Here is a 72089-nt window from a genome sequence, read left to right on the forward strand (position 1 = left end):
TTAGAGTAGCTTGCTTTAACTTAGACTCTTTAGGCGGAGTTAAAGGAGTTGTAATAAGCTTCGGCCTAGGCGCAGGTAAGTGGCCCTATCGTCGTAGGTTATGAATGATGTGGCATGTTGGCATGTGTCCGTAATTTCGCATGTGTCATAAATTGTAAGTTTAGACCGTTATGATTTAATACGTAAATGTTATGGGATGTGAATGTTATGCTGTTTTGGATGAATTGATATGTGTTATAATGTTATGTGTTATGTTATGCTCGGATTGCATTATGTGTTATATTGAAATAAATGATGTAGGCTATCTCACCGACATTAAAAGTTGGCTAGCTAATCCATTCTAAATGAATGATTTGGGATAAACACAGTTTATTTTAGGAATCCAAATTATAAGGGATCAAAGAATAAAATGCTAGTCTTATTTGTGAAATACTTCTTTAACTTATTTGGAAGTAGTTCAAAAAATGGACTAATTGACGTCCTCTAGATTGCTTGGTAAATAGCACCAAGATTCATCCTGTCCTTACTCTCCTTGACGGTGTTACAATGCTCGATAGCGTCTCACACGGCTTGTACCTGTAAATTAATACACATCTTTATTGACCATGTGCATAGTTATTCTTAGTGAGTAATGTGTACTAGAGCGTTACACTCCCTTCATTTCTGCTCTTTATCGTTGTCATATCTTTTCATATGATTTTTTTTTTTTTTTTTTTTTTTTTTTTGCAATCACAACATTTATTTTAACATCTTAGTTTTGATACCAGATGTTTGATTTGACTCTCGATCGAAGAACATTAACAAAAATGACTGAAGCAAAAATATACACAATTACTTGAGAAGAGAATTTCTTTATACTAAAAACGTTCAAGCTTGATGTTTTTTTTTTTCTTTATTCTTATGATCTCCTAAACTTACTCTACAAATTAAACTTCATTGCATAAGTTATTATCTCCTAAATTTGTTGCACGAGTTAAACCTTCTAAACTTGTTCCACGCGTTATTATCTCATAACCAATTGATAGGTTTAAAATAACCCTAAACCGAGATAAAAGTTTAAAAATTTAAATGAAAATAAAATCTAACAGTTTCCACGTATGAGTCACTACTATCATCATCATCTAAACTCGTATGTGAAATTAAACATTTAAAAACTTCATCATAAAACATAAACTTGAACTTAAAATACAGTCTTGAACTTACTTGTTTTGAAAACACCTTTAAATCACATTAGACTGACTAAATACTTATTTTTTTTAACCGTACTATGTTGCATAATACACAAGAAATTGAATATTTTTTTTAAGGACTTATCATAAACGAGCTTATTGAACAAATAAATATGTCATTAACATGCAGTTCCTCCGCCCCCTCAGCCACAACCTCCACCGCCGCCACAACCTCCACCGCCACAACCTGCACCTCCTCCTCCATCATTTCTTTTTCTCTTGTTCTTTTTCGAGCTATCACCACAGGCAAATATGATCATTGATACGAGAGAGAGACAGAAGAATGGTTGCAAGCAAAAGTAACCCACCGGAACTGAATAAGGTGACATCTCCTAATGTTAATAATGAGATAGAAAATAGAATTGGGAAGACCTGTATTATCATTGATATTGATATCTTTTAAATAGAATACAAGCGAGTACTGATAATAAAAGAATTAAATACTGATAATAAAATAAAATATACTCTAAATCAATTCATAAATATAGTCTAATAAATTTTATTTTTTATTGTATGAACATAGAAATGGGTCTAGTTTGGAAAATAATTCAAATGCTCCCACTCTTTTATTTTGAAAATTCCATGCGATTCCTTTTGCCTGAGAAATTTGAACATGATACGACTTTTCGTTACCATGTCACTTCAAGAAAAAATTAAATTGGGTTAATTAGAAAGTTGATTATAATTACTTGAACCCATTAAAAAAAACTATAAAATAGTCCTTATTATAAAAATATAGATTAAAGCTTTTAATTTCTTAGTCAAAATTATAAAGTTGGAATCAGTTGAACTATACTAAAATTTGTTTTAAAAAAATTAACATATAACGAGAAGTTTCTATGTTACACTTTTCTCGAGTAACATCACATGTGCAAGAGAGTGTTATCCAGCCATGATATATCATGAAAAAATTACACGAAATCATTAAACATAAATGTCCTTATTCATTACTCCACGATGGACCCATATTTTATAGACCGATCTTGGTCGATCATGTATAATCCATGATCATTAGGATCTCACATATAGTTCCTTAATGTTTATACTATCTTTACTATAAAATTATTGTAACGACCCTATTTTTCTATTGAAATGGAGAGTACTACACACATGACATGACTCTTAAGTGCAGAAACATTCATCTAAAATACTTTATAAACAAAGTCATTGACTTAAATGTTCGAAGTAAAATCTTTAAAACAACACAAAATCATATAAAACGAAAATAAAAAAACATAACATTTGTAACATCATACGAAATTTTTTTAAAAAAATGCACTATCCTAACCTAAGGTTACAAAATAAACAAAATGTAATTACTTTGACGCTGGTTTCATGGCCCATCACGACGTCACCGTCATCCGTACAGGAGTGCTTTACCTTTATCTGAAATGCAAGAGAAGCACATGACTTGGGTATTTTAAAAAAACATCAATAAGTAACCTTATTATTGAGGTCAAAAAATGCACACATAGGCAACATGGAGGGACATATTCTTGTAACGTATCATAGCATGGTCTTGAACAACTTTTTCATCACGGCAAATTTGGATGTATAGTACTTCTCTGCACATGGCCTAAGTGTGCAAGTATGGGCCCACTAGGCGGGCTCAACCCCTAGTCCTGATTATCGGGCTAGCACTCGCTAACGGGCTATTGCCGAACACCATAAAGGGAAATAGTCCGTATAATATAATGACGAACATAAATGTCGAAAAAAAATAAGTCGTAATATACGCGTCCATACTCATCATAATGGGAAATTATCCCGAAACATATGACACACAAGTATACATAAGGTCCTTATAATCCTGACATAATGTATGATGCAAGACAAACCTTCATTTATGTGTTATATAATAAGTATCTGAATTATGCTTACATAATTTTTGTACATTCAATAATACATAGCATAGCTTTCATGGCATGGCTTATGGACGTTTTTTGCATCATAGATTATCGACTTCATAACAACTTTATACAACATGACATAATCACAAAATAGCATAGCTTTAGTACATAACATAGTTTATCATAGTATAACGTAGCATAACATGACATAGATGGCATAACAGAAAATATCAAGGCATGACATGATATAACATGACATGACATGACATAACATAACATCGAACAACATAGCATAGCTTAACATATGTATGCATACATATGATATGTGCAGGATCACGGGAGTCATCAAACATAATATAATTCATCCAACCAAACCAATAGTAGAGCTACTTACTTGGTTGGCTTAGGTCGAAATCCCTACTCCATATATGCAAGTTTAACGCTTCTCCTAGAAATTTAATTCTATCTAAAGAGTTCCACAATCATAACTTAGAATTTTACTATTCGACTAATTTTGCATAAAATAATTTTAAAACTCCAAATAATTTAAACTAGTTAAAACTAGTCATACGGGCCTTAAATGCCTCTAAACAGTTGAAACTAGTAGGGAAGGATCCGAACATATAAGACACAAGTTGAATCAACTGAGAAGCCAACTTGAAGTCGTAAAAAAAATGTATTCTCTACTAGCTCTAAACCGCTCAAGTAAGATGAAAGGGACCTTCCTTTTATGATAGAGTATAAAGTCGCATCTTCCCAATCTACGTGGGACAACTCTTTTTTTTTTTTTTTTTCATTTTAAATTTTGGGTTGTTACACTCATTTTGTTCGTCAATGTTTATACTATTTTATAATCCATAATTTTTAATATGATTGGTTTCGAATCATTTTTGGGAAATTTAGATGTAATAACCCTAGATTTCTACTTACTTAGAGTCACTATCGTTATCATAGCGTAATCATTTATATGCAGAATTAAAACTTTATCGTAAAACATAAACTTCATCTTAAAACTCTACCCTAGACTACCATAGACTTACGTACAACACATTGAAATACTAAATGAAATAAATTAAAATTAAAAACATCATATCCTAACCTAAGTCTAAGAAAATAAATGCAACTACTCTATGCATGTGTCATGGTCTCGAATTGCGACGTCGTCGTCAGTCGTACAAGGATGTCTTGACTTTACATGAAAAATAAGAGTAGCACATAACTTGAGTATTTCATGAGTGGGACCTATCATAACAGTTTATTTTCCTACACTATCCTAAATGGACATGTGTACTTAATTTTCCTACACACGGTTCACTCGTGCGAGTATGGACCCACCAATCGATTCGCACACCTCCTGGACCCCTTTCTGGTGAAGCGATCATTCTCTTGTAGCTGTTGATGTCGAACACCCATTAGGAATAGCGATTGTCATGGTAGCATTATGGTAAACATAATCTCTTCCTAACATCATTAAAATTTACTAACAACCATATATCATCCGACACATCTTTATATTATGGCTGAGACCAGCAATTTCCTTAGATAATTTCATCGCTATCATATCCCCTCAAATGATTTTTTTTTTTCGGTGATGTCATTTGTTTCAACATCTTAGCTTTGATACCAGATGTTAGATGTTTGATTTGACTCTCGATCAAAGTAAACTAACATGAATAACGGAAGCATAAAGAAACCGAATTACTTGAGTGGAAAATTTATTTGTACTAAAAAATAAAACTTTAAGCACACGTGATATGAACCAAGAGACATCAATCATACAATATGCTTCAATTCCTTATCTTATCAACACGGTTCTTTAATTTTTGTTATTGATTACATTTGATGGCTATTTATAAGGAAGAAAATATTAATAATTCTCGTAACATACTTATTATCTCCTAAATTTGCTCCACAAATTAAATATTCTCAACTTGTTTCACAAATTATTATCTCCTAATATTTAAAATTCATAAAAAAAAAAAATCTTCGATTTTAATTTTACCCCGGGACTCGAACCCCGAACTAAGTAAAAAAAATCTCTCCCCAAACCGTGCTTGTATTTTTCATTGCACACGGCTTTACCTATGTATACATCTAAAACGCAGTTACTTCCCTAGACAGGATTCTAGTTAAAAAAAAGTGGAATATTCAGTTGATCAAGAGTCGACGTGTTCGTTCGATGAGTTTAAACTAATGATAAGTGAATAATTGGAGATAAAAGTCCAAAAATTTAAATGAAAATAAAATCTAACAATTGAGAGAAAATAAATTAATCTTATTCAAGAGTATGACATACATGCTTTCTAAATACATTAATATGGAACATCAGCCATTATTACAAAGAAATTGGATATATGGTCGGACTTGTCATAAAACAAGCTCATGGGACCAATAAATATGTCATTAACATGCAGATCCTCCGCCTCCTCCGCCACAACCTCCACCACCACCCGCAACGCCACCACAACCTCCGCCTCCTCCGCCACAACCTCCACCACCACCCACATCGCCACCACAACCTCCGCCACCTCCTCCACCGCAGCCTCCGCCATTTCTTTTTCTTTTGTTGTCACTCGAGCTATCACCGCAGGCAAATATGATCATCGATACGAGAGAGAGAGACAGAAGAACGGTTGCAAGCAAAAGTAACCCACCGGAACTGAATAAGGTGACATCTCCTAAACCACCGCCTTCGGCGGCCGGAATTGACCTTCCCATTTTTCCTCTTATAAAATTTTCTGAACAATAAAGCTTAAATAATTTAAACACACAATAACTTATATATAATGAGATACAAAAAATATCTTAGACATTTATTTATTATTATTATTATTATTTGACTTCCTTTTGGAAATTCAATATCGTTGAAGGGTGAGGTTTCTTAGAAATGTCCATTTATGACCAAGTTAATTAAAAAAAAATCTCGTTTTTTCTTTTTAAATAACGTTCATCAAGACTTCAGTGATATTAAACCATCGAAAGTTATACCAATTTGAACATAATTTAATTGGTAAATATATTTTGAACGAGATCAATACTCAAATTTTTTAATATTATGAGTTAAGCTATTAAGAAAGAAAAAACCCTAATGTGTTTTATTTTTTATTTTTTATTGTATGAACATAGAAATGGGTCTAAAAATAGATGATTCGTGGAAGTCCCTTATTTTGAAAATTCCATAAGATTGGTTTTGCGTGAGAAATTAGAACACGAAACAAGGACTTTTCATAACAATGAAGAAAAGAAATAATCCATTGAAGAACAACTATTTATGAGGATTAATCAAACTATGGGTATCAAGTTATAATCTCTAAGGCGATAGGGTACCTCTAAATTGATGGTTAATGCATAAAAACTTTTAGAAACTTATACTAAAATGAAATTATGTTCAAACTATAAGACTTTTGTAACAATAAAATTATATATTTCATGTTCGATTACGATACAATTGCCACAAAATATTTATAATATATGTTAAAATACCTTTGGAAGAAATGCTAAGAAAGTAGCTACCCTAAAAGTCAAGAGGGTTCATTAATTGTTACTTGAATTTTCAAGATTTTTTTAAAAATATCTTTTAAATCTAAAATTGAAAAGCAATTGGAATGGATTTAATCAAATAATATTGGTATTGTATTAATGAATGATGAACTTTGTAATAGTCCAAGTCCACCGTTAGGAGATACTGTCCGTTTTGATCCGTTACGTACTATCGTCAGCCTCAGGTTTTAAAATGCGTCTGTTGAGAAGAGATTTTCACACCTCTGATACTATTTATAATAGCACGAGTCTATTGCTAGTAGATATTGTTCCACATCTCTGATACTATTTGTAACAGCACAGTTCATCGTTAGCAAATATTGTTGGCTTTGGCTTGTTACGTATCGTCGGCAACTCCACTGTTTTAAAAAGCGTCTATTAGGGAGAGGTTTCCACATGTTTATAAACAATGTTTCGTTCTCCTCTCAAACCGATGTGAGATCTCACAATAACCTACAAAACGAAAGAAGCCATATGAGAACAGGAGGATGGGATGAGAGAGAAATACCCCGAGTTGATTCATGATTTAAACATTTTCGAGAATGAATTTTTTTTTTAGATGAGTATATATGATGTAACAAACCGGAAAGATAAAAATAAATAAATAGATAGAGAAAAAAATCTGAGTAATTGTATTATATTCTTTAGACATAATTAGACTACAAGGTAACTGACCTTTGTGGTTTGTTTTAATTGATATCATCGAGATGATGAATCAAGGTTGAATTGGCTCTTGAGGAACAAAATCAGGCCAGTATAAAGAATAATTAATAACTCCATAATTATATGATGTATGATGTCGCATGCCCCGTGGCCCCTACAGGCGCCATAACGTTATGTTATGTTTATTGATGTATGATGTCGTGTTACGTATGTATGTGATGTTCTATTTTACTATGATAGGAACCAGAAAAATTGTGTATATCATGCTAAGTCTAGCCATGTGAAGCCATGTTACAAATTATATGATAATGCAAGAGGAAAGCCATGACGCTTACCAATGTATATATGACGTATATGTGTGCTTTCACATCGAAGAAAGTAAGAAAGAAATGATTTTGATGTTATGTTATGATTTTAAACCATGGGGATCTCATACATTTATGTGTATCATATGCATGGAGATACTTCCCCGTTATGCTATGTTAGTACAGACGCGTACCTTCGATATTTATGTTTACCATGATATCATGCGAGTCTTTCCCTTCCGTGGTGTCCAGCGATGCATTAGCGCGTTTAGCTCGACTAAGTCAGGTCCCGTATAGGAGCCCACTTGGTGGGTTCATGTGCGCGTGCATGTGTCATGTGTAGGGAAATACCTCACATCCAACCCTACCCGAAACTAGAAAGATCTCAATGTCATCCTATGTTATTTTAAAGGACAGGTCTCATCGTGTATGTGTGTGTTTGCATTACCCAACCCCAACAATAGGGTTACGTACTGATTATTTCTTAAAATACTCAAGTCATCGGCTACTTTTGCATTTTAGGTAAAGGTAAAGTGTCCATGCACGGATGACGGTAAATGCTGGAATGGCCATGGAAGTTAAGATAGGACAATAGCATGTATTGTTTTCACTTAGCAGATGTATAGGTGGTTTTTCATTTTTGTACTCAAAGATTTAGGAAGGTTTCATTTTTGATAATGTTGTTACTTCTATTTCTCGATTTAAACTAAGTGTGTATGTTCATGGCTTTGTTTGAAACATTTATTTAAATTTCCGCATATGTTAGTAAAAGCATGTATGTAATGACGTTTTGATTTAGGTAGGAAAATTAAGGTTCTTATAGTTGGTATCAAAGCCCTAGATTTTTAGATTCGGTAGATCGGCCTACGATGTAGACTCAACATACGCCCATGGTCTTTCAACAGACAAATCGTGGCTGTCAGATATGCCTTACGAAAGATAATAAATGATGTTGTTTTGTATGTTATGATTTACCTTTTATAGAATGTGAACGTTAATTGATGTATTGATAATGGTTAGATTTAGCATGGTTTGCACTGTGAATGAAAGTTACAATTTAGTAAGCTATCAAACACTAGTATATGCATCGAAACGATTTTGCTAAGGAATGTCAGATATTTCAGTTAGGTGTCTCGAACATAGTTAAAAATACATAGTGTTATGACCATAGAGTTGGAAAGAAATGTATCAACGTATTAATGATCCAAACTTGTAAATGTCACTTAACGTGATTCATTTTGACTTTTTAGGTTTTAATTAGGTTCAGAATGCTTCCAAAATTGTTCAAAATTGATTTAAAAAATCCGAAATTAGCAAGTCGATTGAGCCGTCACAAGCCTAGTACAAAGAAAACAGCTAAATCTAGCTGACTGAAAGCGAGCTAGAAGGATCGGCTCAAAGGTGAGCTGCACACGCCATAGGTGGCTACGACGAGCGAGAACCACACATCGAGTCGCCTTGGTTCACATGTCAATCACTATTGAACTAGCCTTCCTCAACTAGGTCGAGTTGTTGGGTTATTCGTGGATGTGTGTTGTCTTCACGTGCATGAGCCTAAAGGTGGCATGGGTTGGGCTTCTGGATCCAATTTTTTGTTTTGGATTCGGGCCTGATCCAATCGATAACTCTTCTTTTTTTTAACCCATTTCTACGACATGTCGTCTTTCCTTTACCATCGACACCTCGCAGCACATTTTGATGGTTTATTCATGGTGGTAAATGGACTAAAATGGAGGGAAACCTTCATGCTTGATTGCTTTTAAGAATTGATGGATGGATTGCTCGACTACCGATAAAGAAGAGTAGGATGGCTTAGATCGAGAATATCTAATTTACCTCATTTCGATTAGGTTTTAGAATTAGATCGGATGTTAGATCGTTAGATTCCGCATCGATTAGAGAGGGAAGCGAAACATTTATTATAAAGGTGTAGAAATCTCTCCCTAGTAGATGTGTTTTAAAATCGTGAAACTGACGGTGATACGTAACGGACTAAAGCGAATAATATCTGTTAATGGTGGGTTTGGGCTGTTACAAATGGTATCATAGTCAAACACCGGGCAGTATGCCTACGAGGATGTTGTGCACCCAAAGGGGGTGGATTGTTAGATCCCACATCGATTGGAGAGGGAAACGAAGCATTCCTTATAAAGGTGTGGAAACCTCTACCCTAGTAGACGCATTTCAAAACCGTGAGTCTGACGGCAATACGTAACGGATCAAAGCGGACAATATCTGCTAGCAGTAGAATTGGGCTGCTACAGATGGTATCAAAGCCAAACACTCAGGCGGTGTGTCAGTGAGGACGTTGGACACTAAAGGGGGTGGATTGTTAAATTCCACATCGGTTGGAGAGGGGAACAAAACATTTCTAAGGGTGTAAAAAAATTCTCTCTACTAACCCCGTTTTAAAATTGTGAGGCTGACGACGATATTTAACGGGTCAAAACGGAAAATATCTATTAGCGATGGACTAGACACTTCAACCTAGTTCAAAAAATAGAGAAAATGGATCGAACGGATCAAAAACGCGTAAACTAATCGACTTTTATTAAATTTGTAAACGATAAAAGGGGAAACGACATAAATGGCAGGGTTGAAAGATGTCCAAGAAGAAACTTTTCATTGGATAAATGGTCAAAGGAGAAATTGACAAATTAATTAAGTTTGGCGTTGTGGTCCAAATTGGCACATGACAAACTCTTGCATTTTTCATTAGATTTTGAGTTGGGCAATGTTCAAAATGACCAATTTTTTAAGATAAATTTGACTGGCCGGCTGTGTTGGGAGTGCCGAGGGAGAAGGAGGATCCTTTTCGTCTTTAACTTCATTTTCATGGCTTTACACGACGACAGGTAAATGTCGAGTATTTAACGAAATACTCAATAAGTAGCATCACTATTGACAATGAAAAATGCAAACGCATGTAATTACGGTGGGACCTACCCTTGTCTTGATCTCTACTTTTCAATGCGGGTGGAATTGGATTGTAGAGACATACCATACAAAGCTCACACACATGCACAGACGCATCAGACGGACTCATATACGTATCTCCCAGGCTTGCCATTCGGCTAGCGTACGCTCACGCTGCCAAAAGCCACCTGTAGCCGCCCAAGCCCACCTCTAACAGATATTGTCCTCTTTGGACTTTTCCTTTCGAAATTTCAGTTAATTTTTAAAATGTGTTTGTTAGGGGAAGGTTTCCACACCTTATTCTCCTCTCCAACCGATGTGGGATCTCACAATCCACCCTCTTTCAGGTCCTAGCGTTTTCGTCGGCACACCATCTAGTGTTTGGCTCTAATACCATTTGTAACGGCACAAGCCCACCTTAAGTAGATATTGTCATCTTTGGGTTTTTCCTTTCCGGCTTCCCCTCAAGGTTTTTAAAGTCTGGTAGATAGAGGTTTCCACACCTTTATAAAGAATGTTTCGTTTCCCTCTTCAACCGATGTGGGATCTCACAATCCATCCTCCTTCGGGGTCCAGTGTCCTCACTAGAGCATCCATACGTATAATAGAAAGTATCTCAATGCACGTGACATACAAAATGCATGAGTTCCCCATAGCTCTAAATCATGAAACACACCTATGATGCAACTCCTACCTTCATTCTATTCATGACATAGGGTCCCAATGAGATATACATACCTAATGTTTTTCATATTTTTCATAAGTAACATATATATCATACGAATGTCTCCTACGCATAAAGTGAACAAGTTAACATAGCATACGTGGTGTGACATATGGAGATTCATGCATCATACAACATTGATATCACTAACATAGTTTCATCACATAGCAAAATCATATCATAATATAACTTATAACGTAACATAACTTGCAGCATAGCATAAGTCATCACATAACATAGTACCGTCAAACAATAATTAAACATGACATGTACAAGGGCTACATGGCACACGTCATATAGCATACAAGTTATCCAGTCAAGTCAATAGTAAAGTCACTTACTTAATTGGTCTAAGTCGACATCAATAAATACCCTTTGTCAATGTTATCCTAACCATGCTCCTCAAACTCCCGAAACAAGTTGCATTCAGACATTACGTTCTTGCTGACACCATGATTTTATTACCATTATAGATCAGATTAGATTTAGTTATCGGAAATAACAACGAGAATTATATTCTTGGATAGAATATAGAGTCTAAAAAGATGAAACTAGAATCCTATGCGACCACCAAGTTTGAAAATGAATGGACTATATTTATGAACAACTTTTTGAATAAGAAATTTCAATGGAAAAAACGTATAATTCAAAACAATACGTTGAAAATTCACATTATAAAGGGGCTTTAAGCTTATACATAGCTAAAGATTCAACATCATATTTAGAATAATATTTTAGTTGTGTGGTTTTTGTCAAAAGAAGTACCCTTTATTCAAAATAGTGTTCATAAGCACTAATGAATCGGAAAAAAAAAATATGTAACAACTCATGTTCAGGATTTAAAATTAAAATTTGGTATCGGATGGTTCTAGCATTATCCGACATTTTCATGTATTCTCTACAATATAGTTACGTTATTTTTTTTCTTGCTTTTAAAAGTGAAGACTATCGCCACGGACCAACACAGGTTCTTTCAACATGTATTGTCTTTACTCACATGGATCTTAGAAAAATTTCCAAGAGGTCACCCAATATAGAATTTCTCCAAATAAAGCACATTGAACTATAAAATTTCTATAATTATGTTACCCATAAAAAGGTGCATCTTGTTGGCATAGATAGTGACTTTCAATTCAGACGTGATATTGGTTCATTCATGTACCCTTCATTTACTCAAGTGTCACATGCCTATTAGCTTCTGTCTCGGTTCGTCCCCGAACCACATCTTGCTGAGAGAGGTACTACTCTGATACCTTTACTCTGAAATCTGGGCATGGGTCGTTACAAAATAAGATGGGGAAAAAGTGTAAAATCAATCTTGAGTAATGAGTTTTTAAGTGTTAGAAAATAGTTATATAATTTAAGGATAGTTCATTGGATAAGGCACTCATCGTCATTCTAAAAGTCGATGGTCGGAGACTTTCTCATTCTAAACGACTATAAAATATAAAAGAAAAATTTAAATCATCCGTTTAAACTGAAACCATATTTTAATCCTAATTTAAACTAATCTAAATTTGTATGCATTTGTTTGTGAGATGTTGCTAATTAATTAAGCTTAATAGTAATTGTAATGACCTACTTTTCGATAACTCAAGTTGTAGATAGCCATGTCACCGAGGATGCAAGAGAATGTCGAGATTATCAGGTGTCGGATTACAAATCTTGTGGGTCATTACATAAATTGTTTGTCAAAATTTTTCTAAGATGCATATGAGTGAGGACAAATCGTGCTGGAAGGACTCGTGTTAGTATGTGGGGATAGTCTTCACTCTTAGTAGCGAGAAGTGAGTATAAGATAACCATGTCACAGAGGATGTAGGAGAATATCAGGGCTATCAGGTGCCCAATCTATATTCCGAATCTTGTGGGTCGTTACACAGATTGTTTGGAGTAATAAGTTAGTTAATATCGAGTTATTCAACTCAAAGTTCTTTAGTTTTGTAAGTTATTTAAATATGTATTTAGGGGTGTAGAGTTGTTTAGTCAAAGCTATTAAATTTTTGCGTGAGGTACGAGCTGAACTATCAATTGGTTTAGTCGGGTTGCAACTTCTCCCACCACTACAATCATACAAGTACGTTTCTAGTTTGTATGTTTAACAACATGCTCGATGAACAAAGTTGAAATTTAGACCGACTTCTAAAAATTCTCAAGCCTACAAATTAGCCAAAGTATTAGTGTTAATATAATTAAATTTGTCATATCCCGTCAACTTACACTTTAGATTATTTAGTAATTTAACAGATAAAAGTACAAACGAGAATAAGATTTATTATATCGATAAGAGTGTTAATGGTAGGGTACGAGCTAGAGCTTTTACTCGGTCCACGTTTGCCGAACTAAAAAAAAATTATTAATGTTTTTTGGTATGGTTTTTTATTTGATTATTAAATCATTATTCAAACAATATTTTGAGGCAAACTCGACCAGCCGCCAACTGGATTAAAGCAAAATGACAAAAATACCCCTCGTAGATGTGTGGACTTTGTCTTATCAAACAGACCGAAAAACAAAGACCAATCTTATTTTAGTTAGGCCTTCTAGAAGGTCAAACTTAATAAATTCAACCAATCAAATCACGCCACGTAATAGACTAAAACAGCCGGCTTTTTGCCTCCAGAAGATACGACTTAAAGACAACATCGTTGACCAAGAAACGGTCTTCTTGTAGCGTCTAACTTCTATTTATTTACATTTTCATCCCCCATAACTTCTTTATTTACTTTTCTAAGAACATTTTATGTAAAATTACTAATTTGGTACGAACGATAAGCTTTGCATTACAAACAACACGCTTCGCTAACTCCCTCTCCATGTCCAATAGCCTTTTGTTTACACGCTACTAAGGTGGCACACAGGATGTAACGCTCCAGATCCACCGCTAGTAGTAGCACACAAGATGTAATGCTCCAGATTCATGTCATCTTTGGACTTTCCCTTTCGGGCTTCCCCTCAAGGCTTTAAAACACGTCTACTAGGGGAAGGTTTCCACACCCTTATAAATGGTGATTTGTTCTCCTCCCAACCAATGTGGGACATCACACCGGATCCTAAGCAAACCAACCTTTTCTTACTCGACTAGCTCAGCTGCCTACCAGTGGATGGTTTTCTACGTTCAATCAATTTATAATTTTAAAAATTTCTAACTCAATCTTTATAATTTAGTTAAACATCACAAATTTTTCATATAAAATATTTAATACAATACAACATGTAACGATAAATTGGGACCAAATTGAAATTAAATTCAAAATTGGGACCAAAAAATAAATTATACCATTTAGTTTCATTGACTTTGGCAATCTTTCTATGAAACAATCATGAGGTGTTTTTATAGTATAGTTTATTCAATGACATAATGAAAATTATTTTCTTCCTTCTTTGAAGTCAAGTTATTTATTGTAAATTTTTATAATTTTCTAGCTATAGTTCTAGAAGTTCATAACATAATAATAAAATAAATTGGATTAAACAACACGTATATAGTTGATATAATTAAAACGTTTTTAAATATAAATTATTTGCGTCTGTAGAATCTTCTATTGTATTCAATTCTCTCGAATACGTCTAAAAAAATAGATTTTCAATGAATTATCGACCAAACGAGTTCGTTCATAATAAACGTATAATTGAAGAGCAAATTGCAAAAGATTTATAAAACTTATTTTATAAGCTTAATATAAAGTACTGAGATTATTTCCTTTGTGTAAACCTTTACTTGGTAGACATGTTTTAAAATAGTGAAGCTGACGACGATATGTAACGAGCTAAAACGAATAATATCTGTTAGCGGTGGACTTGGACTGTTACAAATGGTATCAGGTGCAAGATACGGGTTGAAATAGGACTAAATCCTCTCTATATTGGACGTGTTTTACAACTATGACGCTAACGTTGATATGTAAAGGGTCAAGATAGACAACATCTGCTAGTGGTGAATTTGGGTTCTTACAATTTATTTTTAAAAATATAAAACTTATTCTATAAGCTTAATATAAAGTACCAAAGAAAAAATATGAGATTATTTCCTTTGGTTTTATGATGATGTGTAAGATCTCAAAAGGAAACATTTCTTATAAGAATGTGGAAACTTTTACTTAGTAGACATGTTTTAAAACTGTGAAACTGACGACGATACGTAACGAACTAAAGCGGACAATATCTGTTAGCGATGGACTTGGGCTGTTACAAATGGTATCATGTGCAAGACACTAGTCGAAATAAGACTAAACACTCTTTATAGTAGACGCGTTTTAAAACCGTGAGGTTAACGATGATATGTAACGAGTCAAGATAGACAATATCTGCTAGCGGTGGATTTGGATTCTTGCCATTTATTTTTAAAAATATAAGACTTATTCTATAAGCTTAATATAAAGTAGCAAAGAAAAAATATGAGATTATTTCCTTTGGTTTTTTTATGATGCATGAGATCTCAGAACAAAACATTTCTTATAAAAATGTGGAAAATTTTACTTAGTAGAAATGTTTTAAAACTGTGAAGCTAACGACGATACGTAACGAGCTAAAACGGACAATATCTGTTAGCGATGGACTTGGGCTGTTACAAATGGTATCATGTGCAAGACACTAGTCGAAATAGGACTAAACCCTCTTTATAGTAGACGCGTTTTAAAACAGTGAAACTAATGATGATATGTAACAGACCAAGACGGACAATATCTGCTAACGGTGGATTTGGGCTCTTACAAAACTTATTCTATAAGCTTAATATAAAGTACGAAAGAAAAAATATAAATTATTTTGGTTGGTTTTATGATGATGCTTCATAAAAACTTGACCAAAATGATGGGATTTTGTTTATGATTTATAATTAAAGAAAAAATTGGTAATAATTCCATATGAACACACATGTAAAAGCTATCAATTTTCCTTTCAAGTGAAGCATGTCCTTCCTTGACCCTAAACAAAACTTCAATCAATGTGATGGATAGCTCATGATTGCTTGCACAAAAAACAACAAAATTAAATTCATGAGGTTTTTAAATTATCTTAGCTTCACTTTAATTTAAATATACAATTTTTTTGCGACCGTCACCAGGTGTAGAATAGCTAATATATTTAGTTCAATGGACGAAAAAATTTGAACTTCTGACCTCTCTGTCGAATCAAATTGAGATTTATAGAGATAGAGAACGTGGTGTTTCGACGAATACTCTCCAATGATAAAATCAGTTTTGGTTAACTATACGAGAGCAAATGCGAAGGGGTTTTTAGTATTTCTAACCCGATCAAAAAATAAGTAAAATAATTAAGAATGAACTAAGGATAACTAAATACTAAAATAGTTTAGTTTAAATTAAGCTTAAATTTTAAAAGTTTCAAAAAACACGATTTGAACTTTTACGAGTGTTTTGAAAATACTCTTAAAACTATAATAAACTCGTTAACCCTTTCGATTTTTTAAAATGTTTTTACAAAAATATCCTTACCATTAATATCATATTGATGAAATTTTAAAAATAACTTTTATTTATAAAACAAAATTTTTACGAAATTCATCTGTCTCTATAACTTATAGTAAACAAAATATAAAATTAATCTAACGTGAATACTACAGAAATAATAGTTTTTTTTTATTAATAAATTAATAGTTGAATCACAATAATGACGGTAAATACTACATAAATAAATTAGTTTAATTAACATTAAAAAAAAAAATTGTTGTTACCAGAATGATACAAATAAAACTAAGATATTAAACCATTGGAACTTAAAATGGAACAAAAGAATTTTTTCCGTCTTTAAAAATGAAACTTAGAAAGTCTCTCTTCGAAGCAGGCTGAGGACGGAGCGTATTGAAGAGTTCAGCGGAAACAGGTACAGAAAATATAATCCCTATTCCCGACTTCATTTATCTAACAGGTAAAAATTTCTCTCCATTATTTCCCTCACAAGTCAGGAATCTCCACCCCATTTGAAGTGGGTTGGAGATCCCGACCCCGAGTTAAATAGATAAATTTATTAAAAAAAAAAAATTAGGGTTCAATGTTTTATTTATTTTATTTTATTTTATTTTATTTTATTGAAGAATATTTAGGGCTTCAATTTCTATGTGTTTATTGGGAAGAACAAGAATACGACAAGGAAGCGGTTATTAGTTAATTACAAAGCTAAATGATTACATAATCCAACATGTTTTAAAGCATAATCAGTGTCTGTAACTAACAATTAAGAATCGTATCTATCTAAAAAAGGAAAGTACAGATTTTATTGCATTCCAAATATTTAATACTAATTTTTCAATTTTAATTTTCAAAAATCTATATAAGGAATGAAATTAATTCCTTTTTTTTTTTTTTCCCTTTTTGTAATAATTGTAGTGTAATGTCTAATAAGAAAATATTTATTTTTAGAGATTAGTTTAGATTTCTGAGTCATAGCTTCACCGATCAATGTCTCAACCAATCACGAGTCGCATCTTGTACCTGAGTAGACCATAAACGGCTCATCCCAACCCTTCCCATATTCTCAACTCCATTTGGGATCGTCTCGACATTTCTACCCTATTTTGGCTTTAAAATGCTTCGTTTTCTTGACCCATGAGAACCTTTCATAGCTGTGTTTGTCTCTTATTTGACGAGCTTCTACATTGACCAACATGTTAATTGGCCACATATCAAATTACACACTCCCTCATGGCTCAAATATGAGAATTAAACATTTTCAACTATCGATTAACGGTGTCATGAGTATCTTGACTTTATTTTCATGGTTTGCACAGTGATGTCTTCATCCGTACATGAGTGTCTTACCTTCACTAGAAAAAAAAAGTAGCACGTAGATTAAATGTTTAAAAATATTCAGTGAGCAGCCTCATTGTTGGAGATAGGTAATCCAATCACATGCAAACATGGTAGAACCTATCTTTTCATAAAATATCATTGTCTTGGGCTCTACTTTCTAGTCCGGGTAGGGTTGAAGGTATAGCATTTTTCTACACACAACTCATGCACGTGCACATGGACCTATCAGGTAGGCTCATATACGTACACCTAGGCTTGACTATGGGTTAGCGCACACTCACCCATACACATGACATACAAAGTCTCGTAATTTCAAATCATGACATATACTTGTGATGCAAATCATACCTTCATTTTCTTCATGACATAACATTTCTATGAGACATACATACATATACTGGACTGATCTTTCATGGTTAACATACATGACTTATCAATGTCCATAGACATAAAGTGAATATGCTAACATAATATATTTAGTCTGATACGTGGAGGTTCATGCATCATATAAACACTAATATCACAACGTAGTTTTATAACATACCATAGTATAATTCATATCATAGCATAAATTGTCACATAACATATCATACATCAAATATCGTAACATCACAAAATATGACACGTACAGGGGCCATAAGATACGTGTCATTCGTATAAGTCATCCAACCAAGCCCTTGGGCGTTCAACAGTAGAACCACTTACTTGGTTGACCTACACCTTGTCACCATAATCCTTTGATGTTAACTTAAAATTATTCCTTGAAACCTAATTCACACCTAAGGAGTCCCACGACCATAATTTAGCTCCAAATAATTTAAATCTAAACTTAACTTCAAATAAGTTAAATTGGCTATAGTTGTCATACTGACCTCAAATGCCTTTGAAAGTGTCAGAAACGGTTCTCGAAGAGAGTCCAAAACTATCAAACCTGAGCTGAATGAGTTGAGAGGCCGAGCTGGAGCCATCAGAACATGTATTCTCTAACTAAATTCGAATGGCCAAAGAGGGATGAAACGAAACAATTGTTGTGACTCAGTAAGATAAGAGTGCTCTCTTTTATACTAGAGTCGAACTCCCCAACTTTTTCAATCTAATTGATGTGGGATAACTTCTTTTTTCGATTGTTACTAATCAACAAGTGTTTGAAGTTGATTGAGCGTTTTTTATGTTTGACATCTCGTCATTTTTTAGATGACTTGACTACAAGAATGTACATAGAGTCGGTGTATAAAAGTAGGCAAATGCATGTAATTACACCTCCCCATTTTAAAAAGAATTTGATCAATTGCTTCATAAAATAAACTTTAAATGTAACGACTTTTTATCCACACGAGTTCTTCGATTTTATTGAACGGGTTACCTTTCTCCTATATGAGGTGAGACATACGTTCGAGCGAAACCTATTTCGAACGTGGAGCATCAACTCCGATCATACCAAATCATTCAAAGTAATCTAATAGACATGCCAACAACGGTTATTCGTGGTTAAAATATTATTTTGGTCTCGATACTTTAAAACTTGCTCTATGTATAATAATTTCCATAGAAAAAGACATAAATACGAATGTATTTAAAGTGTGAATTAAAATTGAATGAGACCCCGAGCTACCAGACCAAAATAATATGTTAACCTTTAAGATTTCCTAAAAATATATGAAGTAATTTAACGATCAAAATAGTATTTTTGATCTAATAAATAATACATGTCATCTTGATCCTAGGCTTAAAAGACATCATTTTCGTTCGGTTTGCAAGTTGACATTTTTTGGTCGAGTCAACCCACTAAATAGAGTTACAACTCAACTCTACCCTACTTTTTAATTATTATAAATATTTAACATTTGTAACCGATTTTAGCGATACACTATGACTCGATAATGTTTAATATTTGAATTTTACAAAAAAAATTAATTATTAATGTAATAAATACCGTATATAAGTCAGATTCTTTAAAATAATTAAAAAAAAGTAACCTACTATCTAAAATAGATGGTTGAGTTGTGAACTCTATTTGAGTTGTTCAGTCACCAATTTAATCAATCCAAAATTTTGTATCGGTCTAAAATAGTGTTTTCAACTCAATCCAATGCTCTGTGTACATCCCTCTTAGTCAAAACCATACCATAGTCGAGTAGATTACTTGTTTTTGAAAATAAATAAATATATTTAATTATATAGTTTATCAATTTAAGCATAGTTCAACTAATTAATAAATAGATTGGGTAAGAACAACAAATGAGTTAGTTAAGACATATATTATCGATCATTCACTCCAACAAAATGGGACAAAATTTTGTTGGGAGGGAAGTGTCGAAGAAAGGGACATAAAATGGGATTTTTTACTCTTTGAACTTTCCTTTAAAGAACGAGGAAAATGGAAATGAATTCCATCCATGGTGGTGGCTTTCATTACACGCGCCAATTTCTTCCCTTATAAACTCCCTTCTTTCCCATTCCTCCATTTTATCTCCTCAAAACCAAAACCAACAACAAAAAACCCCTTCTCCTTCTTCTTGTTCTTCCTGTTCTTCGTCTTCTTCTTCCGATTTCCCCATACCCATCTCGATTTTCGCCTCCCCTTTACCAATTTCCCTCGAATTTTGCTCTAATTCGAATCCCGATCTTGAATCCCCAAATACCCATTTCCTGTTTTCGTTGATTTCTTCAAGATCGTCGTTGATTCATGGGGAATTGCTGCGCTACCCCACCTCGGGACCATGAGGACCTGAGAAAAGGAAAGAGGAAGAAGAAGCCGAATCCCTTTTCAATCGATTACGGCGTTAACCACTTAGCTTCCGGCAACGGCGGCAACGGCGGCAGCCATAAGCTCACCGTTTTGACCAACCCCACCGGCCGTGAAATCGGGCTTCAATACGAACTGGGTCACGAGCTTGGCCGTGGGGAGTTCGGGATAACGCATCTATGTACCGATAAGGTCACCGGAGAGAAGTTCGCTTGTAAATCGATTTCCAAGAAGAAGTTGAGAACCGCCGTGGATATTGAGGACGTGCGGCGGGAGGTTCAGATTATGAGGCATTTTCCGAAGCATCAGAACATTGTTAGCTTGAAGGATACGTTTGAAGATGATAGCGCTGTTCATTTGGTTATGGAGCTTTGTGAAGGGGGTGAGCTGTTTGATCGGATTGTGGCTCGTGGACACTACACTGAACGTGCTGCTGCTGTTGTTACAAAGACCATTGTTGAAGTTGTTCAGGTAATTGCTTAACTAAAAGCTTTGGAGCTGTTTCTTGTATGCTATGATAGCTGAGGTTCTACCCTGTTTTGATATCTTGTTCGTGTTCTATGTTACTGGTTTTGGATATGGATTATATGCTGTAGAGACTGAGAAATGATTAGCATAACTTAGAAACTTGAGGTTGGGTTGTTTGGCTTCCCCTCAAGGTTTTAAAACGTGTATGCTAGGGAGAGGTTTCCACACTCACTCTCCAACCGATGTGGGATCTCACAACCAACCCCTTTCGGGGCCCAGCATCCTCACAGCTACACTACCTAGTGTCGACCCCCTTCAGGGCTTAGCTTCCTCGCTACCACATCACCTAGTGTCTGACTCTGATACTGTTTGTAACAGCCACCGCTAGTAGATATTGTCTTCTTTGGGCTTTTCCTTTCGAGTTTCCCCTTAATGTTTCTAAAACGCGTATACTAGAGGGAGGCTTCCACACCCTTATAAAGAATGCTTCGTTCTCCTCTCTAATTGACGTGGGATTTCACGATTATTGTTGTTACTTACTGCTTCTTCTCATGCAGATGTGTCACAAGCATGGCGTTATGCATCGGGATCTTAAACCCGAGAACTTTTTGTTCGGAAACAAGAAGGAAAACGCACCATTGAAGACAATTGATTTTGGACTGTCAGTGTTCTTTAAACCTGGTATGCTCTCCGATTGTCCCTTTGCTTTCTCATTTGTAGCATATGGTTTCCCTTGTTCATGACTGAATCCACCGACCCGCTCGGGCTTCTTCAGGTGAAAGATTCAACGAGATCGTTGGAAGTCCGTATTACATGGCTCCTGAGGTTCTAAAACGCAACTATGGCCCCGAAGTAGATGTCTGGAGTGCTGGAGTTATACTCTACATTTTGCTTTGTGGTGTCCCTCCATTTTGGGCCGGTAAGTATTAAGTAGCATTCGTGCTTGTGTGAGATCCCATATCGGTTGGAGAGGAGAACGAAGCATTGCTTATAAGGATGTGGAAACCTCTCTCTAATAGACGCGTTTTAAAATCGTGAGGCTGATGGTCATACGTAACGGGCCAAAGCGGACAATATTTGCTAGTGGTGGGCTTGAGCTGTTACTAATGGTATCAGAGCCAGACACCGGGTGGTATGCCAGCAAGGACGCTGGGTCCCCAAGGGGGGTGGATTGTGAGATCCCACATCGGTTGGAGAGGGGAACAAAACATTGCTTATAAGAATGTGGAAACCTCTCTCTAATAGACGTATTTTAAAACTGTGAGGCTGACGATAATACGTAACGAGCCAAAGCGGACAATATCTGCTAGTGGTCAGCTTGGGGTGTGTATGTTCTGCTTAAGCTCATTAAACTTGTTATCATCTCTACACAGAAACCGAACAAGGAGTTGCACAAGCAATCATACGATCAGTTATCGATTTCAAGAGAGATCCTTGGCCTAAAGTTTCAGATAATGCAAAAGACCTCGTGAGAAAGATGCTCGATCCTGATCCAAAGCGGCGGCTAACTGCACAAGGAGTGCTCGGTAACGGCTCGACCTTAAAACGTACTCACTTTCTCTTGGAATCGGCCTTATAACATCGTTTTGATTGTAAAATGCAGATCATCCATGGCTACAAAATGTGAAGAAAGCTCCTAATATCTCCTTGGGAGAAACGGTGAAGGCAAGACTTAAGCAGTTCTCTGTGATGAACAAGCTGAAGAAAAGAGCTCTAAGGGTAATTGCCGAGCACTTGTCGGTCGAGGAAGTCGCCGGTATAAAAGAGGGATTCGATAAGATGGATACGAACAATAAAGGAAAGATTAACATAGACGAGTTACGAGTAGGTTTACAAAATTTAGGCCATCAAATTGCTGATGCAGATCTTCAAATTCTGATGGAAGCTGTAAGTTCGAGTACATATTTTAACTTTTCGAGTTCACTTTCTTTCTCGATGTATGGAACTAATCTGTAGTTACGTTTTTACAGGGCGATGTAGACAAGGACGGTTATCTCGACTGTCGAGAATTCGTAGCGATTTCGGTTCATCTTAGGAGAATGGGCGATGACGAAGAGCATCTAAGAAAAGCCTTCGATTTCTTTGACCAAAACCGGAGTGGTTATATAGAAATCGAAGAACTACGAGATACCTTAGCCGATGAGATCGATGGAAATAGTGAAGAAGTGATTAACGCCATTATTAACGATGTCGACACGGATAAGGTTGGTAACGTCTTTCATTTAATACTTCAATTACTGGTCTATAGAATTATGTAGACATAGATAACTGCCCCGGTCCCCTAAAACTTATGGGAATAGGATTACTGATGAATATGTGGTAGGTCTAACTTTTCAGCAACCTTTATCATTTAATCTTTGATATTATTGAGTTTGAAAACTCGGGCGTTTTGGTTGTTTGTTAACATCGGAAAACGACTGAAACGACAAATGGAAGAACTTTTTTCCATGGCACATGATTTTCGGTGTAACGGTCCAAGCCCACCGCTTACAGAAAATCATGTGCTATGGAAACCTCTCCCTAGTAGACGCGTTTTAAAAACCTTGAGGGGAAGCTCGAAAGGGAAAGCTCGAAGAGGACAAGCGAGCGGTGGGCTTGGGCCATTACAAATGGCATCAGAACTAGCCAGCGAGGACGCTGGGCCCTAAAGGGGAGGTGGATTGTGAGATCCCACATCGGTTGGAGAGGGGAACGAAGCATTTTGTAATGACCCATATCCACCGCTAGCAGATAGTGTCCTCTTTGGGCTTTCCCTTTCGGGCTTCCCCTCAAGGCTTTAAAACGCGTTTGCTAGGGGAAGGTTTCCACACCCTTATAAATAGTGGTTTGTTCTCCCTCCCCACCAATGTGGGACATCACACATTCTTTGTAAGAATGTGGAAACCTCTCCCTAAACATATTCTAAAAACATTGAGGGAAATCCCAAAAGAGAAAGTCGAAAGAGGACAACATCTACTGGCAGTGGGTTTGGGTTGTTACAGCTTTGGCCCGTTACGTATTGTGTCAGCCTCACCGTTCTAAAATGCGTCTATTATAAGAGATGTTTCGTTTCCCTCTTTAAACGACATGGGATCCTGCAGTATCTGTTCTTCCAATACTTCTCTACTAACTCAAGTATTCGTGCAGGACGGGCGAATAAGCTACGAGGAATTCGCAGCGATGATGAAGGCAGGCACGGATTGGAGGAAAGCGTCGAGACAGTATTCTCGAGAGCGGTTCAATAGCTTGAGTCTTAACTTGATGAGAGATGGATCATTGCAGTCAAAACAAGGAGAAGATAGATGATTTCTTCACAAACAGGCCTAGATTGCTCAAACAATCACCCATTCATTCAAAGGAGAACTTAAAAATCTTTGGGTTACTTCCATAATTCTTTGTTTCTTTCAATTTTCTTCTCCCTCTTTTGCTTCTTCTTTGTTCTTCAAAGGATATAAGAAGGTGGGAGTTTTGATGCATTTCTGGATTTTGTTGTCCTTCTTTTGAATGTAAATATGTGAAACTTAGCACTTGAAGGAGAGTTTATCGTGTTCGTGTTTACGTTCAAGTCTTACGTGACTGTTTATGAGTAGAGATGTTCACGAGACGAGATAATGAAGCCCTTTCTCGTGGGTAACTTTTCCTTCGATGATATTTTATAAGCAAAAATATAATATAATGTTCTACGTAATTTCTAAAAATTCAAATTTCAATGTTACAACATAGTCTTTCACTTTATTTATATATGTAGACGGAGATTTGGGCGAGGTCGGGAGGATAGGAATTGAAAATATAATTTACGACCTGGTCCTTGGCCCCGTTTAGATAACAGGAAGAAATCTCTTCATTCTCCACCGTGTTTGGGGCCAGTATCCGCGAGTTAAATGAACATATTTATTTACAACGGTTTCGTCAATCCATAGTATTGAATCTAACTTTTATATCCACAAATGTCGAAAATTGTTGGGTTGAACTTTTTAAAAATCGAAAATTCGAGTTAATTTGCAGGTTGACATTTTTTTTGTTGGTTCAACCCGACCAACCAGAAAATAGATTACAACCCAACTTATTATTTTGAAAATTAAGAATATTTGACGTTTGTTAACATTTGCAACTGATGTTAGTGATGTGTTGTGGCTCGGGAATATTTGAGTTCTACGAGATCTTAGTTATTAATGTAATATGTACGGTCGATAAGTATGATTTTTTAAAAAAATAATTAAAAAGAAAAAAAAAACAACTTCACAACCTAACTCAACCCAAAAATTGGTCGGGTTAGGTTGTTAACTCTATTCCGGTCACTCGGTTCACTAACCCAAATAACTCAAAATTTCAGATTGGTCCAAAAGATTTCTCCAATCTAATCTGTGTTTACTTCTACTTAGAGTTTCTTCTGAGCAACGCTAAAGGAAACCACGGAGTTTCTCAAATAATGTGGAAATAGGATGGTTTAATGATCGTTCTTATTGTTAAAAAAATTATTTGGTCTAATCATAGGTGCTCACCTACCGAGTGACCTACCAATTGTAGAAGTATGATCTTTGGCAAGCAATAAACACTTAAATAATACAATTCGAGTGTACCATCTTCTTTCTCATTTCGAGGAAATGGTGCGGGAGGAAAAGGAAACAACGGAGGGATCCGAATCAGACCGAAATGGGAATGACATGAAAAGTCTTTTTCAAAACCCTACGACAATATACGAGAGGAATGGAGAAAAACTCGTGATTGGTGTGTAGGGGAAAATCCGTTTATGATATAGTGAAAGAAAAGTCGTCTCATTTCCTGACCTCTTCGTTCTATCAAATTCATTCACTTCAAGGCTGATTCTGAACGCCGCGTAACATCATCTTCAACCAACCTCCACCACCTTGTCTTATCCCGCCCTTTCGGTGCGTCCACTAAAAAATTGATTATACACTAAATAGCTACAACTAATACGCTCACTAAAAGATTGACTTGCAACAAATGGAATTTGATGATGTAAGTGGATGTAATGAAATTTCGGAACCATTAGTTGCCGAATCTAGATTTTGAATCTCGATCCAAATTCTGGACATGGGTCCTTACAATGATATCAAAGTGATACCTCTCCCGGTAAGCACAAACCAAGACATAAGTTGGTGAGCATGTGACACTCCGAGTAAATGAAGGGTACATAAATAAACCAAAACCACATCTGAATACGAACGATCCTCAGGATAGGATGACTAAGAAAGACTTAAGTGCATCTTTCTTTTCGGTGGCATAGGAACTTCATGATTAAGCGTTGTTCAGGAATTTTCCTAAACCCTNCCTTTTTTTTTTTTTTTTTTTATTCTAACGTTCGTGAAAATGAACGCAAATTCATCCACATTTAAGGCTAAGATTTCAGACAACCTTCGATAAGAATATCAAATAAATTTGCATTATCAAAAATCATCGATCATGCAATTATTTAAATAAGTTGACGATAAACATGATATATCAGCATCGTTCTAAACTAAATCCAAACATCGCAAGAAATCCAAAAACAAAATCTCCGAGCCATTGAATCATAATTTATTTTTATTTTTNTTTTTTTTTTTTTTTTTTTTTTTTTTTTTTTTTTTTTGGGATAATCTAATCATGAAGATCCATGAATATGAACTCTTCCAAAAATAATAAATAATAAAATGAAAATATCTAGATGATATAATTAATGTAATGGAATGGAGGTACATGATTTGCCACGTGTCAACTCATGCGAGGAAGAAAATGACACAACCAATTAATTATAAAAAAAAAATTCAAATAATATCCATAAATATTTTTAAAAATTCTAAAATATATTTTAAAAATTATTAGTTTTTTTTTTTTGTTTTAAAATACTTTTAAATTTTAAAAAATATATATTATTACTCTTTAATTAAAGAAAAAAGGTAAAAAAAAAAATTACCTCAATATATAGATGAAAATCGTCTATGGACACCTTATAAATTATCTTCAAAACTATTAAAAGTATTATTAAAACTATTGAAAATTTACGCGTATAAAGTAAAATGTTTAGGGTACCCTAAACCCTAAATTAATAAACGTTGACATGTGTGAACCATGTAAACGTAACATGTGTTGTCATGTATGATATACCTCCTCGTGATTGAGTCGTACCAATATGTGTACTAAACAGACACAGTTAGCTTGTTTATTATAATGTATTTCTCTCAATCATCAAAAACTTTAATTAATAATTTCCGTTTCGTTTACAGACATGTAGTTCACACAATATCCATAGTTTCTCGATAGTTTCTTGCTTCAAAGCTGTGGAATCACTAGAATCTCGTCAAATAATTATTTTAGTTTCATTATACGTAAATATGAGTCAAGTTGTAACAGCTTAAACTCACCGCTAGCAGATATTGTCTATCTTGATCCATTACGTATTGTCGTCAGCTTCATAATTTTTAAAATGCGTCTTTTAGAGAGATTTCTCCGACCAATACAAAAATAATAATATTAATATCAATATAAAAATAATAAAAATAAACCGATGAAACGAAAGACAGAGGGCCGACATTTTAAATATGGAGCCCCACGTGTCGCTAGATTATAGAACAGAATTTATTTATTTATTTATGTTTTTTTTTTTTTTGTCTCTTTCTATTTTTAATTATTTTCATGTACGAAGGATTTGCTTTTCTTTTACCAATTTTGTAAATTTAAATTTAAATTAAATAATTATTTATAAAATATTAAAAAATATTAATAATTTTAAATATTTTAAATTATATCTTAATATAATATTTGTATGTTTTAACACTTTTGTTGATAAAATTTATAATTAAATAATTAAATGTAAGAAAATAAATTGATGTAATCATAAGTTATTATTTAATATAATTAAATTAATTAATTACTTATCGATTCAAATGAAAACAAATAAATTTTCTTACATTAAATATTAATTAAAAGTAATATCCATACTTAAAACCATTTAATTTAATTACTAAAAATTATAATAATAATAAAAAATTATATTAAATAGTCAACCTAATAGAAAATATTAATTATAATATAGTTATATTTAATAATTAATTATGATTCATTAATCATATTATATTTTATGTATGGAGGGTATTAGAAAACCTATGCTCAGCTTGTTTTAGAAAATAAAATTACGTGATGGCATAAAGGTCGAGTATTTTAAGAAATACTCAGTAAGTGATCCACTATTGAGAGTCGGGGAATGCAAACACATACAGAATGATGGGACCTATCATTTAAAACCATCTTCTCTTAAGCGGCTTTCTAGTTCGGGAAAATTGGGTGTAGTATTTCTCTATACATGACCCACACGTGTGAGTATGGGCCCACCAGGCGGGTTCGTACACCCCCTAGGCCTATTGGTCTGGCAAGCTTCTCTGGGCTATTGTCAGATGTCACGGTCATGCTCGAAAGTGCGATTGTGACACCTGACACCCAAAGGGAACAACGACCATTGTAGCATCATGGTAAACATGATGATCATTTTAGTCTCATAGTGTACACGTTCGTACTCATCATAAAGAGAAGTATCCTGATGTACGTGAACATACAATTATGCATGAGATACTCATATTTTTCATGGTGTCGTAATAAATCATGCAAAACAACCCCTATTCTTTCATCACGTATTATACTCGGTAGTATGTATACATAACCTCTTATAAACTCATTTCATTCATAACATAACTTTCAAATCATGACATAAAGGTTGTGCACCGTAGATTTCCTTATTTCAAAACATATCATAGCATGTCATAACATATCATGACCTAACACAACATATCATAGTACATTATGACATCTCATAACGTAGCATAGCTTATCATAACATAACATAGCTTATCGTAACATAATATAACATTTCATTTGTACTATAATATTATTTGACATATCATATAGCGACACATAAAATAATATCATATATCAAGGCATATCACACATATGACACATGGAAGGCCACTGGGTACGTGTCATCATAAATAAAACAATTCTTCCAACCAAACCGATAGTAAACCCACTTACTTGATTGGTCTAGGCCGAAGCTACTACAACCCCACTTAAAGTTGCTCTCTGAAACTTAATTCTACATAAGGAATCTCACAGTCATAAATTAGATTTACTTATCTAATTTTCCATAAAAATAATTTAAACTTGACTCCAAATAATTTAAACTAGCTCAAAGCTAGTCATGCTAACTTTAAACACTTTCGAAAAGTTAAAACTAGTAGGAAAGAGTCCGAGCATATTATCCCCAAACTGGATCAGCCGAAATGTCGGCCTAAAGCCGTCAGAAATACATTCTTCGATTAGCTTCAAACCGATCAAGTGGGAAGAAAAGTGTGACTTAGAAAACAAAGAACATCCTCTTGTAACTTTCGTTCTTTTTTATTATTATTATTATTATTTTGATTAATGGTTGAACTAAAAAAAATTATAAAAATGAATGAAACTCAATTTTTCAAAAAAAAAAAAATTATCACGAGCTCATTATAAAACTCATAAGATAACGATTTTTATTTGTAGCATTTGTTCACCATCCATTTTCTTTGGTTACCGACACACTTACGAGATCCCATCAACTTTTAAAAGTGAAAAAGCTCGCAAAAGAAAAGGTCGGTAACCAAACTTAAAAACAAAAGAAACGTTGCTATTAAATGGAAACTTAACAAATAACGATTCAAATACCGAAGAAGAAAGCATACTCAATTCCTTCCATTGAATAAGGCATAATGTAGTTTTCTTCATTGAGGTCATACCGATAACATGAATATGATTGAACACTTAAAAATTTCCTTACAAAAGATCGGGATATCGAGATGTGTGCTCTATTCCAATCCAAGCCAAGAATATGCTTTATCAACACAACCAAACACTAGATGTTAAAGTGATAGAGATATAAGTTTTGTGAATCTTCTTCTTGTTTGAGCATTGCTTTATTGGATGTGAAGAAGAGCCAATGATGGAAGATCGTACGGTCACTATCAGATCATCATGTTCCACACTTTTGTGATCAAGATCATCATGGCCCTCACCCTAGTGGGAAATTGTCTTTTTTTAATGATTGTGGTTCAAAGATAGTCCAATAAGAGCTACTTGGAAATTGATTCATGAACCATACCATGATTCTATCCCATTAGAGTTTATTAGTTTATTTTTCAATAAATACACACAAGGACGCTAAAGGACAGCATGGGTGTGCCGACATTGCACTCCAGCTCATGTATCGGAGGTTGAATTATGACCTACTATCCAAAACATACGTGTAAATGGTTTAGCATGGACATGGGAGAGTCTAATGCTTAGGAGAACTCCGATGGATGGATGTTTAGGATGTCCCAATGAGATAATCGACACATGGGTTATGACCCACTATTTGAAACATATGTGTAAGTAGTTTAGCATGGACATGGGAGAGTCTAATGCTTGGGAGAACTTCGATGGATGGATGTTTAGGATGTCCCAATGAGATAATCGACACATGTGTTATGATCCACTATCCGAAACATATGTGTAAGTGGTTTAGCATGGACATGGGAGAGTCTAATGCTTGGGAGAACTCCGATGGATGGATGTTTAGGATGTCCTAATGAGATAATCGACACATGGGTTATGATCCACTATCCGAAACATATGTGTAAGTGGTTTAGCATGGACATGGGAGAGTCTAATGCTTGGGAGAACTCCGATGGATGGATGTTTAGGATGTCCTAATGAGATAATCGACACATGGGTTATGACCCACTATCCGAAACATATGTGTAAGTGGTTTAGCATGGACATGAGAGAGTCTAATGCTTGGGAGAACTCCGATGGATGGATGTTTAGGATGTCCCAATGAGATAATCGACACATGGGTTAGTTCTCAACGGATGTGTCCGAGCAAGCCAAGATGATCAATCTGTCTCGAGATTTGGGATGACATCACGATGCATGAGTTGTGTTGTTAGGAACCGAGATGACAATGAGATGCGACGTTGTTGTGTCATATATATGTGTATGAACACATTAGTACACAATTAAAATTGTGTTATCCATTAATTAGAGAGACTAAACGTGACTCGAGTATAAAAGGGAGGTTCCTTGGTTTCCTAAGTTAGAACAATTACTTCCTCTCATCATACTTGATCGGTTTGAAGTCAGTCAGAGAATACGTTTCCTAACGACTCTAGGCCGACTTTTTGGTTGATTCGGCTTGGGTCTAATACGCTCAGACTCTTTCCTATTAGTTTCAACACTTTGTAAACGCTTAAGGTTAGTATGACTACCTTTTAGCTAGTTAAAAAAATTTATGCAAAATTAGGTAAGCCAATAGAGAGCTGCATTAAGCTAACATCAAATGGTCGTAGTAACTCTGACCTAGGCCAATCAAGTAAGTGACTCTACTATCGACTTGGTTGGAATAATTGATTTATGTATGATGACACGTGCCCTGTGGCCCTACACATATCATATATGATATGTTTTGATATGTTATATTATGTTTCGGTATTCATATACCAAACATTCTCATGGTATAAATGAAATGTCAGGTTACGTTATGAGATATCATAAGAAAGATATGTTATAAAGAAATGATTTTATAGAAGTTTATGTAGGCATATTACCGAGTATAAAATGTGATGAACGAATAGGGTTGTCTTGCATGATTTATTATATTACGATTCTCCGTCTAGACGGTAAATTCCCTACTCATTCGGGATAATTAAAATAGATAGCTCTACACGTAACGTTCAATTTTATTTCAAACTAAAATGTCGAATATTGAATTTTCTTTTTCACTATTTTATTCGAGTATATTTTCTTATCATACATCCTTTTCACTCTTTCATAGTCACATAAGACTTTAATTTTCCATATTAAAATTTTTAGAATATATCCTCTGATTATTTTTTTTTTTTTTTTATTATTATTATTTTTTTTTTACTTACTTACCAACCTCTTTGAAGTTTTATTTAAATTTGCCGTCAAAATAATTTCTATTTTATTAAAACTTGTTTTAAATATATTTTCAAATTTTCAAAATCTCAATAGTATACTTAAATTTTAAAAAGGAGGAATGAAAAATGTTAATATTTTATTATAAAAATACCCTTTAATTTTAGAAAATTACATTAATACCCTTCAATTTTTAAAAAAATTTCAAAAAATACCCTTATCGGTATACTATGTGTAAAAAAATACCAATCAAATTTTTAAAAGTACCATTAATAACTTTGACCTGTGTAAAAAAAGTTTCAAAAAATTCTTATCATTAATATATTGACAAAAACTGTCTATCGATACTTCATAAATTATCTCCAAACTTTTTAATGTTACTTTTAACCGTTCATGCATATTTTTTAAACATGGTACTAATGATAAGGGTATTTTTAAATTTTTAAATTTTTGAAAAAAAAAAATTAAAGTTATTAATGAAAATTTAGAAAAATTTAAGAATATATTTTTTTTTTAAGAATAAAAATATTTTTTTTAATTTAAAGCATTTTTTAGACAAAAAAAAAATTATAATATTATTATAAAAAAATTAAATGATTTTAATTGAAATTTTTAAAAGAAATCTTTTGATAATAAAAGCTAAATTCCAAAAAAAAAAAATGGTATTAATAATTCATGGTTGAATCCTTTGGAAAATAATCCCAAATTGTGTCCCTTCAAGTTGGTGGGAACAATTGAATGGATAGAACTAATGAAGGCTAGTTGCGTAATTTCACTACTAAATAAATAAATACAAATAATAATTGAAAACCCAAAGAATTTCATTTTCTAAATTTTATAAATAAAAGCTCAAATATTTAAAAATTAAGAAAAAAAATATTGTCATGTTTAAATTAATTTAAATTTTTTTATTAAATAATCATTCAAATTTTTGTCATTATATTTTCATCAACGTCCACTTTATTTAATATTTGTCTCAGCTAAACGATGTTACGTAAAGTCATATAATAGCCACTAATAATAATAGAAATAAAAAAAATGTTGAAGAAAACGTCTTATATTTATATGTGCGATAAATTATGAGAGCAACATCGATTTGTAAGGGGAACGAGTGCCCGAGGACATTGAGCTCCAGAGGGGGTGAATTGTGAGATCTCACATCGGTTGAAGAGGAGAACGAAACATTCTTTATAACGTTGTGGAGATCTCTTCTTAACAGACGCGTTTTAAAATTCTTGAGAGGAAACTCGAGAGTGAAAGTTCAAAGAAGACAATATCTATTATTGGTGGGCTTGAGTTATTGTCGGGATGAAATTTTGATCACGAGAATATTTGATATGAGATAGATATGAAAGACGATGGGAAATAGAGAGGGTTCCCATTTGTGCAAAGATGCTTTGTTTTGTACCAATATGAAATGAAATAAGCATATGACTATCATTTTTTTTGTAACAAAGATGCCTCGTCATTATTGGTGGTATAAAATAATACTAAGATGAAATGGAATCTCGATATGTCGTTTTTATATATTTTGTTTCGATAGAGTATCGTTTTGGCTAACTGTCAGTTTTTATCGATCTTTAATTAGGTCTACTAAACAAAATCATCTTTTGAAACATCTCTAACAGCCTAAACTCACCGCTAGTAGATACTGTCGTCTTTGGGCTTTCTCTCGTGATTTTAAAACGCTTCCACTAGGGAGAGGTTTTCACCTCTCTCCAACCGATGTGGGATCTCACAATCCAACCCTCTTCGGACCAGTGTCTGACTTTAATACCATTTGTAACAGCTCAAACTCACTAGAAAATATTGCCCTTTTTAGGTTTTCTCTCGAGATTTTAAAACACGCCCACTAGGGATAGGTTTTCACACCCTTATAAGGAATTTTCGTTTCCCTCTCCCACCGATGTGGGATCTCACAGTTATGTTCACTTAAGTTAATAAGCACTCAACTCCGGTTGACTCATTCTGATAAGCTCTCAAGTTTTTTTTATTTTTCTTGTTAGTACGAGAAATGAGTATCATATATGAACTTTCAACTTTAAAAGAATGAGTACATGTCAATTACTGCTGAGTTATTGTAACAGCTCCAGCCCACCGCTAGCAGATAATATCCTCTTTGGGCTTCCCTTCTGGGTTTTCCTCAAAGTTTTAAAACGCGTCTATTATGAAGAAATTTTCACCCCTCTCCAACCAATGTGAAATCTAACAATCCAACCCCCTTGGGGCCAGCGTCCTCACTGGCACACCGCCCAGTGTCTAACTCTGCTATCATTTGTAACAACTCAAGCCCACCGCTAGCAGATAATATCCTCTTTGGACTTCTCTTCTGGGTTTTTCCTCAAAGTTCTAAAACGCATCCACTAGGAAGACGTTTTCACCCCTCTCCAACCGATGTGGGATCTAACAATCCAACCTCCTAGGGGCTAGCGTCCTCATTGGCACACCGCCCAGTGTCCGACTCTAATACCATTTGTAACAACTCAAGCCCACCACTAGCAAATATTGTCCTTCACTCAAAGTTTAAAACACGTTCACTAGAGAGAGGTTTTCATACCCTTATAAGAAATGTTTCGTTCCCCTCTCAAACCCCTCCCAGACTAATGTGAAATCTCATAGTTATGTTCACGGGAGTCAATAAGCACTCAAATTTATAAGTTGATACATATAAGTGGAGCAAGGAATAAACTTTTTGTCGAAGAATAAACTTTTTCTACCATATAATCGTGTTTATTATTGTAACAATAAAATATTATTTTAAATAAAACTATAATATTTATATATTTTAAACTTTATAATATATATATATATATATATAAATGGTATAGATTCAAAGTTAACGATAGCATATCAAAAATATTGAAACGTCAAATAATTGTTGATAAATCGAAGCATTAAGAAATTGACTTATGATCCGTATTAATTATATATATATATATAGATATAATTGATTGGGAATAAATTAAAAACAAATTAATTTGCATTTTCAAACAAAAAGGTCGATTTGGACCTCAATTTTCATCACACCCACTAGCTTTTGTCAATCTAAAAAGAAATTAGATAGACTAAAATAAAAGCAAACGTGGCAGTGTCCACGTGGAAAAACGAAAGAGGTGCCACGTGGAATATATTTATTAAAAGGAACAAACAAAATTAAATGCCTAGATTCCCAAAATGATGTAATCAATGGCCACTAGACAAAAACAATATGATTTTGTTTGTTGTCAGATCTGACAAGGAAAGTGATGACGTGGCGTTTGTTTCTCTTTCTCTCTCTACTGACGTGGCTTCAACTTGACGGCACGTAATTAATTAATTGTTTTTATTTATTTTAATTTTTGAAAAAAATATAGAGAAGTGTCAAAACCTAACCACCCAACGTGGGTTGGGCTGTCTTAAAGGGGAGGGATCCGCTGCGGCCGTACCTACACTAAATCTCATGTGTTTTTTTTTTTTTTTAAATGAAATTAATTCCAAAATTAGATATTATTTGTTGGTTTGATTGCTTTATGTTTTCATAATTAAATAATATAATTTATTATGGAGTTAATATCAGTTTTGACCCGAAAACTCGATAGACTGTATCAGCTTTAATCATAAACTTTCATTTCCAACAATTTGGCTGGTCTCGGGCTCAAACTTCCCCAATTTTGGGGCAATTTCCACTACGATAGCCACACGAACATCGTCGAAAAAGAAAAATATAGCAACCTACTTAAAACCGGGTCGAGTCAAATCCCCAAACCCATGACCAAAGTAGTTGCAAAACAGTAGTATAAGAACCCTAATTCCTAAAGGAACCTGAGCCGCTACTATGTGCATGACATTATTTTTTTTATGCATAAATATTCATTTAAGATAATTTCATAAAACGATGCCGTAGACTTCAATGAGAAATATCCAATGCATAAATAAAATAAAAGATTAAAACGATGCCCCAGACTAACCTAAGATCTACAAAATAGAAATGCAACTACACTAGGCAGGTTCCGTGGTCTTTGATGCGACGGTACCGTCAACCGTAACTGAGAAACCCATGACCCACGTACGCTATTAAACTAAGGTAAAAATGTTTTTATATATTATCACAAACAAATATGACAAATTAATTATTATTTAAGCTTATCACACGTAAAACGTTTTTGTTTAAATAAGTTGTGACATGCATATAGTAAAGTGTCATTACGTTCTCACACAAGCCCAAAAGCACGTGTTGCTTTATGATATTTGTTTGTTAATTTTAAAACAAATGACGGAAATGAATACATACTTAGCTGATTAATCGGCCAAATAACGAAACCAAATTCTTTGTGTAACTTTAAATCGTGATAGATTCTTTATTTTTATTAGTATAAAAATTTGGAGATGCCTTATTTTGTCTTCATGTTCGTATTGACTATTGAGTTCTCGGGTTTCTCAACGAGCTTTTTGTTTTTTTTGGGGAAATTAAACTTATTTAGTTTCGGTACAATATGGTCACATTACTTACTCATTGTTTCTTATTTGTAAGAGCAAAAACTATCCACACAGATCAACACGAGTTCTTTCAAACACGCTTAATTTTTGAGTTCCTATGATTAAGCAACTAAAAATGTCGGTCTGTCTTGTTAGCACAAGTAGTAACTTTCAATTCTTATAAGTTTTTCTTAATAACGTGAAAATGTATTATTGTTTCATAAATATTCATCAACCTCGACATTTTTTTTTTATATATATTTTGTAAAATTGAGATCTCGACATTTTTGTGAATATAGACAAAACTTTGAAGTCGGCACGGACGATTCCGATTGGCTGCCTAGGTTTGAGTGAATTAATGATGATTAAACGACAAAGATTCTAACATTAACTAAGTACAATGATTAAGTATTAAATAATGAAATGATTGATTAATTGAATTTAATAATTGGTTCTATAAATATCTTCCCTGTCTCTTCGACTTTTGTGCCACGTTTTCTTTTTTTTTCTTCACGCTTTCAAAATCAAATTTTTTTAGACAAGTTTAATTTATGAACAAACATGTGTAAAAGAAATATATATTTTATACCGATATTATTAATTATACCAATGTTCATATGACCCGACGACACATTATAATATCTAAAAATATTTAACATGTGTAACCGATATTAATGATACGTTGTGACTTGTAAATGTTTTATTTTTGTATTTTATAAGATTTTTGGTTATTAATATAACATGTAATGCAGAGAAAATGTGATTTTTTTTAAATAATGAAAAAAAATAACCCGACAATCCAACACAACCCAACTCGAATTGGGTTGGATTGGGTCAGGTTGTTGGTGTTACCAACTAAAAATTTTGAGTTGGTCGAAACAAAATTTCTAACCTAACCCATGTATGCCCTAGTTAATTAAATATAAAATTATAAAAAAAAAAAATACTCTCGAACCTTTGTGCTAATGAGCTTAATTGGTGCATAGGTTAAAATTAACGGTTTAATTAGCTAAAATTGACGTGAGAGTAAAAATCATAATATTTTTGAAGTTTAGGTTATATTTTGGTTAAATTGAAGGATTTTGTTTTAATTTGGTAACGACGAATGTATGGTAAAAAAATAAGGGTGAAAATAGGTTGGGTTAGAGAAATCTTTTGACGAATTGGTGATCTGAGCCACCTGAATAGAGTTCACAACCCAATCGGGTTGGGTTAAATTGTCGAATTATTTTAAAAAAAAAATTCCGCTTATCTAGCATACACGTATTAATAAATAAAATATTATAAAATTTAAATATCAAATATTTATAAGTTACAACGTATCATTAATAATCAGTATCATTTAAGTCAAACATAAAAAGAAAACTTTCAACAAAATGGCATGAGAGTGATTGTATGACGTGGCATGGTCATGCCAGGCGGCCAGGCGAAGCCATAAGCGAAATTGAAGTAAATATCTGACGTTACATGACACGTGTTAAACATACTTTAAGCCTACCCATTACTTGTGAGTCCCACTTGTATAAGTTCAAGACAAATTTCGCTTCGTCAAAGGTGCTGAGGTGGCTCACAACCCATGGGTGACCAGTCCGTGTGCGTAATTTAATAAATGATCCACGTCGACTTGAATAGATTTTTCCCTTTTTTTAATTTGGATAAAAGATTTTTTCCCTTTAAAAATAATAATATATTTCTTTGGTATCTACCCTTTCATGATTAATTTTTATTTTAAAAAATGGTTGAATTTCTCTTATTACCCTTTTAAAAACAAATAAAAACAAAAGAAAAGTTATCTCCTTCGGGAGTCAGCGTTCGCTAGCACACCCCGTGTCTGGCACTGATATCATTGGTAACAGCCTAAATCCACTCTTTAGAGGCCAAGCATCCTCGCTAGCACACCACTCGATGTCTGACTCTGATACCATTTGTAGCAGCCTAGACCTACCGCTAGCAGATATTGTACGCTTTGACCCATTACTTGTAAACTAATTTAAACTCATAAAATTTTCATTCAAATTATACGAGCTGAGTTGAGTTAATTGAATTTTTCCGGTCATTGAGTTTTATTTTTATTTTTTAACACTCCTACATTTGAGTAAATAACAGCGGTACAAACGAACACTTAAAAGGATTCTAATAATATAATGGATAAAAAACGCTTAAAATAATTGAAATTCATTACTTATATCAGCAACGTGCGTAAGAACTTCAAAGTTAAACATGTTTAACTTTGAGCAATTTTATGTTCGGTAACCTATCGAGAATTGTAGCCATCACTCTTAAAATTATTTCAAGACAATCTAACATGGTCTCAGCCACAGGAGGACAAAAAAAAAATACTGAAACCATCAAATGTCGAGTTCAAATTTTTATTATATAGAAAAATAATAATAATAATAATAATTATTATTATTATTATTATTAAGCTATTTATTATTATGCCTTATTTTTAATTATAAACAACTTTATTTTAAAAAAAATCCACAATAAATAACATTTATCTCAAAAAGGAAAATAATAATAATAATAATAATAAATTATTTTGAATGGTGGGAAGGGAATGATGAAGCATATATGTTATTAAGGATAATGATAAATTACAAATTGTATAATTAAAGCTAAATTAAATTGAATGGAAATAAATTAAACAAGGAAATAAAGAATATATAAATAGCTNTCCCTAATTGGTTGTATTATTATTTTTTATTTTTTATTTTTTTTTTTAATTCTTAACAAACATGTGAATTGGAATCCAATCAAGCATTTGTATTCTATAGTAAAGATAATATAAACTCCCAATAAAGCATATAATATGAAAGTATTCTAATGTTGCCATTAAGGCCTTGTCACATTTATTGATTTGACATAGGCTAAACAATTTTTATGATTTATAATTTGGTATACCTACATATTTTAACGTATTTTTAAATATAATTATAAAAATATTAAAGGGTTCGAAACTCGATGATCTGAGAAATTGAGTTAGGTTGGATTGGTTGATGTGATGTTCTACATTGGATGGGGAGGAGGACAAACCACTGTTTATATGGGTGTGGAAACCTTCCCCTGGCAGATGCGTTTTATAGCCTTGAGGGGAAGCTGGAGAGGGAAAGTTCAAAGAGGACAATATCTGCTAGCGGTGGATCTGGGGCGTTACAAATGGTATCGGAGGACTATGTGCTAGCCTTCTCGTTGTTCCCCAAAGAGGGGGTAGACACGAGGCGGTGTGCTAATAAGGACACTTGGCACCAAAGGGGGTGGATTTGGGGGCGGTCCCACATTGATGGAAGGAAGGAAAGAGTGTCAGCGAGGACCAGTATGGACACTGGGCCCCAAAGGGGGTGAATTTGGGGGCGATCCCACATTGATGGGAGGAAGGAAAGAGTGTCAACGAGGACGCTGGGCCCCGAAGGGGGGTGGATTGTGATGTCTCACATTGGTTGTGGAGGAGAATAACCACCATTTATAAGGGTGTGGAAACCTTTCCCGGTGTGCCATTAAGGACATTGGGCCCCAAAGAGGGTGGATTTGGGGACGGTCCCACATCGATGGGAGGAAGGAAAGAGTGCCAGCGGGGACATTGGGTCCCGAAGGGGGGTGGATTGTGACCTCCCACATTGGTTGGGGAGGAGAACAAACCACCATTTATAAGGGCGTGGAAACCTTCCCCTAACAGACGCGTTTTAAAGCATTGAGGGGAAGCCCGAAAGGGAAAGCCCAGAGAGGACAATATCTCTGCTAGCGGTGGATCTGGGCAAGCCCGAAAGGGAAAGCCCAAAGAGAACAATATCTGTTAGCGGGGATAAGTTTCTCTAGAACTAAATTGGGTTGAACCGAACCAACTTGAATTTTGATTTTTTTTAAAATTATGTTCGTAGAACATTATATTATATTGGAGAACCTTATTCCCATGTATTTTCCGTCGAGAATCTCCACCCTGATTCCTGTAAATATAAATAAAAAATTTCGTGAGAATGATGAATGAAAAAAGGAGTAGGTATAGAGATGGAGAAGGTTATCCCGACCCTACCCCATAGATATCGCTAATAATAACATGATATTCATGATATCATTCAACCTTTTGCCAACGTTTTTTTACGTGTGTTGGTTGATAACTTTTCGTACACTCGAAGAATTTTCTCATCTACTCATTATTATTACAATTTCATCCACTTATTATGTAGATACAAACAATTAGCCACTTGGTTGATGAATTTGAGTAAGCGGCTCGCTCCAGCCGACCACTATAGTAAGTAGCTCTACTATTAACTTGGTTTGAAGTATGAATGACACGTGCTCTGTATCTCTCTACGTACTGTATTTTGTGATTGTATGTCTTGTATTGCGCATTGTGTGATGCTATGACGTATGTGACCTCCATGTTGTATGACGTATAATACCTCTATATGATATGTCATGCCGACATCTTAGCATGATTACGATAGTGTGAGTCTGTATTAGTTGAAGGGCAGGCTCAAGGGGTACGTATACACCCATTTGGTGGGTCCATGTACACTTACGTGGATCGTATGTAAAGATGTATTACACATCTAAATTTTGTCCAGAGTCGAGAATGAGCTCCAACGCCATAAATTAATAAATTATTAATTTAAGGGAATTGGACAAGTTGGCCTGTTTTATTTTTACCTAAACTAAGTGACGTCAGCAGTGGTCCTGGAACCGCCATATTTGATCACACTTGGGAAACCAAATTAAAAAAATAATTAAAAATAAAATAAAATAAAACTACCTACTTTTTTTTCCACAAACTTTAGATTTTTTTTTTTTAATAATTATTATTTTAATACAATATGTTTTCTTTATTTATTTTTAAGCTTTGCAAGTCCAACACAAGGGGTATGCACCCAAAAAGTGGAAATAAACCCCTTGTTTTTATTAAATATTTTAAATATCGATATTATAAAATGTCGAGAATTAAGAAATTCAATCGACCTAGCCAGTAATTTGTAATGACCCAGATCCCCCGCTAGCAGATATTATCCTCTTTGGGCTTTCACTTTCGGGTTTCCCCTCAAGGCTTTAAAACGCGTATGCTAGGGGAAGGTTTCCATACACTTATAAATACTGGTTTGTTCTCCTCCCTAACCAATTTCGGAATGTGATTCTACCAACTTTAGATTCAATTGAATAATACATTTTATGTACTTAATCCGAATATTTCAAATATTTAAATATTATGTACTCAATTTAATAATATATATATATATATATATATATATATAATTTAATAACTCGGTGATAATATGAAAGTTACTATTTGTACAAAATATGTTGGAAAGACTGGTTGGTCAATGGTTGAATTGAATTTCGAGTTAGTTAAATGAGTAACTTGACAAGTCAACTCAATTCAACCTAATTCATTAGTAAAGACAAAATATGCTGGAAAGACCGGTTGGTTCGTAGTTGAATTGAATTTCGGGTTAGTTAGATTAGTAACTCGACAACTCAACCCAATTCAACCCAATTCATAAGTAAAGACAAAATATGTTGGAAAGACTCATTGGTTCGGGGTTGAATTGAATTTCCGATGAGTTAGATTAGTAACACGACAACTCAATTCAATTCAACGACTTATAAAGTCAAATATTATTAATATTCATAAAATTAAGGTAGGGTTGGATTGAATTGAATTGTAACTGGATTTTCGGATTCATCAAGTTGACCTGACCAAATAAATGTCGATTCACGAATCGACCCAAATTTTTTGTTTTTCGAAAATTTAACTCAATCTAAACAAAAAAAAAATGTAATCGTCAAAGCTCACCGCTAGCAGATATTGTCCGTTTTGACCTATTACGTATCACTGTCAATTCCACAATTTTAAAATGTGTCTATTAGGAGAGGTTTTCGTTCCCCTCTCCAACCAATGTGGCATCTCTTAGTATACCCCTCTTGGAGCCAGCGTCCTCACTAGTACACCGCTTGGTGGTCCGACTCTAGTACCGTTTGTAACAGTCCAAGCTCACTACTAATAAATATTGTTAATTTTGGTCTGTTACGTATCACTGTCAACTTTACGATTTTAAAATACGTCTACTAGCTGATATTGTTTGGATTCAAAGGCTAAATTAGTCGAATTTTTAAGTTATATGATGATGTACTTCAATAAAACTATTTAAATTTTTTCTAAGCTTAAATAAAAAATAAAAAAAATTATGATGTAAAATAAATGGTAAAAAAAAATCAGNTTTTTTTTTTTTTTTTTTTTTTTTTTTTTTAATGTCAAAATTTACCGGTGACAGGGACATTTTCAACTAATTAATTAATAAAAGATTCTGTAATAATTAGCAAGTCATAAAAGAGACGGAATTACAATAATATATATATATATATCCAAGATAAAACTAATTTCCACGTGTCGTGATCTGATGCGATCTGCACCTGAAACTTGCTCGATGTTTAACGCTCCGACCCGTATAAATACCACCTTCTTCTTCTTCCCCAACTCACTCGATCGTGTTTTCTGTGTGAACAAATTCCATTCACAGACGGCCGTTCTGTTCTTCTTCTTCTTCGTTCCTTTAGTTTCTTTCTCTTGCCATTTTTTCTTCTCTTTCAAGAGCATTCCTCACAGGAACGCTCTTCTTCAAGTTTCTTCTCAGCTTCTGGTGAGGAGACCGGCCGCTCTGCAACTTCTCTCGCTAAAGAGCTAATCGGTGAGTTCTTCTGGTGGAGGCTTTGGTGTTGTGCTTTTCTTTTTTTTGTATCTGTTTCGAATTTGTGCCTTCCTCTGGTGTTGGGAGTGTTGATTGAACATACACGGAACTTGAGCTGCGGTTTTGCCAAGAATCTCGCTGTTCTTGCTCCGTTCGGATTTTGAAGGATTTCAAAATTGTGGCCGTCATTCTGTTGTTGATTTCGTAATTATGAACTGGTGATTTTGGTTCTGTGTTTGATTCCGAGTTTTTGTGTTCGAATCGAGCTTCAGGCGGCCGAGAGTAGCGAGATTGAACCCTAAGCGAACATCCTTTTCTTAGATCGTAGCTCAGATCTACCTTTCTCTGTGATTCTCAAGCGTTTTCCCCTAATTTCTTGCAGATCACGACGATTTGTGAGATTTTAATCTGATTATTCATGGACTTAACTGAAATACCTCTCCCTCCAAAAAGTTACAATAGAACGGAAACCAAGAAATTTACAATCGGAATAGAACAACGCAAAAATAATTAGGTCTGAAATCGATGAGTTGAAGAGATTCAATCTTCTACGAGATTATCGAATTTGACGGCTTCTTGATTCTCTTTTGCGTATCTGTATTGTTCTCTGTGTTTGCACTTTTCCCTTTTGCATTTCACCCTCGCTTTCTTCCAAAGATGAATTTTATTGTTTTTCTCGCTTATCAATATCCTTGTATGAACGAATATTCCGTGTTTATGAATTTTTTTTTCCTTCCCGCCCGGGGAACCGGAGTAAGCCAGTTGGCGTCGTCTCCCTTCACACGGCGGTGAAGAAAAAAATGAAATCCGTGTCTTCTTCTTCTTCTTCTTTCTTTCCTCCTCCTTTTTGTTGACCTTTTCCTCTCAACTAATAAAAATGTTTTTATTTCAAATATAATATTCCCTTGTATTTTTATTTTTATTTAATATTTAAAATAATTAAACCAGATTATTTATGTTTTTATTTTTTTAATTTTTTTTTAATCCTCTATATATATATATATATATATATATATATATATATTCGCTTAAATTGGTCAAATATTTTCAATTATGAATTATTTATTCTCTGCTGTTTGCTGGCCCATAAACCAGTTTGATTCTTGTCTGTTGGGCGTTTATTTTGAGCATAAGCTTTCATGTTTTTTATTTTGATTTCTAAAAATAAAACTCGTATCAATGGAGATGTATTTTTTACTTATAAACTTAAGATAAATCGCTTATAAACCCACGATCTTGCTGAAAACTTTTAAGTTTTGTTGTTGGTGTTGGTGATGTCCAATGAAGAGGCAATCTTGATTTATCTTATGATTTTTAGTTCAGACACTTGGGTTGAATTCCAACTTCTTATATATGTGTATATATATATATTTTAAATCCTTTCTGATTGGCTGATGATGATTTTCTATTTTAATATCGTGCAGCGACTGTTTGGTGATCAACAATGACGATCACACCCAAGATTTCTATCAACGATGGCAACTTGGTGGTTCATGGGAAGACCATACTGACTGGCGTGCCTGACAACATTGTGCTGACTCCAGGATCAGGCCTTGGACTCGTTGCTGGCGCATTCATTGGTGCCACTGCTTCCAACAGTAAAAGTCTGCACGTTTTCCCTGTGGGTGTTTTAGAGTAAGTAAAAGTAAAAACCCTCTTAGTAGTAGTTTAAGTTTTACAGTATGAACATAGATAAATCGATAAATGGCAAGTAATTGAAGTTTCCTCAAATGTTGAACAAGTAAAAAATTGACTAAGTGTCGAACAAATGGTGTACTTTGTTTGAAGACTCCAGAGAAGGAGTCAAGTCTCGATTAAAGGGAGGCTGTTTGAGGGCTCAATAGGCATCGAAGAGGCTCTATGGTGTACTTTGTTCGAGGAGAGGATTGTTGAGAGGGAGTCTCATGTTGGCTAATATAGGGAATGATCGTGGGTTTATAAGTAAGGAACATATCTCCATTGGTACGAAGCATTTTAGAGAAGTCCAAAGCAAAGCCAGAGAGCTTATGCTCAAAGTGAACAATATCGTACCATTGTGGAGAATCGTGATTCCTAACATTTACTTTGAAGTTCTCTTTGATCCCTGAGCTGAGTAGATTTAATAAGTAGCTATTGTGGATGATTGATATGAACTATTCTAATTTCTGCTCCATTTCATATCAGGGGTCAGCGCTTCCTGTGTTGTTTCCGTTTCACGTTATGGTGGATGACACAGAGAATGGGAACATCTGGGAGAGACATCCCTTTTGAGACACAGTTCCTGCTTATGGAGAGCAAGGGAACCGAAGGGGAGGATCCTGATAATTCATCCACCATCTACACTGTCTTCCTTCCTCTCCTTGAAGGTCAATTCCGTGCTGCCCTGCAGGGAAATGAAAAGAATGAGATGGAGATTTGCCTCGAGAGTGGTGAGTAGATCATAATCAACAAACAATTATCATCTGTTGTAGGATGCACACACACCCTGCTGTCTTATTTATTTGGTCTGTCACTTCTTACAATAGTTCCATCCTGGTGGACGGTAATGAAGAAGATATAACTTTCTGTTGGGGTGGAGCTGTCATTAATGAGAACCAACCTCGCTGGAGAAATCTTTTAATTACCATCACAGGAATGAATCAAATAATGGAGTTTTATAGCACTTGGAGGAGAATATAGGAAGGATCAAGTTACAAAGAAACGAAACGACCTGTTTTTGTTGGTGTTTGAATTGATTTTGCAGGAGATAATTCTGTTGAGACAAACCAAGGACTTTCTCTTGTCTATATGCATGCTGGGACCAATCCCTTTGAAGTTATCAATCAAGCAGTGAAGTAAGTTTCCAAATTACTTGGGTTGTTTCGTTTTTTCCTTTTTACAGACATGTAATGGTAACTTGATAATGATAACAGGGCTGTTGAAAAGCATATGCAAACTTTTCTACACCGAGAGAAGAAAAAGGTAGGAGATAATCTTGTTTTGACAGTATAATTTTACTATGCTATTCTGTTCTTGGAGTCTCAATTGTGTTGTATTGTCTTTTGTAGTTACCTTCCTTCCTTGACTGGTTTGGTTGGTGTACTTGGGATGCTTTTTACACCGAGGTCACCGCTGAGGGTGTTATGGAAGGTCTCGAAAGGTAATAAAATTGTTAATACTCATATATTGGTGATGTTTGAGATTAAATTGCTAACATTTGGGGTGCTTGCAGCCTATCAGAGGGAGGGGCACCTCCAAAATTCTTGATCATAGATGATGGTTGGCAACAGATTGAGAGCAAACCAAGGGATGCTGATTGTGTTGTACAAGAAGGAGCACAGTAAGATATCTTTCTCTTGTGAACTCTGTCTCACTATTTGGTTTTGTATTGAACTTATGTGCATATCTCATCGAATCTATGTTGGGTTATTTGAAGAAATTGGTTGATGAAATGAATTGTGATCATCTTAGCTTAGTTGTGGAACATTTTATAGTGGGGAATAAAACAATACATCTCCCATGTTATATGCTGTTTTGTTCTTTTGCCACTAATACACATTTTCCACGTAGATGTCACTCCGCTGTCCTTGATTGTTATAATCTGACAACATATAGACCCATCGCTAGCAGATATTGTCTTTTTTGACTTTTTCTTTCGGGTTTCCTCTCAAAGGTTTATAAAATGTGTCTGCTATAGAGAGGTTTCCACACCCTAATTCTTCGTTCTCCTCCCCAACTGATATTGGATCTCCCAATCCACCCCCCTTCGGTGTCCACTGTTCTCGTTGACACTCATTCCCTTCTCCAATCGATGTGAGACCCCCCAGCGTCCTTGATGACACACCGCCCGGTGTCTGACTCTGATACCATTTGTAACAGCCCAAGCCCACCGCTAGCGGATATTGTCCTCTTTGAGGTGAAACCTGAAACCTCAAGATTTTTAAAATGCGTCTACTAGAGAGAGGTTTCCACATCCCTAACTGATGTGGGATCTCACGGACATACTACTAGTTTTTATGCTCGCATGAGGGTGAAGTTCATTTAATGATGGGATTTTGTTATAATAGAGGTTATGGGTTGAGTTAGATCAAGCAATTGATTGCTTAATCACTTGATGACACTTCTTATTTGTGTAGGTTTGCGAGTAGGCTTTCTGGAATAAAAGAAAACCACAAGTTTCAGAAAAATGAGAAGAACAATGAGCAGCAAGTCCCAGGCCTGAAGGTGGTTGTTGATGATGCCAAGCAAAAGCATAATGTGAAGTAAGTGTTCAATTGCTGTTGGGCCACAAATTTGAATTGGAAAAGCAAATTTCTAACCCATATATAATGCAGATTTGTGTATGCGTGGCATGCTTTAGCTGGTTATTGGGGTGGAGTGAAGCCAGCAGGTCCAGGGCTGGAGCACTATGAGTCTGCTTTGGCATACCCAGTCCAGTCACCGGGCATGTTGAGCAACCAACCAGACATAGTTGTAGACAGCCTTGCTGTTCATGGGATTGGCCTTGTTCATCCAAAGAAAGTCTTCAATTTCTATAACGAGCTTCATTCCTACTTGGCTTCATGTGGTATCGATGGTGTAAAGGTCGATGTGCAAAACATCATCGAGACCCTCGGTGCTGGTCATGGTGGTCGGGTTGCGCTTACTCGTAGCTACCATCAGGCCCTCGAAGCGTCAATTGCTCGAAACTTTTCTGACAATGGTTGCATTGCCTGTATGTGCCACAACACCGATGGTCTCTACAGTGCCAAACAGACTGCGGTTATGAGAGCTTCTAATGACTATTACCCTCGTGATCCTGCCTCCCACACCATTCATATCTCTTCTGTAGCTTACAATTCTCTTTTCCTTGGAGAGTTCATGCAGCCTGACTGGGATATGTTCCATGTAAGAAACTTTCTGTGCCTGAATTCGTTCTCACTCGTGCCGATTACGAGTCGTTTTATGCCTCTAACTCATCTCATTTATCTTTGCTTTGCTTTTCAGAGTTTACATCCTACAGCAGAGTATCACGGAGCTGCTCGTGCGATCGGTGGATGTGCAATCTATGTCAGGTAGTTTATGTCCATGACGTGTTTTGTTGAGGATTGTTGGGATAGGGATACATCCCATTGGTATGAGGCTTTTTGGTTAACTAAAAGCAAAACCATCCGAGTTTATGCTTAAAGTGAACAATATCATACCATTGTGGAGATTCCTGGTTCTTAACATGTTTGTCTGCTTTCGGGTCCGGGTCCAAGTATGGTAATAAGAATGACTTAACTTTTTGTAATTTATCACAGTGACAAGCCGGGCACCCACAACTTTGAGTTGTTGAAGAAGCTAGTCCTTCCTGATGGATCAGTTCTTCGTGCACAGTTACCTGGCCGACCGACACGTGACTCTCTGTTCAACGATCCAGCTAGAGATGGCACCAGGTTTGTTGCATATCGTTTTTAAAATGTGTCTGGTTTCTAGGATGAGGTTTCCACGCCCTTATAAAGAATGTTCGTTCTCTTCTCCAATTGATGTGGGATCTCACACCTCTCATTACAGACAATTGGTGATAATAAGTGTTTTTCTCTCGCTTTTGCAGCCTGCTCAAAATTTGGAATATGAACAAGTGTTCTGGTGTTGTTGGAGTATTCAACTGCCAGGGTGCTGGTTGGTGCAGGATCACGAAGAAGACTCGCATTCACGACGAGTCTCCAGGTACCCTCACCACCTCTGTCCGTGCAGCCGATGTCGATGCTATTTCCCAAGTTGCCAGTGCCGATTGGAAGGGCGATTCTATCGTTTATGCTTATCGATCAGGTACTTGGATCACTACTCGTAATCAAGATTCATGAAAGACTTCTCTTTTATAGAACTGATAGAGAAATTGTTGAGCATGGTTGGGAGCAAGTCCCAGGGGATGATCATAGGTTTATAAGTAAAGAATACATCTCCATTGGTAAGAGACCTTACGGAGAAACCGAAAGCAAAACTACAAGAGTTTATGCTCAAAGTGGACAATATCATACCATTATGTATAGTTCTGGTTCCTAACAGGGATTTGATTTGTTTTTTTAGGAGAATTGACTCGATTGCCAAAAGGTGCCTCGGTTCCAGTGACCCTCAAAGCTCTAGAATATGATCTTTTCCATATTTCTCCTCTAACGGTACGCAACTTCTTCACTCTATATCTCGTTCTTTGTTTATCAACGCATTTTATAGATTGACCAAAATGATGTTTTGATTTTCAGGACATCACCTCAAACATCTCGTTTGCACCAATCGGTCTACTCGACATGTTCAACATCGGTGGTGCCATCGAGCAAGTCGATATCCAAGCGATCGAACCATTACCAGAGTTCGACGGTGAAATTGCCTCTGAGCTAACCGGCGCTCTCCCCAATGATCGACCTCCAACCGCCACAATCACCTTGAAAGCTCGAGGGTGTGGAAGGTTTGGTGTATACTCATCTCAACGACCTCTAAAATGCAGTGTGGACAAGATAGATACCGACTTTGTGTACGACGAGGCAACGGGGTTAGTCACCTTCACCGTCCCTATCCCAACCGAGGAAATGTATAGATGGAGCATTGAAATTCAAGTTTAAGTGAATGTCTTTGTATGCTTAAGTTCATATTTTGCTAATGCTACCATATCATTTAATAATAGCCTAGGGAGAAGGTAAGGAAGAGGAAATGATAATGTGTCCATGTAATGAATGTATGGTGGGAATGGCTGTAACCTAATTCTCTTTATGCAATAAAAATCTAGTTTACTATTGTTAGCTCTCCGGGTAGCAAAAGACAACCAATAATATCATTGTCAATCTAGTTTATCGAGTTTTTCTAATAATGTAACTGTTAGACGAACACGACTCTCCACAATGGTATAATATTGTCCACTTTGAGTATAAACTCTCATGGCTTTGCTTTGGGCTTCCCCAAGAGCCCTCATACCAATGAAGATAATATTCTTCATTTATAAACCGATGATCTTCCACTAAATTAACCAACGTGGGACTCACTCTCAATAATCCTCAACAATCCTCCCCTCGAACAAAGTACACTATAAGCCTCCCCCGAGGTTTATGGAGCTCTTGAATAGCCTCCCCTTAATCGAGGCTCGACTCCTTTCTCTGGGCCCTCAAACAAAGTACACTCTTTGTTCGACACTTTAGTCACTTTTGACTACACCTTCGAGGCTCACAATTCTTTGTTCGATATTTGAGGATTCTATTGACATTGTTTGTTAGGAACAGAAAAAGAAAACTGGAAAGATTTGAAGAATTGGGAGAAATCTCTCATTCTATTCAATAATAAAATTGGCTATTATATAGCGTTACAGCTTTACAGAATCAAATCACTAAATCTGGATCTAATTTAAATAACTGAATCAAATCTAATCCAAACAACCAAATCTAATTTACTTTAATCCTAACATAACAGTGACAACTTGTGATTGGTTAAAATTTCTCATTCAACAATGGTTTCATCCAAACAATTAGATTCAATGAAAAGAATCAAAAGTATTAATTGATCTGAACCTGAACCCCAATCCAATTACTTACATTTTCGATACGAAATTGTGAAATATCCAATCATCTGGTAACATCCGGCACTATAGATATCTCCATGATGGTCTTTTAGTATCCAACTGAGTCCTCTCGTGTCATTAGCCTCCAACGTCGTCATCCAGTTCAAAGGAGGATCTAATTGAGAGTAGCTAACATTCATGTGATCAAACGGGTGGAAAACCCATCATTATTACTCAAATTTCATGTATGAACGAGAAAAACAAACGAGAAAAAAGAAACCTCGATTGATTCGAGTAGCAACTTCATGTCAACATCTTTAACTTTATGTTATCGCTCATCTCTTCGTGTTTCTAAAAACATTCAAAAATTCAATTTCATTAATAAAATTTTTAGATTTAGATGAACTAAATTTGAGTATAAAAAATTCACAAATTTTAACAAAATTAGAAAGAGAAAAAAAAAAATATATATATATATATTAATTAGCTATTTCCAACTCATCACCGACAAGAACTGACAGATGTATTTTGTGTTTTCATATATTTCTAAAATAGCACCAATTACTTCTCACGCACGACCTCACACTTGTTCACACGCGCGCCGCCAAGAAATGAGAAAATTAAAATTGTACGTTCGAAAGCGCGAGTATACATATTACTGTACTCTCACGCGTGTGATTGAACTGGTTGTCATTGTCGTGTCGGTCACGCGGCTCCAAGAAGTCGTTGTCGAATTCTGTGAACTTCTGTAAGAAATAACCATTCATGTTCTGCCACGTCACCACCTCTTTTGAAATTCATGCCATGTGGCTGCTTGAGCTTCACTGCCAGCTCACTGCCACCATTAAACCTTCTTTAAAAGAAAATCATGATTTTTTCATATATGTATATATGTAATAATAATTTTTTTAGATTAAATTTACGATGCACACGAGTCGAGTTAAATCAAATATCAAATATTTACCAATCACGACACGTCATTAACCTCAGTTACAAACGTTAAATATTATTAAATTTTTCAAAAGTAAGGTAGGATTTGGTTGAGTTGTAATCTTATTTCGACCCGACAAAAAAAATGTCAACGAGAAAATCGAATTGGATTTTTTATTTTTTGAAATCCAACCCGACCCAAATCGAAAAAAAAAGCTAGCTAAACTAATGTTTATAGTTTATGTTAGGTATCCTAGATTGGTTGAATTATCGAGCCATATGAAGATCTATAGTTAAAATAACATTTTGGTCAATCATCTTATTTTGGTCCGTTACGTATTGTCATCAGTCTCACGGTTTTATAACGCGTCTGCTAGAGAGAGGTGTCCACACTGCTAGCAGATATTGTCCGCTTTGGCCTGTTATGTATCATCGTCAGCCTCACGGATTTTCAAAGCGTCTACTAGGGAGAGGTTTCCACACTTTATAAAGAATGTTTTGATTTCCCCTCCAACTAACGTGGGATCTCACAATCCACCCCCGTAGGGGCCAACGTTCTCAATAACACATCACCCTCTGACTCTAATACCATTTGTAACAGCCTCAGCTCACCGCTAGCAAATATTGTCCGCTTTGTCCCGTTACATATCGTTGTCAGCTTCACGGTTTTACAACATGTCTGCTAGGGAGAGGCTTCCACACCCTTATAAGGAATGTTTCGTTCCCCTCTCCAACCAAGGTGGGATCTCACAAGAATTTATGTCTTTTAAGAATAAATATTTATATATTTTAGTAATGAATTGTCTAGTGGATAAAGCAGATTGCAGTAGCACGGTACAGAGTGTCTTGTAATCTATTCCTGTTTGGTCTTAATAAAGACCGTAAGTGTTCTCACAAAAGAGTTGTGTTCAACACCCTTCAATACTCGATTTAGTGAAAGGCTATAAGATGTAGCAAGAGCTTAGAGAATTAGAGTTGACAACGTCTTTTAGGGTTATAGTGATCTACGTAAGGGTGCACGTTAGCACTCCTACAAGAAAACGACCTCGTTAACCCCTTATTGGTTTCATATATTATAATAACCTAACATTTTGAGCTTAGAACGACTAAGGTCGTTACTACATGCATACTGAAAACAATTGAAAACCCGCATAAAAAGGCTATCAGAGAAAATATTTTCTCGTCTTGACCCTATGACACGTTTAGCAAATAGTTTCTGTCACTGCCTTCCATGTCCTTATCTTTACTTAAAAGGAAGAGTTCTAGAACATGTCGAGTATTAAAAATACCCAATAATTTACCCTGTTGCTGGATTTATGATATGCAATCACGAGCAACACGATCTATGCTAACATAACTATAACGAAATCTAAAACTTTCATATGCACGATTCAATCTCGATCGCTTTCATGTACACTAAACCCTCAAAGCATGCATCGTTTCATGCATTCTAGGACCCTTTACGTATGCATTACTTTCATATACACCGACTTTACGTACATTACCTTCATGTATTTAAGGCTCTCGAACATGCAACACTTTCATGTCGTCAAAATTGAAAAGAATAGAATTTGTTTCAATATCTCATGATTTTGATAACCGTACATATGCATGAGGTCCTGCATACAAAACATCAGTTTATGTTAAGAATGAGATAGAAAATATAATTGGGAAGGTGTATATTATCATTGATATTGATATCCTTTAAATAGGATACAAGCTAGTACAAATGAGGAAAATATAAAATAATTAAATACTAGAATAAAATAAAATATACTATAAATCTAACCATAAATGGAAGAATATTAAGATATAATATCTAGGATATATTCCATAAATAATATATCTCAACAGTTTAATAATACGATACAATGTAGAAGATTTTCATCTGCAAACATACTTTTATTCTCAATATATAACCGTCCTGATTTTTACCTGATACATGATTAAATTAGGACTAAAATTTTAAAATTACACTTAGTCAGGCTAATCATAAACATAATTTAAAGATAGTAATCGAATCAAAGAAATACTAACGGTTTATATATAATGTAATGACCCAGATCCCACCGCTAGTAGATATTGTCCTTTTTGGACTTTCCCTTTCGGGCTTCCCCTCAAGGCTTTAAAACGCGTCTGTTATGGGAAGGTTTCCACACTCTTATAAATGGTGGTCTGTTCTCCTCCCTAACCAATGTGGGACATCACAATTCACCCCCCTTCGGGGCCAGCGTCCTCGCTGGCACTCTTTCCTTCTTCCAATCGATGTGGGACCGCCCCCAAATCCACCCCCCTTGGGGCCCAACGTCCTTACTGGCACACCATCTCGTGTCTACCCCCTTTCGGGGAACAGTGAGAAGGCTGGCACATCGTTCGGTGTCTGGCTCTGATACCACTTGTAAATACCCAGATCCACTGCTAGCCGACATATTGTCATCTTTGGGCTTTCTCGTGAGGGAAGCCTGAAAGGAAAAGCCCAAAGAGACAATATCTGCTAGCGGTCCCTCAAGGGAAAGCCCAAAGAAGACAATATCTGCTAGCGGTCCCTAAAGGGAAAACCCAAAGAGAACAATATTTGCTAGCGGTGGATCTGAATCATTATATATAACATCAAAATGTTTATAGACAATATATGAGATATTAATAGACGGTTTTTATCATATATTAAATATGTAAAAATTATTTAATTTTTAAAAAATATAGTACTAATAGTAAAAAATATTTTAAAATTTTTTAAAAATATTAGGGAAGGTTTTTAATGAAAGTTTAAAAGTTTTTTTGAAACTAGAGGAATGGTAATGATATTTATTTTTTAAATAAAATGAAAAATTGTAAGGATATTTTTGTTAAATTGAAAAAAAAGGAAAATTGAAGATTGAAGTTCATTTGGATGGTTGTTCTACAGTCCACTGAGAAGGGAGTATCAGAAAAACCCAATCAAAATCAGACATTCAGATAAGAACAGGAAAAATGCTTAGAAAATTTCAATGAGAAGAAGTATCTGAAAAGAAAAGAGTACAAAATTTCACCAAGAAGACCCGAGGGTGGATTGGATTGGATTGGATTGGATTGGATCTGTGTTGTCTCAGCGTCGGTGGCTTTTCTGAGATCTCTGACCCTTGAAATTCCTTTGATCTTCTTCTTCCATCGATTTCTTCGCCCGTCGCACCATTTTTTAACGAATCCTCTGGATCTCCATTTTTTTTTTCTTGGAAGATTGAGTTTCCATGAAGTAAACTAGAGTTGTTCCTTGTTCCTTGCTTGTGTTGCTTAGGATCGAGGAGGATCTTCGATTGAACCAGCGGCCATGGAGGTCGATCCAAATTCTGGGGTAATTTAACCGTTTACTTGTTCTTACTTCTGTTTTTCTAACTCTATTTTCTGATTTGATGATTTTTGTTTCAATTTATAGAAATCGTTGAAACAGATTGGGGGCGGCCAGGTTTGTCAGATCTGCAGCGATTCCGTCGGCACGACGGCTGACGGTGAGCCGTTTGTTGCGTGTGATGTTTGTGCGTTTCCGGTTTGCCGTCCCTGTTACGAGTACGAGAGGAAAGACGGGAATCAGTCTTGCCCTCAATGCAAGACCAAATACAAGTGGCATAAAGGTTTTGATTCGATCCTTTCAACTATTTTAGTTAGATTTTCTTTCGTAGTTCTTGAACGATTAAAATGATGAGAAATTTCAATGGTTATGTGATGGATCGATTTGTTCTTGGCCATTAGGAAGTCCTCCTGTTCATGGAGAGGCAGTGGAAGATGTTGATGGTAATGGAGCGGAAGGGGCGCAAGAAAGGCATCATAAGAAGCCAGAGCGCACGCTTAGCTGGGATACCAATTATGATAAGGAGGGATCGTTTAATCACATTCCTTTGCTCACCACTGGACGATCTGTAAGCTGTTCTAGCAGCTTACTTTACTTTATTCAATTTTGTTTCTGTTTGTTGGATTTGGAATTGAATTGGGTTGTTTTCTGGTGTTCTCTTTGCTCAAGGTTTCTGGAGAACTGTCTGCTGCATCTCCCGAGCGGCTCTCCATGGCATCGCCTGAAAGTGGGAGTCGAGGTAAGCTCATACGTTTGATATCTTGTGTCGTGTGATATGTCGGAAAAGGAAGATTTCTTTTGTCATGATAGTTATGTCGATATTTGTTTGATAATTGGCAGCTAACTATCGAATCATGGATCAATCGAGGGACTCGGGATCGGCTAGGTTTGGCAATGTAGCCTGGAAAGAGAGGATAGATAGTTGGAAGGTGAAGCAGGACAAGAGTGTGCCGCCGATGAGTGTTAGTCATGCTCCTTCTGAAGGGAGGGGTGGTGCTGATTTTGATGCTAGCACTGATGTCATGATCGATGATTCTTTACTGTAAGTGCTTCACTTGCTCTCTTGTTTTTTTGTATTTTATACCATTTCTTAGCATTCAACTGTTGAATTGCACTTCGTAATAGTAATATGTTTTTGTGAACTCCAACTTTGATATAAATGGTGGAATCAAATTGATTTTGACATCAAGCATTAGATCGCTTATCTCAGTTAAGAATAGTCATGAAAAAAATAGGTCCAAAATCACGATCAATTCCTTTTTCAAATCCCATAGGGGCTGCATGAGTCTTTCCCATAAATGACCTATGAATAGGAAGAATCCTAGAATAAAATGAGAGATAGCTAACCAACTTCTAGGAGAGACATAATTGACTGCATTAATTTCGGTAGCTATGCCACTCACGAAATTTAACGAACCTAAGGAGCATGAGTCATATATTCCGCAGAATGTCGTTCTTGCCAAGGTTGTATGTCTTTTTTCAGCTTACTCAAGTCCAAACCATTAGGACCCTTTAGTGGTTTTAACCAAGGAGCACGCAGATCCCAAAAACGCGTAGTCTCTCCCCAAAAAATGACTTATCCGGTCAGAAACAAGGAAAAACTTAATTTCAGCCATGTTGGAAACTGTCATATTGTTTTCATAAAAATTCTGGTTTTCTATCGTCTCTTTTCTGAAAAAGAATATGTTCTATATATCTCGAAGTTTCAACTTAGCGAACGGATATTATGTTTTCAACTCAGGTAGCATCAATCTGTGTTAATGGAATTCAACCGATCAAACTTTCCACTCATAAATTTCTTGCTTTCTAACAGATATTTGTGCTTTGTACGAGAATAATCTGCTAAACATTACTCATTTGTTGGCATTGCAGGAATGACGAAGCTCGTCAGCCTCTATCGAGGAAGGTTTCTATTCCGTCCTCTAGGATTAACCCTTATAGGATGGTCATAGTTCTGCGGCTTATTATTCTTTGCATCTTCTTGCACTACCGGATTACAAATCCAGTTCCGAATGCCTTTGCTCTGTGGTTAATATCAGTGATTTGTGAGATATGGTTTGCTGTATCTTGGATTTTGGATCAGTTCCCCAAATGGCTTCCGGTCAACCGGGAGACATATCTTGATAGGCTTGCTCTACGGTAACGTTCTAGCTTTCATTATGAGCAATGTTCATTTTGATGTTTGCCTAACCTTCAAATATTTATGGTTTGCAGATATGATCGTGAAGGAGAGCCGTCTCAGTTGGCTGCTGTCGACATATTTGTCAGTACTGTCGACCCTCTGAAAGAACCTCCCCTCGTCACAGCCAATACGGTCCTATCGATTCTCTCTGTGGACTATCCAGTTGATAAAGTTTCTTGCTATGTATCAGATGACGGAGCTGCTATGTTAACATTTGAAGCCTTGTCTGAAACATCAGAATTTGCAAGAAAATGGGTTCCTTTCTCCAAGAAATACAGCATTGAGCCACGAGCACCCGAGTGGTATTTTTCTCAGAAGATCGATTACTTAAAGGACAAGGTTCATCCATCATTCGTGAAGGATCGGAGAGCGATGAAGGTAGTAACTCCAGATTCCTCTATATCATTTTCTTTCATAAAAGTTACTTTATCATCTCCATAGTTGACCGTGCTTTTGTGTTACAGAGAGAATACGAGGAGTTTAAAATCCGTATCAATGGACTCGTTGCTAAGGCACAGAAAGTTCCTGATGAAGGGTGGGTCATGCAAGACGGTACGCCATGGCCGGGAAATAACACTAGAGATCATCCAGGAATGATACAGGTCTGTACGGTGTCTGTGTCTGCTTCTTCATTCTTGCTTCCTACTTTAATATATTCTCTTCTTGTTTCTTCAATATAAATTTTCAGGTTTTCTTAGGCCACAGTGGAGGACTCGATACTGAGGGTAACGAGCTTCCACGTCTGGTTTACGTTTCTCGTGAGAAGCGTCCTGGTTTCCAACATCACAAAAAGGCTGGTGCTATGAATGCTCTTGTGAGTAAATTGCTCTAGAAAATTTCTATACCTCTCTGGACTCTTATATCTTTCTTCAAATGATTGAGTACCTCTATACAGGTTCGGGTATCTGCCGTGCTTACCAATGGACCGTTCTTGTTAAATCTTGATTGTGATCACTACATAAACAACAGTAAAGCGTTGCGGGAAGCTATGTGTTTTATGATGGATCCTAACCTTGGAAAATCAGTTTGCTATGTTCAGTTTCCACAGAGGTTCGATGGGATTGATAGAAATGATCGATATGCTAACCGAAACACTGTTTTCTTCGATGTAAGTTTTGTTTACCCATCTTTGTCTAGATTATCTTCAGTGGCTGTGTGAAATGTATGTATAATTTATTAAAATTTTATGTGGGTTGTATAGATCAATCTTCGAGGCTTGGACGGTATTCAAGGTCCCGTTTATGTGGGAACGGGATGTGTTTTCAATCGAACTGCGTTGTATGGCTACGAACCCCCTCTCAAGCCCAAGCATAAAAAACCAGGGCTATTCTCGAGTTGCTTTGGGAAGTCGAAAAAGAAAAGTTCTAAATCAAAAAGAAAAGATTCTGATAAGAAGCAAACGAGTAAAAATGTCGATCCCACCGTGCCAATATTCAACCTCGAGGATATTGAGGAAGGAGTTGAAGGTAAGTAACTCCAGTTTTCAAGTGTTTTATCTTCAAGGAAGCAACCTAACATTTTAGCTTGTATCTTGAAATGGAGGTGTTAATGTCCATACATCATTCGATGCAGGTGCCGGGTTTGATGACGAGAAATCGCTGCTAATGTCGCAAATGAGCCTGGAGAAGAGGTTCGGTCAATCGGCTGTATTTGTTGCTTCCACGCTAATGGAGAACGGTGGCGTGCCACAGTCTGCCACTCCGGAATCGCTCCTTAAAGAAGCAATTCACGTCATCAGTTGTGGATACGAGGATAAAACAGACTGGGGAAGTGAAGTATGAATCTATCTCCCTCTAAGGCCATTAATTTATGTTACATTTTCTATTTGCTACGAGACGATGTAACATTTGCACGACTAACTGATGTTTAACATTGGTGGTGCAGATCGGATGGATCTACGGTTCGGTCACAGAAGATATTTTGACAGGGTTCAAGATGCACGCCCGTGGTTGGAGATCGATCTATTGCATACCGGACCGTCCTGCATTTAAAGGGTCTGCTCCCATTAATCTTTCTGATCGTCTTAACCAAGTGCTTCGGTGGGCGTTAGGTTCGGTCGAAATTCTTTTCAGTCGGCATTGTCCTATGTGGTACGGTTATGGTGGACGGTTGAAATGGCTCGAGCGATTTGCTTATGTTAACACTACCATTTACCCAATAACATCAATTCCTCTTCTTGCCTATTGTACCTTGCCTGCAATATGTCTGCTCACTGGAAAGTTCATCATTCCTCAGGTAAAAAGAATCATATACGTTTTTACTACAAACGTATTAGCTTTCGCTCGCTCGAGTATCACTGAAACGACGAACATATTCTTTGTTGTTTATTCTTCTTTCATTACAGATCAGTAATCTTGCCAGCATTTGGTTCATTTCTCTGTTTCTTTCCATCTTTGCTACTGGTATTCTGGAAATGAGATGGAGCGGTGTCGGGATCGATGAATGGTGGAGAAACGAGCAGTTCTGGGTTATCGGAGGTGTGTCGGCCCATCTGTTTGCCGTGTTCCAAGGTCTTCTTAAAGTTCTTGCTGGAATCGATACCAACTTCACGGTTACTTCAAAAGCATCTGACGAAGATGGAGATTTTGCTGAGCTCTACTTGTTCAAGTGGACAACTCTTCTCATTCCCCCAACTACTCTCCTGATTATCAACATAGTAGGAGTTGTTGCTGGAATTTCTTATGCCATTAACAGTGGCTATCAATCTTGGGGTCCCCTTTTCGGCAAACTGTTCTTCGCGTTCTGGGTGATTATTCATCTCTATCCCTTCCTCAAGGGTCTGATGGGTCGCCAGAACCGAACTCCCACGATCGTGGTTGTCTGGTCCATCCTCCTTGCCTCAATCTTCTCCCTCTTATGGGTTCGGATCGATCCCTTCACAACTCGGGTAACTGGTCCTGACGTCGAACAATGTGGAATCAACTGCTAAAGAGTAATGAACAAAACAACACAGTCGAACTGGAATCTCGAAGCTAATGCAGGTACGTACGATCCTAGCTTATCGATCGACGACGTGTTTAATTAAGTTTATTTGGTGCTGTGTTTGAGAGATAGATTGCAGAGGTTGATATGATGATCCTCTTCAAATTTTTTGGCCTCCCCCATAGTGTTCTTTGTATGTACAAACTTGTTATTCTTTCTTCCCATTATTTAAGGCTTCTTGTGTACTTTTGTAAGCTTTATATTGAAAGAAATGATTGATATTGGAGAGTGTTTTAATTAAAGCAGCAAATGAAAGTGAAAGAAAAAGCCCAAAAGTTCCTTCAAAAGTGAACATAGTTTGAATTTGGTTGCTTAATCACTTTACAAACGGCCATTGTTGAAGACTTTAGATATTGGATATGCTTTTTTTTTTTTGTGGGACTTCTCATATTCAATATTCAAAAGTGGATTCGGAGTAGATATATTTTTTAAAGTTCAATGATCGGTTATATGTTTTTTAAAGCTGCTTTGTTGTAAAAGAAGCAAATGGTCGAGAAAGAAATGAAAATAAAGCTAATTACGTCCAAAAGTGGAAGATGAGATTTCACATCGATTAGAGAGAAGAACGAGCGTTAGCGAGGACGTTGGATTCCAAGGGGAGGTGGATTGTAAGATTGCACATTGGTTGGAGAGAGAACGAAACATTCATTATAATGGTGTGAAAACCTCTCATTAACATATAGTTTAAAGAGGACTAACAGATACATTTAAAGGGAACTCAAAGAGGACTACTCAAAGAGGACTAATAGACACAAACACATGACTAACAGACACTTAAAGGGAGCTCAAAGAGGACTAATAGACACAAACACATGACTAACAGACACTTAAAGGGAGCTCAAAGAGGACTAACAGACACAGACACAAGGGAGCTCAAAGAGGACTGTTCAAAGAGGACTAACAGACACGTTTAAAGGAGCTAAAACAAAGAGGACTAACAGACACGTTAAGGGAAAGCTAAAAAAAGGACTGAACAGACACATTTAAAGGGGGCTCAAAGAGGACTAACAGACACGTTTAAAGGGAATGCTAAAAAAGGACTAACGTGAGAGGACTAACATAACAGACACGTTTAAAGGGAAAGAAGGACTAACAGACAAAGGAGAGGGCAATATCTACTAATAGTAGGCTTGAGCTGTTACATGTCCCTAATAAACCAACCAGTTAACCTAATTCAATGGATGTTCGTTCTTTCGTTTGAGAGAGACATTTTTTTAAGTTCAATAATCTATTATAGACTTTTTAAAGTTACGTTACACAAACCGTAGTTTATTGTAAAAGAAGTAACTATGACTAAAGGGTGTCCACTAATAATAAACCAACCAATTGACCTTATTTTTAACCATTTGTTCTTACGATTCCGTACATAGTAGACATTTAAAAAAAAAATTCAATGACCTATTATACACTTTTTAAAGTTCTTATACAAACGGTAAACGAAGCAAATGGTCGGAAAAGAATGAAAATATAACTAGCTACGTCCCAAGTCGGTCTCCAATAAACCAACCAATTGACCTGTTTCCATGACCGTTCATTCTTTCGGTTCGGTTCGATTTTGATAGCACATAAGTGCATCAATGGTACCTTGTAGCATAAACAGGGATATCTTGTCAAAAGGAATAAACCATGAAAAACAGCTTTTCCAAAAGTGGGACCCTTCACTCCCAAAGTTTTCCCCTTTTTCTCTCATTTATAATATTTTCTTAATTTTTTTTTTAAATTTTAATTAATTAATTAATTTTTAATAAGTTGTTGACTAAGTTATTAAATAAATAATAGCATCATTAGTCTTTGAAAGTTTCTAATTTAATTTATTTAATATATTAAAAAATCATTTTAATCCTTTTCAATTTTATTCTATTTTTATTTTTATTTTTATTAAAATTACTTCAATAATAATAATTTATGGTATTTTCGGCTCAATTCAGTAGAGATATATATGGGTTACATGTTGGTTAATAGCTAAAATCTCATTCAGTTCAAATATTACACCTCCCCTTAGATTAAGGCTTCACTCATTTGAAGTCTTAGTCATTTTTTACTGCGTTCGAGGAGACTTGACTCCTTTTCTTTTCGAGTCCTTTGTTCGACATTTGAGGATTTACCAATCTATTGGCACGACTAAGTTTAAGGCATGACCCTGATACCATGTTAAACGAACATGACTCTCCACAATGGTATGATATTGTCCACCTTGCTTTGGGCTTCCTAAAAGGCCTCATATCAATGGAGAGAGTATTCTTTGTTTATAAACTCATGATCATTTCCTAAATTAGCGGATGTGGACTTTCATCATCCAATATCATTGACATTAGTTACCAACGTTAAATATTTTTAATCTTTTCAAAAATAGGATAAGATTGGGTTGGGTTGTAATCCTATTTTCGGGTTTGTCGAGTTAACCCGACCTAAACAAATTTTCAACTTTCAAACCATTCAACCCTACCCAAATCGAAAAAAAATAAAAACCCTGAGTTGGATTGGGTAGCTCAGATTGATCGGACTATCAGATCATATAAACAGTTCTAAAATGATACTTTAACGTATTTTGTTGATCGAGATTTCTAATATTTTAGAGGCAAAATTAGAGAAAAATGGAAAGTAATTAAGAGCAAAGCACATAGAGAGTCATTTTCTTTAGTTCCCTTTGGTTACAAATAGACACATAATCTACCTGCCTCACTTCTTCTCCTCCGCCGCTTCCGGCGGCGGAGTAGCGACGCCGCCGTCAATGCAGCTCCTGCACGTTCTTTCTACCCAACCTTCAATGTCATTTTCTCCGTCAGCACCACCGCCGCCGGAATGGTTTCCGCCGCAGAAGCGAGCCAAGATCCGAGCAATGACACCCAAAATTATGATGACTGCCAGCACCACCACCAGCGTCTGGATGGACTGACCAGAGTGGGATGGCTCAGTCGCCGTCGCCGGAGTTGGGTCCGGCAGCGGCTGCATTTGATTTGCTGCTGTCGCCCACATTTAGGAGTAATTGAGCTCTGCAACGGATACATAAAAAGAATGAACAGCAGAGGTTCAAGAAGTAGATGCCCTATTACAATAATAATAATAATAATAATAATAATAATAATAATAAAATAAATAAAAATAAATAAATAATAAAAAATAAAAACGGTCGTTTTTAAGGTTTTGTTTATGATTTCTGAAAATAAAATACTTTAAAAAAAAAAAAATAATAATAATAATAATTAAATATATGTTTGAGAGTTAATTTTACTAATTTTATTTAGATAAATTATTAAAATAGTTTTAATCAATTAAATATTACTATAATTTTCATTCATTTATAAATAATGATTATAAAAAATAAATTTAAAATTCGTTTAATATTGTAATTTTTAAATATACAAAAACTTTAAACCCTAATGAGTACCTTTAAATTTTATTTTTTTAAATTTTTTATAAGTTATTAAAATTATCTGTCTAATGGTATATTTTATTTGGCCATTTTTAAAATTTATAAAGTCGAACAAAATTGAAAAATTAATAAATTTTAAAAAATATTGATGATATTGAAATTTGAAGGATTTTATCTTCTGCTCGTAAAATTAAAAGTTTAAAGATTTATTTGCGGAGCTAATTTTTTAACTGATATTTTAATAATTTAAACTCAAATTAATAATGGTATAAATTTAAGAATTAGTTTATATTATTTGTGAGTGATTTAAAAAAAATACCTAAATTTATTTAAAATAACGTAAAAGTAAGAATTAATCTGGGCCTGAACTAGATTTGGGCCAGAAAATCTCATTGAATTATGGGCCAGATTATTTGGGCCTAGATTTAATTGGGCTAACTCTATCTTTTCATGGGCTGGACTGGTTCGGGTTCTTAAGTTGGGCCTGAACTAGATTTGGGCCTAAAGCGGTTCATTCTAAATCTGTATCCAAACACCCCCAAAAGTGAACCCATCAAATCTTAAACTCGCAGTAGCCCCGTATATAAATTTCTTCATTAGGGTTTTCATCCTCTTCATACACTCTCCAAGTTCCAATCTCTCCCCCCATTTTCTCTTGCAGCTGCGCGAACCCTAATCATGGCTGAAAGAGGAGGAGACCGAGGCGGCTTCGGCAGAGGATTCGGCGGTAGAGGCCGGGGTGGGGACCGTGGCCGTGGACGACGTCGCGCAGGTCGCCGTGATGAAGAGGAAAAATGGGTTCCAGTCACCAAGCTTGGGCGTCTTGTGAAGGAAGGTAAGATTCAATCACTTGAGCAGATTTACCTTCACTCTCTCCCAATCAAGGAGCACCAGATCGTCGATACTCTCATCGGCCCCAGCCTCAAGGATGAGGTCATGAAGATTATGCCTGTGCAGAAACAGACCCGGGCTGGACAGAGGACTAGGTTTAAGGCCTTCGTTGTCGTCGGCGACGGAAATGGCCATGTCGGATTGGGAGTTAAGTGCAGTAAGGAGGTGGCGACTGCTATTCGTGGATCGATTATATTGGCTAAGTTGTCAGTGATCCCTGTTAGGAGGGGTTATTGGGGTAACAAGATTGGAAAGCCACATACCGTTCCTTGCAAGGTTACTGGTAAGTGTGGCTCTGTCACTGTACGTATGGTCCCTGCTCCTCGTGGTGCTGGTATTGTCGCTGCACGGGTTCCCAAGAAGGTGCTTCAGTTTGCTGGTATTGATGATGTTTTCACATCTTCCCGGGGATCGACCAAGACACTTGGAAACTTCGTGAAGGTATATCATAATATGATGCAAGATCCATCTCATCTGTTATGCTAAATATATGATTGACATTTAAGGTGTCCATTATTACAATTTAGATTCGTAATTAGTCGAACCTTATGAGATTTTGAGTAGTAGTCTACCCATGGTTTGTTGTTGATATTTTACTGATCTGGGTTGTTCTTTCTTTGGATTCTTCTCTTTGTTTGTTCATCCGTTTTATTTAAATAATGTGGAATTCACTTGAATGTTGTGGTTTAAATCAGAGTACAGGATATGCCTTGTGTATGATTTTAGATACGTGTGTGATTTGTAAATGCTTAACAGCTTAACAGTTTAGATGTAACTTTTGATGTGTTTAGATTAGAGAACTTCAAATTTTTCTTATGATTAAATGGCATGGAATTGGTTGATCGTGCCTTTGTATGCAAATATGTGTGAAAAGGCATCGATAAAGATTGTTCTTTTCTTAAATGGGTTGATGTGGTTTGCTATTTAATGTTGAACATGAACTATGTAACGTTCAATCTGTTCGTATGAAATCTGGATTTGATTTATTCTGTCGTTCTAATTTGTTTCCATTTTGGCAGGCTACCTTCGATTGTCTATTGAAAACCTATGGTTTCCTCACACCCGAGTTCTGGAAGGAGACTCGTTTCACGAAATCGCCATTCCAAGAGCACACGGATCTGTTGGCGAAACCGACCGTGAAGGCATTGTTGTTGGACGATGCCGAGAGGGTCAATGCTTAAGTCGCTTGGGTATGTTTTCACAAAAAGAGAAGAATGTTTTTGTTAGGAACTTCATAGTTTATGCTTTCTGTTGAGTTGTTTTACATTCATGGATAGTGTTCTATCTGATTCTTATTGGTACTTTGAACTGTGTTTTTTTTTTTTTGTGTTTCTGAATCCAATTAACGCTTGATTTTGAATGCATCAATCGCTTACATTAGAATCAAAGCTAAGAAGAATGTTACAATGGAAATTAAGAACTTTGAAACGATGTATTATTTATATGATGTTTATTTACTATTTCAAGTATAATGATGAATTTAATTAAACTCAAGAAGAATATATAGTTTAATGATTATTATGGCCAAATTAATTTTGTAATGTAATTTAACCTATTCTATTTTCGAAGAGGAAGATGATCTATATATAGAGATGACCATTTTATTACCCCCCTCAAATGAGAGGAGATGTCACGTTTAGATGGAGAAAGAGGAGACAGTGAGAATTCTTGTTGAATGAGGAGAGTGAGAATTCTCGTTAATTCTCGTTGAATGAGGAGAGAGTGAGAATTCTCGTTGAATGAGGAGAGAGTGAGAATTCTCGTTGAATGAGGAGAGAGTGAGAATTCTCGTTGAATGAGGAGAGAGTGAGAATTCTCGTTGAATGAGGAGAGAGTGAGAATTCTCGTTGAATGAGGAGAGAGTGAGAATTCTCGTTGAATGAGGAGAGAGTGAGAATTCTCGTTGAAGGAGGAGAGAGTGAGAATTCTCGTTGAAGGAGGAGAGAGTGAGAATTCTCGTTGAAGGAGGAGAGAGTGAGAATTCTCGTTAATGCTCGTTGAAGGAGGAGAGAGTGAGAATTCTCGTTAATGCTCGTTGAACGAGGGAGTGAGAGTGAGAATTCTCGTTAATGCTCGTTGAACGAGGGAGTGAGAGTGAGAATTCTCGTTAATGCTCGTTAAATGAGGGAGATTGAGTGAGAATTCTTGTAAATTTAAATTCTCGTTAAATGAGGAGTGAGTGAGAATTTTCGTCAAATGAGAGGAGGGAGTGAGATGTTTTGTGATAGTCTTGTGTGTAAGATGTTTTGTCAAATGAGAATTTTCGTCAAATGAGAGGAGGGAGTGAGATGTTTCGTCAAATTCTCGTTAAACTCGCAAGGAAAGCCTCTTTCTTTCTTTCTCTGATTCCGGGTAAGATGTTTTGTGTGTAATAGTCTTTCAGGGCAAAAACTTGATAGTGCAAAGGTTCCCATTTTGTGTGTAATGGTCTTTCTGGGCAAAAACTTGATAGAGCAAAGGAGGATGTTTTATGGGTAATATGCAATGTAGATTACACAGAATTTGGGAAAATTCCTCTTTGCAAAATACTTTTTAAAAAAAATTGTTTTAAAAAAATCCTTTAACAAAATCCTTTTAAAACAATTCCTTTTTGATTTTGAATAAAAACACTAAAAGAACGCGATAATATGCTTTATTTCCCCACTCGCCTAGCCGATTCCACCCAATCAAGGGTGGGGCATACATCCGCTCGCATAACCACTAACTCTGCGGAAAGGGCACACAGTGGATTGTGGCCGACTTGCAGTGATCCATTTTTGTCTCGGGTGAGATGGACCAAAGTCTCAGAGGTCGGGAGTTGTAATAAGGGTGCCCAGACATAGTATCGTTTCAGATAGGCTTTGTGACTAAGTAAAACACGCCGATAGCCCTACTCTCTGAGAGTTGTGATCCCGAGAGGTGCTGTCAGCGTATCTATACCCTAAAGGTTAACATTTAAGATGGAGTACTTTTTAAAAAATCCTTTTAAGGAAATCCTTTAAAAACTATTCCATTTATTATTTTGAATAAAAACACTAACAGAAAGGGATAATATGCTTTATTTCCCCACTCGCCTAGCCGATTCCTCCCAATCAAGGGTGGGGCATACATCCGCTCGCATAACCACTAACTCTGCGGAAAGGGCACACAGTGGATTGTGGCCGACTTGCAGTGATCCATTTTTGTCTCGGGTGAGATGGACCAAAGTCTCAGAGGTCGGGAGTTGTAATAAGGGTGCCCAGACATAGTATCCTTTCTGATAGGCCAATGTTACTAAGAGAAAGACGCCGAAAGGCCTAGTCTCTGTGAGTTGTGATCCCAAGAGAATGTCTGTACGGTTCTATTCCCTAAAGGGTCACATTTTGTGTAGAGTACTTTTGAAATCTCACGGAGAATTTTTGTTAGATGAATGAAATCTCACAGAGGGAAAATTTTAGTTAGATGAAATCTCAAAGAGGAAGAGGAGGGAGGGAGTGAGAAGAAGAGGAGGGAGGGAGTGAGAATTCTCGTTAGATGAATGAACTGAATGAAGTTAGAGACGAGATTATATTATTATCCGTCTTCATCCTCAACTAATTTTTGCCACCGTCTTGTTTAATATTATATTTTCGATAGACACACACGTTTTTTTTAGAAATTATGTTCGGTAGATATAAATTTTTTTATTGGGAATCTCCGTGCAAAAATAAATGGAAAATTTTGTGGCCGTTCCTCTCCTCCACTCGGTGGTTACGGGTTTCAAATGTGTAATATTGAAGTCCTATTTTTTTAAAATTTAAAAAAGAATTTAAAGTATTTTTGAAAATTTTAAAAAAATTTAAAGACATTTTTCAAACAAAATACTGTCCAAAACTAAAAGGTAATTTTTTTGAATTTTTTTTGAATTTCTTTTCCTTTTTAAGAAATAGATGTATTCCTTATTGTTGACTAAAATTTCCGTAATCTGAATCATAAATTTGAGGAAGGGTCAAAAAAATTTCTCAATTGACTCTTCCTCTGAAGCTTTTCGTTTTCGCGTTCCTCTCAATCTGCGGAAACTTAAAGCTTCAGACGCATTTCAATTTCAATTCAGATTCTCAGTTTCTGGCAATAAATCTCGGAATCTGTATCTAATCTTCTTCTCTTCGTTTTTTAATCTCGTTTTTCCCTCCAGAATTTCACGATCTTCACCCCTCTGTTGTTCATTTCGGTTTCGATTTGGGGATGGGAACCCCGGAATTCCCTAATCTCGGGCAGCATTGCAACTTGGAAGATTGTAAGCAGATCGATTTCTTGCCCTTTACTTGCGATTGCTGTCGCCAGGTTCCTGAATCTCTCCGTTTCATTTTGAAATTTTTATATGAATCTATTGTGTTGGTTTGTTTGAGTTGGTTCTTATGATGAGTTCTTGTTGTTATTGAGAAATTTATGTTTGGTTTGACTTGGATTGTGATCGAATGGTTCTCTCTATTTTGGTTGTTCTGATGATGAAAATTTTAGGCTGTGATGAATTTTGCTGTTCTGTTTATCTGATGCGTGGAGGATTCTTTTACTTGAAGAATGAAGCATTTATTGTTCTTCTGGTTCTACTAATAGGACACAAACGAATCTGTTCATGAAATTAATGGAGAAATAGAAGGGAGAATTGTCAAAAACTATTGCGAGTTGAGGTTCTAATTGGATCATAGGAACTTTTTCAATGTATTACTCTGTAATCATTAGAATTTGGATTCAGGTTCCGAGTATCCTTGATTGATAGGCTTTTCTTTTTCGATTGCCATGGGAAGATCTCCGTTTATGATTTGATATCGATTGATCAGCTTATGATCAGGATTTCATATCTTCAAGAATAAAGCTAGACATCAGGCGATTTGCTAGCGAGGAGGCTGGACCTCGAAGGAGATGGACACGAGGCGATGTGCCAGCAAAGACGCTGGGCCCCGAAGGGGGTGAATTGGAGGGTCCCACATCGATTGGAGAAGGGAACGGTGCTAGCGAGGACGAAGGGGGTGGATTGTAAGATCCCACATCGGTTGGGCAGGAGAACGAAGCATTCTTTATAAGAGTGTGGAAACCTCTCCCTAGCAGACGTGTTTTAAAAACCTTGAGGGGAAGCCCAAAAAGGACAATATCTACTAGCGGTGGGAATGAGCTGTTACAAGTGATATCAAAGTCAGACATCAAGCAACGTGCAAGGACGTCAAGCCTCGAAGGGGGATGGGTTAGGGGGTCCCACATTGATGGGAGAAAATAATGAGTGCTAGCGAGGACGCTGGGCCCCAAAGGGGGAGTGGACTGTGAGATCCCACGTTAGTTGGGGAGGAAAACGAAGCCATCTTTATAAGGATATGGAAACCTTTTCTTGACAGGCATGTTTTAAAAACCTTGAGAGAAAGCCGGGAAGGAAAAGCCCAAAGAGGACAATATCTGTTAGCGGTAGGCTTGGGCCATTACGTATGCATTGTTTTGTCCATTTTACCTGTAAGAAATTTATCTCTGAACCATTTAAGCACACCAGTTGATGCATGTTATAGTTCAATGTTAACTGTAAGAATCTTTTCTCCATGGCTTTCATTTCAGGCTAAAATTTGGGTTTCTGTAAGTTCTGTTGCATATGAACCCTGAATACTATTTGTGTCATGTGAATGTGCCATTTAATTTGAATCGAAAAAATAACCGAGTTTCGTTAGCCTAATGTTCATGTAATATTTGGTTTGATTTAGGTCTTTTGTTTGGAGCATCGTAGCTACAATAGACATAGTTGTCCGAAAGCAGATAGACGGGATGTCACCGTCGTCATTTGTCCGCTGTGTGCCAAAGGAGTTCGTCTCGTCCCAGATCAAGATCCCAACATTACATGGGAGATACATGTTAACACTGAATGTGACCCTTCAAATTATGAAAAAGTCACAAAGAAGAAAAAATGCCCTGTACCAGGCTGTAGGGAGTCGTTAACGTTTTCAAACACGATCAAGTGCCGGGACTGCTCGGTAGACCATTGTTTGAAACACCGTTTTGGTCTCGATCATAAGTGTCCTGGTCCGAAAAAACCCGAACCAGCAGGCTTTCCTTTTGTTGGTGTTTTAAGTAGAAGTAAACAAGAAGAGAATGGACCTAAGAAAGCATTGCCTAACACAGCTTCCTCTAATTGGACTACAGCCCTCCTTAATGTAGCCTCGTCTTTTAAAGCCTCATGGAAAGCAACAGGCAACAACAGCAATGGAAATGGACATGTTGAGCAATGTCCACAATGTAGTGCTAAGTTTTCGTTGGTTTCGTCTCTAGTCGAGCATGTAAAAAAAGTCCATGAAAGCGGTGTCAATCGACCTGGGGCGAAGAAGGTAGTAATCGATGCTTGTCCAAAGTGTAGCAGAGGGTTCATCGATCCTGTTGCCCTCGTCGAGCATATTGAGAAGGATCATGGTGGTACTTCAAAAGCTTGAACATACGTATCAGAAAATCCTATTGCCCTCATCGAGCATATTGAGAGGGATCATGGTGGTACTTCAACAGCTTGAGCATACGCATAGGCGTCCAAAGTGTAGCAGAGAATTTATCGATCCTATTGCCCTTGTCGAGCATATTGAGAAAGATAGCGGTGGTACTTCAAGAGCTTGAGCATATGTATCAGAAAATCCTATTGCCCTCCTCGAGCATATTGAGAGAGATCATGGTGGTACTTCAAGAGCTTGAGCGGACACAAAGGATTCATCGATCCTGTTGCCCTCGTCGAGTATATTGAGAGGGATCATGGGATACTTCAAGAGCTTGAGCATACGTATCGGCATCCAAAGTGTAGTAGAGAATTTATCGATCTTGTTGCCCTTGTCAAGCATATTGAGAGGGATCATGGTGACACTTCAAGAGCTTGAGCATACGTATGAGAAAATCTTACCTGTTGAGACCGTTCATACGTCAGAAGGTACGAATGCCAACTCGAGCACAACTTTAATTGTTTCATCGAACTATTCCATGATAGAATAGATCGTTGTGACTACCTTTTGCGAAGTTTATACATATATATAAAAAAAAAAGGTGAGATGAAGTTCCCAATCGTTGTAGAATGTTTGAAGAGTTGAATTCATTCTTGAGTTCTTAGTTAGCTTTGTTCATACATTAGTTTTGCGAGTGTTTTGGAAGAGGAGTCATCGAACTTTACCGAGTGTCTAATATAAAAGGCTCGTAAACTTTTAAAGCGTCTAATAAATTCTTAAATTTTCAATTTAAAGTTGATTTTCACATCTGATAGGAGAAAATCGAACTTTGAATCCATTGTAAAAATACTCATTAACTCTAAAAATAATATTAAAAAGTTCGGAAATCATTTATGAGGGAGGATAGATAGCTTTTGCAAAATTTCACACATAAAGCTAACTTAACGAAATAAAGATGTTTCACCTCTAGAGCCGGCTAAAGATGTCGACTAAATGCTTTGATACCAAATGATAAGCGCCAACAATGCTGGATTTTGCAAAACTAGAGGTCCTTCTAGAATCCTTGCAAAACGTTTACAGAGAAAGCTAACTTAACGAATTGATTCCAACCAAGAGTTAGGTTAAAAGATGAATGACTCTTAGATGGAACTTGGAATCTACGATGGTCACTCTTAGATTCCAAGACAACTCACTCTAGAATTAGCTTGATCAAAACTAATTGAATGAATCAGTTTAAACATCCAACCTAAAGCAAGGTTTGAAAGAAACCACCCAAAGGGTTTCAACCAGCA

At 35.9% G+C, this 72089-nt stretch overlaps 6 protein-coding genes across 6 annotated transcripts; 5 read left to right on the plus strand and 1 right to left on the minus strand.

Moving 5' to 3' along the window:
* Positions 1-20393: 20393 nt before the first annotated feature.
* Positions 20394-24839, plus strand: LOC111804564 (calcium-dependent protein kinase 32-like). Its single transcript, XM_023689416.1, has 7 exons — positions 20394-21214; positions 21769-21892; positions 21987-22130; positions 22585-22737; positions 22815-23098; positions 23182-23415; positions 24338-24839. The coding sequence occupies exons 1-7, from the start codon at positions 20684-20686 to the stop codon at positions 24494-24496; spliced, it is 1629 nt and encodes a 542-aa protein (XP_023545184.1). The 5' UTR covers positions 20394-20683; the 3' UTR covers positions 24497-24839.
* An 18195-nt stretch (positions 24840-43034) lies between these two features.
* Positions 43035-49973, plus strand: LOC111804563 (probable galactinol--sucrose galactosyltransferase 2). Its single transcript, XM_023689415.1, has 14 exons — positions 43035-43257; positions 44682-44892; positions 45421-45665; positions 45980-46070; positions 46149-46197; positions 46284-46375; positions 46448-46555; positions 47352-47477; positions 47550-48102; positions 48202-48269; positions 48498-48632; positions 48791-49008; positions 49267-49355; positions 49440-49973. Exons 2-14 carry the CDS (start codon positions 44702-44704, stop codon positions 49794-49796), a joined length of 2322 nt encoding a protein of 773 aa, XP_023545183.1. The 5' UTR covers positions 43035-43257; positions 44682-44701; the 3' UTR covers positions 49797-49973.
* Positions 49974-54518: 4545 nt separating this feature from the next.
* LOC111803457 (cellulose synthase A catalytic subunit 3 [UDP-forming]-like) lies at positions 54519-60383 on the plus strand. The gene is made up of 14 exons (XM_023687860.1): positions 54519-54983; positions 55065-55260; positions 55379-55545; positions 55647-55716; positions 55818-56019; positions 56850-57116; positions 57192-57537; positions 57624-57761; positions 57848-57973; positions 58055-58267; positions 58361-58625; positions 58732-58934; positions 59044-59394; positions 59504-60383. Exons 1-14 carry the CDS (start codon positions 54960-54962, stop codon positions 60086-60088), a joined length of 3153 nt encoding a protein of 1050 aa, XP_023543628.1. The 5' UTR covers positions 54519-54959; the 3' UTR covers positions 60089-60383.
* A 2342-nt stretch (positions 60384-62725) lies between these two features.
* Positions 62726-63144, minus strand: LOC111804479. The gene has a single exon (XM_023689302.1). The coding sequence runs from the start codon at positions 63115-63117 to the stop codon at positions 62821-62823; it is 297 nt and encodes a 98-aa protein (XP_023545070.1). The 5' UTR covers positions 63118-63144; the 3' UTR covers positions 62726-62820.
* A 976-nt stretch (positions 63145-64120) lies between these two features.
* On the plus strand, positions 64121-65769 carry LOC111804311 (40S ribosomal protein S2-4-like). Its single transcript, XM_023689066.1, has 2 exons — positions 64121-64846; positions 65425-65769. Exons 1-2 carry the CDS (start codon positions 64193-64195, stop codon positions 65584-65586), a joined length of 816 nt encoding a protein of 271 aa, XP_023544834.1. The 5' UTR covers positions 64121-64192; the 3' UTR covers positions 65587-65769.
* A 2591-nt stretch (positions 65770-68360) lies between these two features.
* LOC111804174 (zinc finger AN1 and C2H2 domain-containing stress-associated protein 11) lies at positions 68361-71557 on the plus strand. The gene is made up of 2 exons (XM_023688890.1): positions 68361-68686; positions 70087-71557. Exons 1-2 carry the CDS (start codon positions 68588-68590, stop codon positions 70804-70806), a joined length of 819 nt encoding a protein of 272 aa, XP_023544658.1. The 5' UTR covers positions 68361-68587; the 3' UTR covers positions 70807-71557.
* Positions 71558-72089: the final 532 nt, after the last annotated feature.

The sequence above is a fragment of the Cucurbita pepo genome, chromosome LG10 (genome assembly GCF_002806865.2).
Source record: "Cucurbita pepo subsp. pepo cultivar mu-cu-16 chromosome LG10, ASM280686v2, whole genome shotgun sequence".
Classification (NCBI taxonomy): Eukaryota; Viridiplantae; Streptophyta; class Magnoliopsida; order Cucurbitales; family Cucurbitaceae; genus Cucurbita; species Cucurbita pepo.

Excerpts from the sequence above, each read along its gene's own strand:
- LOC111804311 (XM_023689066.1), top strand. The coding sequence starts at position 64,193 with ATGGCTGAAAGAGGAGGAGACCGAGGCGGCTTCGGCAGAGGATTCGGC. Across the intron at positions 64,847-65,424 it reads CACTTGGAAACTTCGTGAAG|GCTACCTTCGATTGTCTATT; the intron begins GTATATCATAAT and ends CCATTTTGGCAG.
- LOC111804479 (XM_023689302.1), bottom strand. The coding sequence starts at position 63,117 with ATGTGGGCGACAGCAGCAAATCAAATGCAGCCGCTGCCGGACCCAACT.
- LOC111804174 (XM_023688890.1), top strand. The coding sequence starts at position 68,588 with ATGGGAACCCCGGAATTCCCTAATCTCGGGCAGCATTGCAACTTGGAA. Across the intron at positions 68,687-70,086 it reads CTTGCGATTGCTGTCGCCAG|GTCTTTTGTTTGGAGCATCG; the intron begins GTTCCTGAATCT and ends GGTTTGATTTAG.
- LOC111804564 (XM_023689416.1), top strand. The coding sequence starts at position 20,684 with ATGGGGAATTGCTGCGCTACCCCACCTCGGGACCATGAGGACCTGAGA. Across the intron at positions 22,131-22,584 it reads TGTCCCTCCATTTTGGGCCG|AAACCGAACAAGGAGTTGCA; the intron begins GTAAGTATTAAG and ends ATCTCTACACAG. Across the intron at positions 23,416-24,337 it reads ACGATGTCGACACGGATAAG|GACGGGCGAATAAGCTACGA; the intron begins GTTGGTAACGTC and ends GTATTCGTGCAG.
- LOC111804563 (XM_023689415.1), top strand. The coding sequence starts at position 44,702 with ATGACGATCACACCCAAGATTTCTATCAACGATGGCAACTTGGTGGTT. Across the intron at positions 45,666-45,979 it reads GGAGATTTGCCTCGAGAGTG|GAGATAATTCTGTTGAGACA; the intron begins GTGAGTAGATCA and ends TTGATTTTGCAG. Across the intron at positions 46,198-46,283 it reads TACACCGAGAGAAGAAAAAG|TTACCTTCCTTCCTTGACTG; the intron begins GTAGGAGATAAT and ends TGTCTTTTGTAG.
- LOC111803457 (XM_023687860.1), top strand. The coding sequence starts at position 54,960 with ATGGAGGTCGATCCAAATTCTGGG. Across the intron at positions 57,762-57,847 it reads ATCATCCAGGAATGATACAG|GTTTTCTTAGGCCACAGTGG; the intron begins GTCTGTACGGTG and ends ATAAATTTTCAG. Across the intron at positions 58,626-58,731 it reads TATTGAGGAAGGAGTTGAAG|GTGCCGGGTTTGATGACGAG; the intron begins GTAAGTAACTCC and ends CATTCGATGCAG.